This window comes from Nicotiana tomentosiformis, chromosome 7 (genome assembly GCF_000390325.3).
Source record: "Nicotiana tomentosiformis chromosome 7, ASM39032v3, whole genome shotgun sequence".
Classification (NCBI taxonomy): domain Eukaryota; kingdom Viridiplantae; phylum Streptophyta; class Magnoliopsida; order Solanales; family Solanaceae; genus Nicotiana; species Nicotiana tomentosiformis.
In genome coordinates this window covers 17,436,825-17,508,913 of record NC_090818.1, presented here as the reverse complement: position 1 = coordinate 17,508,913, position 72,089 = coordinate 17,436,825, and the positions used below count along the sequence as shown (strand labels likewise).

The following is a 72,089-nucleotide window of genomic DNA, read 5'->3' as shown; positions in this document are numbered from 1 at the left end:
CTTTTAGGAGACTGTTTGATTTGAAATCCGAGAAAGAATGTCAGTTCTCCCATCATGCTCATTTCGAATTCTCCTTCCATGGAAAGAGCAAATTCTTCACATAGAATAGAGTTAGGACTATCAAAAATAATATCATCAACATAAATTTGAGTAATAAGATTATAACCTGAACTAGAATGCTTAATAAAAAGAGTTGTATCGATATTACCTCTTTTGAACCCTTGATTTAGAAGAAAAATGCTTAACCTTTCATACCAGGCACGAGGAGCTTGTTTGAGACCGTACAAAGCTTTAGTCAGCTTGTATACATGATCAGGAAAGGTGACATTTGCAAATCCTGGTGGTTGCTTCACATATACTTCTTCAGAGATGTGGCCATTTAGGAACGCACTTTTAACATCCATTTGAAGTAGCTTGAATCCTTTGTGAGCATCGAAAGCAAGTAATATTCGTATGGATTCGAGTCTTGCTACAGGCGCAAAGGTTTTATCATAGTCGATTCCTTCTTGCTGAGAGTATCCTTTAGCAACCAATCTTGCTTTATTTCGAACCACTTGACCTGATTCATTCAATTTGTTTCTGAATATCCACTTAGTTCCAATGATGGATAAGTTTGAAGGTCTTGGAACCAATTCTCATACTTTATTTCTTTCAAATTGATCTAGTTCCTCTTTCATAGCACTTATCCAGTGAGTATCTTTGAGATCTTCATCCACTTTCTTTGGCTCAAGTTGAGAAATAATAGCCACATGAGATTTGTTCTTCTGTGATTTCCTCATCTTCAGGAATTTTTTCATTCCTTGGGCGAGGGTTAATATCAACAAAAACAATATGAATTGATTCTTCAATGCATAAATTTATTTTATTGTAAACTCAATATTTTCTACTTGAAGGAGAGTATCCAAGAAATATACCTTCATCACTCTTAGTCAAACTTACCCAAATTGTTCTTTCCATTATTGTGGATAAAGCATTTGCATCCAAAAGGGTGAAAGTAGCTGATATTGGATTTCTTACCATTCCATAGTTCATAAGGAGTCTTTTTGAGGATTGGTCAAATTAGACACCTGTTGATGATGTGGCATGCTGTACTCACAGCTTCTGCCCAGAAGTGATGAGGTAAGGAATTTTTCACAATCATGATTCTTGCCATGTCTTGTAAAGTTCTATTTTTACACTCTACTACTCCATTTTGTTGTGGTGATCTTGGTGAAGAGAAGTTGTGAGAGATTCCTTGATCGTTGCAAAAATTTTCAAAAGATCTGCTTTCAAATTCTCCACCATGATCACTCCTGATAGTAGATATGTAGTATCCTTTTTCTCGTTGAACCTTCTTACAGAAAACTTTAAAATTCTTTAGAGCATCATCTTTGTGACTTAGAAACATAACCCAGGTAAATCTAGAGAAATCATCTACAATGACAAAAGCATATTTCCTACCACCTATGCTAGCAGTTCTAGTTGGACCAAATAAATCCATATGCAATAATTGAAGAGGTTTGGAGGTGGAAACAATATTTTTAATTTTGAAAGAAGAGTGAGTTTGTTTTCCCAGTTGACATGCATCACAGATATGATCCTTTGAAAAATCTAGTTTTGGAAGACCGATTACAAGATCATGTTTAGAAAGCTTTTGAATAGTATGTATGCTGGCATGACCAAGTTTTTGATGCCAGACCCAGGGATCATCAATCATGGAAGTAAGGCAAATTTGATCTCCAAGATTATCTAAACTACTGATAGTATAGACATTTCTATCTCTATTGCCTGAAAGAATGATTTTACCTGATTCATCTTCTATAAACAAGCCATGTTTCTTAAAATGAACCTCATAGTCCTTGTCACATAGTTGATTAATGCTGAGAAGATTATAGCCAAGTTCATCAACCAGGTAGACTTCATCTACATTACATGTTGAGCTCAGAGGAACTTTTCCAACACCAATTACATTTTCTTTGGATTTGTCTCCAAAGGTAACTGTTCCTCCATCTAGTTTGGTGACTGATTTGAACAATTGTTTGTCACCAGTCATATGTCTGGAACACGCGCTGTCGAGATACCATTTTCCTTTTTGATTCTTCTTACGGTGTTACTCACTAGTTCCTTCGTCTGCCATAAGGCCAAGTTCTCTTGATTTGTCTTCCTCATCATCTCTATCTGCCATTAGTCCAAGCTCCCCTGAATCTTCATTTTCATTTATAGCCATGAAACATATATTAGCAACTTCCTCATGATCAGACTATTCTTTATCACTCCATGCTCTAAAGGATTTCTTATTTTGCATGTTTCTGCTGAGTTTCTTCTTTAGTTCAGGACAATCAACTTGAATATGACCAAACTTTCCACATTCGCAGCACCTTCTATCATTTTTATCAGTTTCATTGTTTATCCTTCCTTTCCTGAAGTTAGGCCTCTTCTGCTATTTCTATTTTTCCTCATCATGCTTGTTACAACTTGAGAGAGCATGGCAATATTTTCATCTTGTTCTTCTCCTCCTCCTCCTCCTCCTCCTCCTCCTCCTCCTCCTCCTCCTCCTCCTCCTCCTCCTTCTTCTTCTTCTTCTTCTTCTTCTTCTTCTTCTTCTTCTTCTTCTTCTTCTTCTTCTTCTTCTTCTTCTTCTTCTTCTTCTTCTTCTGGTTCAACCACAGTTGCGTTAAAGGCAACAATTTTCTTCTTTTCTTGAATTTGTCTATCCAAGTGAGTTTTTTCAAAAATAATTAGATCACCTCTGAGTTCATCATAGGAAATTTTGTCAAGATCCTGACATTCCAAAGCGATAACTTTTGACTGCCAAATGGTAGGTAAACTCCTGAGAAATTTTCTAACATGTTCACCACTTTTGATAGGTCTGCCAAAGGACTTCAGATCTCTAAGAATTTTGCTAAACCTAGAGAACATCTCTTCCACTGATTCTCCATCCTTCATTTGAAATAGCTCGTAGTCTCGAACCAAAAGATTGATCCTTGTTTCTTTCACTTTGTTGGTTCCTTCGTATGTGACCTCCAATTTGTTCCACATTTCTTTGGTTGTTTCACAACTTGATATCTTTTCATACTCTTCTCCACTGATAGCATTGTACAGTAGATGTTTTGCTTTGGCATTTACAGTTATGACAACAACTTGTTCATCAGTGTAGTCATCTAAGTCAAGAGGATCAGTTGATACAAAGACTTGACCATTTGCATCCTTCTTTGGTAGGATTGGAAGATTTCCCTTTTTGATCACACGCCAAACTTTAATGTCATATGACATCGTGTGTGTTTCCATACACACTTTCCAATGGTAAAAGTGTTGTCCGTTGAAATAAGGAGGTCGAACTTGAGAGGTTCCTTCTTGAAATAGTGCACCAACAACAGTGTTAGATCCCATGATCTTTTTCTCACCAGCTGTTAAGCAGAGATTGTGAGCCTTGCTCTGATACCAATTGAAGATACACGGGGGGGGGGGGGGGGATGAATTGTAGTCTATTAAAAAATAGTCGACTAACGATGATTTTAGTTGACTAGATTAAGAGCAGAATGTAAGATAAACAATAAATGTAAAGTGAATAACACACAACGATTTTATACTAGTTCGGTACCGGTGTGGTACTTACATCCAATTTCCCTTGGGTCACAAGGGTTCCCTTTAGATCTTGAAAGTATTACAATACAGATGGTTTTGATTCGTTCACCACCAACGAAGTATAACAACAATGATTTCTGAATAATGACACAACTCTCTTTTGTGTTCTAATTCTTCCTATATTTTGAGACACTGATAAACAGAGGATTACAGTGTTTAGGCCAAGAAGTAGATAGACTTAGAAAGCAATCTGTGTATTTGCGCAAGTCTTCCATTTGATCTTAGCAAACTTCTTATAGGAGAGAAGAGAGCCGTTGAGCCTTGACCGAAAATAGAAGCACGAGATCTTCAAAGGGATTTGACCCAAGGGGTGCCTCTTCGAATCCTGCTCTTGGGAGGGACCAGATTTGATCGTGACTTTCCTTGTCACAGACTTACATTGAGGAGACATTCAAGCCTACAATTGAGCTTAATTAAGGATAATGAATATTTGCTGGCAATAGCTCCTTGATTTGTAATCTGATTTCCTTTGATTGAGGCCGAATGGATGTGCTAAAATTTGATTCCTTCTTCTTGTCCATTAATTCAGCAATCACATCTTTGGACAACTTCTCATTAGTATTCTTTCCTTTTGATGATTTTGATTCCCGCAAACCAAGGTAAGTGAACATTGTTATCATTGAAACTTTGGAATATAACTTAACATATTTTTCTTCAAATTCTACCTATATACAATGGAAGATCAACTTAGTCTATTATATATATGGTGACAATAACATACGTAAGAAATAATAAACTTAACAACAAATATGTATGGTAGAAGGTCATTTGGTATTAAAGTATTTAAGTATTCTTCTTGGTTGTAATTATTGGTATCATTTTCTGCTTAGTCAAAAATAGAAAAATATTTTGTTTTGCTATAAAATTTTGCAATCAACCTTTTATTTAGTTGATCAACATATTCATTTTTGCTAGCTAAAATATCCTTTTAATTCTATCATGTGATTTGCATAAATTCTGTTTTAATCTAATGATAGAAATATTTCTCTTATTAGATGCATACAATTACCATTGGGATTGATAACCAAGTGTTCAGGAAGAACCAAATCATCTTTTATTAGATGCTCTTATTCGTTTCCGACATGAAGCAAGAAGACACCGAATACTGGATCTGTTCTTATTTTATATTTCTTGTCAGTTGAATCTTTTTCATTTGAAGTCAGAAGTATAACTTTGACAAGCTAGCTTTTACAGTCTCTGCTTTTGTCGATTTTTGAATTTATGATAGTACTTGACATAAATTACCTCCTAAACTATTAAATTTTTACCAAACGGTTCATCAATATTCAATATATCTCTAGAACTCCGTTTGACACTTAGCCATAAGTATTTCATCAAATATTTATGAATTTTGCTTTCCTTATAAATTGACCCTGTCGACCTGAATAACCACCCTGATAACTCTAGAGTGGAGGTGCACTAATAGGAGCTGGTGGTGCACTGTAGGCTAGCTGGTCGGAATAATGCATATGAGGGCCACGACGACCTGAGGCACTGTGGGATGCCTGTAGCGCTGAATGAAACGGCCTGGGAGGATGGCCTCTACCAAAAGTACTCCTTCCTCTAGATGAGGCACCGCTGAACTCACCGGAATGATGAGGTCTCTTGTCAGACCCCTGACCTCCCTGAGTAAGATCCATTTCGACTCGTCTGGCGATATTAGCAGCCGCCTGAAAAGAAATCTCACTCCCAGTCTCCTTAGCCATCTGCAATCTGATAGGCTGAGCAAGTCCGTCAATAAACCTCCTCACCCTCTCTCTCTCTCTCTCTCTCTCTCTCTCTCTCTCTCTCTCTCTCTCTCTCTCTCTCTCTCTCTCTCTCGGTGGGAAGCAGAAGAATGGCATGACGGGCTAAATCCACAAAACGGGTCTCATACTAAGTAACAGTCATACTGCCCTGCTGGAGATGCTCAAACTGACGGCGACGCTGCTCTCTCAATGTGATAGGCAAAAACTTCTCTATGAAGAGCTGAGAGAACTGGTCCCAAGTAAGAGTAGGCGACCCAGCTGGTCTGGTCAACAAGTAATCTCTCCACCATTTCTTGGCGAACCAGTCATCTGAAATGCAGCAAAATCGACCCTATTGGTCTCCACTATACCCATGTTTCGTAGAACCTCGTGACAACTGTCAAGATACTCCTGGGGGTCCTCTGAAGGAGCACTACTGAAGTTAATAGGAAAGAGCTTGGTAAACCTGTCCAATCTCCATAAAGCCTCAGAAGACATAGCTGGCCCATCTTCTACCTGTGCCGCAATAACCGGCTGAACTAATTCGACTGGCTGAGCTGCTGGAGCCTGATACTGGGGAGCTATCTGCTCCAGAGTGGGAGTGGTGGGAGTCTGGGCTCCTCCTCCAGCCTGAGAGACTGCTGGTGCCATGGGAAATACGCCAGATTGAGGTGGTTTGAATTGAAAATTCGAAGTATGAGGTGAACATGAAAAGAATGATAGGTGTATCTCACTATGTATCATTTGTGTATCACATATGTAACATATTTGTATCAAATGTGTATCACAAGTATACCTGTGTGTGAGATACATGCGTGATACATGTTTGATACATATGTCGCAGAAGAATTTTTTGAACTCGATTTTAACTACTAATTTTGATTAGGGGTGGCATGTGGGCCGGGCCCGGTCCTAAGTGGGCTTCGCTGGCCCGGTCCTAAGTGGTCCGGTCCTAAGTGGGCCGGTCCTAGGCGGGCTGGTCCTAAGCGATCCTGGGCTTCGCGGGCTTCTCGTTGGAACCGGTCCGGGACCGGGACCACGAACTAGCGGTCCCGTGTTAAGTGGGCCGGTCCTGGACCTAAACGGGCCCAAGTGAGCCCAACGAAAATTTTCTATTTTTTAAATTATTTTTATACAAGTTAGAGAAAAAAATAGTAATAAAAATATCTAAGGCAATTCCTAATAAATTATATTATAGAATTGTCACCTAAATTTTTTAATTCAAATTTAAAGACAAAAATATTGTAAAGAGATATTCAAAGCAATATTGTAAAGAGATATTCAAAAATATTTTTTAATACCAAACCGCTTAATATCTCTCTCTCTATATATATATATATATATATATATACACACTATACTATACTATACTATATATACATCTTATATATATATATATATATATATATATATATATATATATAGAGAGAGAGAGAGAGAGAGAGAGAGAGAGTATAGTATATACTATATTATACTATATGTATAGCTTAAAGTATATAAAAAGACAAAAATATTGTAAAGAGATATTCAAAGCAATGCGTTATATTTTTATTATAGCATTAAAAAATTATGGCAATATCTTTCTTCGTCTTCCTCCCCCCTATGGAATGAGCACAACAAGGTGCTAATACCACCATTGAGAAGAAAAAGAAACTAATCAAGATGTGTCAAAATATAAGTTACATATTAATTTACATGGTATCTCTTACAAATTTCATAAATCCTTCAAGGTCCGGAGGAATTTCCGTTGGTGGTGGCGGAAATGAAGCTTGGTCATCACCGCTTCCAGGCGAAGCATCATCCTCCGCAAGTTCAGCTAGCATTTCTTCATAAGCTTCGTCTACCTCTGGTTGTGATTCAGCAAGTCCAAAATTTCTTCTTTCCGAACGGATCCAATCTCTGAAAAGTACTGATTTTTCCAAGCTCTCCCTCATAGACGCTCTATAATCACCGAGTTGAAGTCTTGCTTGACTGAAAGCGCTCTCTGATGCCACTGTTGAAGCTTGAATAGTTAAAATGTCTCGGGCCATCCTTGAAAGAATCGGAAAGTGTTTTTCTTTGTCCTTCCACCATTCCAAAATATTAAAGGAGCCATCGGGATTCACTTCCTCAATTCCCTGTGACAAATAAACTTCAAGCTCATTTAGTTGTGAAAAATCACTAGTACTAGAACCTTGAGAACCCCTGAACCCTGCCCAAGCACTAAGTGCTCTTACTCCTACAGTTCTTTTAGATGATTGAGAACAAGAAGAAGAAGGAGTTGGAACATTTGGTCTAGCATGATCTAATGCAACTTGATAAGCATTATAAATAGTTTAAACATTTATTTTAATTGAGGCTATTGCGTCCGCAAGTGTAGATAACTCCTCATCTTCAAGTGCTAAACCATTATAAACAGTTTCATACCAAAATTGAGGACCTCCTAATTTCATAGTAGAATTTAACAATGCAGCAACACCATAAATAGGGAGAATAGGGAAAAAATATTTTTTAAATTTTTTTCTCATGGAATCAATAGCAAGTTGATAAATTTCCCAACCCTCTGAAAAATGATCAAACAAATTTGTAAGTTCTGCAATATAAACTAAACAGTTAGAAATAGTAAGATAATATTGCCCAGAAAATTCATTTGTAGCAATATAAATTTTTTTTTAAAAATCTATAAGCATTTTAACATTAGCCAAATCCGCATTTGTAAGGTGCTCATCATCATTACTTACATGAGCATTAAACGTTGAGTTTATGGGGTTTCTATATTCATATGCAACAACTAAACTTTCATACATGTAATTCTATCTAGTTGGACAAGGTTTAGGAACCTTTCTTTCTCTTAGGCCAAATTCATCGCATATTTTAAAATATTCTCTAAGTCTACTTCTACGGTTTGAATAAAAAAGCCAATTAAGAGCCATCTTAACCTTTTCAATTTCAACATTTAAAATTCGCATACCATTACCCACAATTAAATGGTAAATATGACAAATACATCTAACATGAAAAATGTTACTAAATGCAGGACTTAGTGTAGTGGTAAGCAAGGCTACAACATTTGTGTTACTAGTAGCATTATCCATTGAAACTAACATTATTTTATCACTAATACAAAAATATCTACAAATATCCGTAATCGTGCTAGAAATAAACTGCCCTGTGTGACGTGAATTAATTATACTATAAGCAATAATGCGCTTTTGCATTATCCAATCCTCATCAATCCAATGACTGGTAACAGTAAGGTAATCACAGTTATTACCACTTCTACCAATATCAGTTATAATAGCAACACGACAATTTATATGAGTAAATAAATAGCGCAAATATTGTTCATATTCATGTTTATATTTATAAATATCACTCTTTACGGTTGTGCGCGAAAAATCTTTATAAGTAGGATTATAAACTTTTCTAATATAATGCACAAAGTGAGGGTTAGAAGGAAAACTATAGGGTAAGCACATAACAGTAATCATTTTTGTCAATTCTTCCCGATCTTTTTTTGGATCATAATATAAAATACCACCGGTAACAGTGTTAATTTCCGGTTGAAATTGATTTGACCCGGTACTAAGGTCAGCTTGACTAGGTGCACTTGTCCCCTCGGCCAAAGCTTTTATACGAAAATATCTAGCTTTATCTTGAGGGTGTAGCAATATGTGTCTAGTCAAACTTCCCTCCTCCCCCCCCCCCCTCCCGACTTCCAACATATTTAAAAACTAACTCTTTGCCACAAGTTTTACACTTAGCCCTCTTAGTTGAGTAAAAAATAGCCAAACAAGAGATATTTCTGCCCGTTTAGAAGGTTGTCTAGAAAAAGTAGGGGCAGTAACAGGAGGGTCAGACGGGGGATCATTTGGATTATTATTAGTTGGGTTAACTTCAGGAGCAGGACAAGTGGGTGTATTGTCATCCGGTTGCGTTTCATCAAAATCTATTTCTTCATCATCATTTTCATCAATAGTTGGATTACCATAAAGAACATTCATATATTCATGGTTTAATTATTTTCCGGGGGCAATATTATGGCAAAATTGACTCTCGGTAAATTGTAATAAACTATTATCGCTATCAAGAATAGCAGGTGTAGGACGAGTAACAAGTTTCGGCCAGGGAGCCGGGGGAAGTGGAGGAGGAACAGATTGGCCACTAGATTCACCACTCTTGGATTTTTCCTTATTTTTACTAAATATTTTTTTTAGGGAATAAGCCATCTTAATTAATCAAGCAAAGTAAATAAAACAAGCAAAATTATAATATTTAAACTTAAGAGTTGGAACGAGTTTACCGAATTGACAAACAACTTGTTGAAAAATAATTATCGTTGAAGACTTGAAGACTTCAATTCACCAACTTCACAATTTTGCACAAATTGTAACAATTAAGTAAGCAATTATAGAAGAATATTAGAGAGAGATTGATGATTTTGTGAGAAAAATAAAAGAATGAGGGGGTATTTATAGTTGAAAATAGGGAAAAAGTATAATTATAAAAAGTTTGGGGTTAAAACAAAATTTGGGGGTTAAATGGCTATTTTACAAATAGCCAACGGCTATTTTGGCAGACCAAACAGCTAGTTTTTAAATGGCCAAACGGTCAATTTTTTTTATTAAAAATTATCCGTTGGGCCCGTTTAGGACCGTTTGAACCGGCCCACTTCTGAGCCGGTCCCGGTCCTAAACGGTCCCGGTCTCGCGGGCCTCCCCTATGAGACCGGCCCACTACCCGGCCCATCACCCCACGGTCCCGGTCCTATCCGGTTAGGACCGTTTAGGCCCACCGCCCATGTGGGCTTGCGGCCCTGGGCCGGTCCCGGTCCTAACCGGCCCACATGCCTCCCCTAATTTTGATACCAAATCAGTCCAAATCACCTTCAATCTTCCTCAAATTTTGTATATTGGCTCATCTATATGTTTTCAATGAATTTCAACCATACCCATTGAAAAAAGTCCTATATATATCATACTATATTATAAGTGTGAAGACCCTAAGTCAAAGTTAAAAAGACTAAAATGGCCATGTAAAGTTGAATAACCATTTTGCCCTTAAGTTAAACACTACTCCTATAAGACTAATGTACAAAACTGTCAAAATACTTAATAACAAATATGTCACTATCAAGAATCATAAAGATAATGGAATTAGCCCCTTCTACTACCTAACATTATTAGACGTTTTAACTTATAACGTGAATTAGAACAACATGTTAAGTGAATTAAATTATCGTGCACATGAACAGACACGGCTATAATTATCTCATTAGGTTCTTAGAGTTATTATAAGTCACTTTAGATATATATCCACAATCTTAGTATTCACATTAAAATATAGTAAAAATCTTTTTTAAAGCATCATGTGTACCCAAATCGAAAATGAAGGATTTGCATGAAATCATAAAGAAAGTTTGGGACAGAGAGATAGCACAAGCAAAAAGCTAGAGTAAGAATGGCAAGAGATCATATGTAAAAATGAAAAAGATAATAACAGCGCGGTGTTAAGACGCCTAAATCATGCAATTTATTTTATTTGTTAAATATGCTCCTTTTAATTTAACAAATATTAAGCATGTTGTGCTGCTCTACAAAATAGTTCAACATATATTCCATTTTGGTACTTTCTACCAATTACAGTAAAAATTCCTATTCAAGAATTGAAATGTTGTAAGCACTTTTAGATTCATTATTTTGGCATAGAATTTCGTTATGACTTATTTTGTTGTCAAGTTAGGTAAATAAGATCAACATTCATTATTTTTTAAAATTTTGCACGTTGTGAGCTAAATTTTATTTGATAACTTAAACGTAGTTTTTAATATGATTTACATGAGTTTTAAATTTATGTAATTTATGTTATTATTATAAAACCATGAATATAATGTCGGTTTACAAAAATAATCTTTTAATATTTACTACTAGAAATCCGGTAAAAATCGACCAACGTTGGTCGGTAATGGCCAAAAACCGACCAAAACGCAACCATTTACGTGTGGACGGTATTTTTGTGGTCGGAAAGGCGTACCGACCAAAGTTGGTCAGAAATTACCGACCAACTTTGGTCGGTCAATTAAATTCAAAAAATAATATTGCAAAAAAAAAACCGATCAAAGTTGGTCGATTTTTTCCGACCAGCGTTGGTCGGTATTTTAATTATGTAATAAAAAGATTCACCATCTGGGAATCGAACCGGGGTCTGTACTGTGGCAGGATACTATTCTATCACTAGACCATTGGTATATTTTATTTTAAGACTGTCTTTTATTTGATTTATACTCTTCAATTGTATTTTCGCACGAAAATAACCGACCAAAGTTGGTCGGTTTTATTAAAAAGTAAAATTACAGACCAAAGTTGGTCGATTTTTTAAATGACCGGCCGAATTAACCGACCAATTTTGGTCGGTTATTTTAATATTAATTTTTATTTATTTTAATTGAAAAACCGACCAAAGTTGGTCGGTTTCTTGAAAAATAAATTTCGCGGGACTCAAAAATAGTTTCCCACATTTTTGCGCCAAAGAAAACCGATCAAAGTTGGTCGGTTTCGTAAAAAAAATTAAAAAATAAAATATTTTGAAAAACCGACCAACTTTGGTCGGTTTCGGTCGACCTTGGTCGGTTTTTGCCGAATTTCTAGTAGTGATTAAGCATAATAACTCATAATAAAAGTATATAACCGGAATTCTAGATATTAGTCTTATAATCCTATTAGTTTTAGGACATAATACTACACATTAGGAATCTTACATGATTACCTTTAGGAATCCTATTAGTATAATTACTTTCCGGCGGTCTAATTCATATAAAATTGAACAAGTAAATATCTTTAGTCATGTAATCCTTTTACTTTTAGGATATGATTCTTAAAAATTATTATTACTAATTTAATTTGAAAACGTATTATAATATCATATTACTAATTTAATTTGAGAATGTATTATATTGTCCAAATCCATTTAGAAAAAGGAAAGACTATATTATTATAAAGTATAAATACAATATTAATATACCAAAATAGCCCTAAAATATTAAACGAAAGAACTCATAGGGAAAGGGCATAACTGCAATAACTTATTTTTTGAACTACAATATCTTCTATGCTAATTTTTAATATTTAAGATTTTAAAATTAATAAAATTTGTATATTACATTCTTATTAAAAATATGTAGGAAGGTTTAATGAAATGAATTTCATCAGAATCCTCCGTATTGGCAATACCTTACCACTTCATAATGTCCAATACCAAAAAAATAAAAGTAATATTAAATGGACTGCATAAAGAGTTGACATCGAGAAAAAAAAATAACCCCACGATAATATATTTTTATATTATATTTAAACTATTTTTCTACTCAAATAATATAATGTTATTAATTTTTCATGTAATATTAAAAAATACTCAATTATTAAACAACAATTAAGAAAATATTTAAGAATATAAATGTGTGAGAAAGAGAAAAAAATGATTGGTAAGAGTCAATACCACTAATGATTCTACAGACATAAAGATCTAAAAGTGAAATGTCATATCAATCTTTTACTCTTTGAAAATAAAATTTATGGTGGATAAAATTATAATTAAAATTAAATATTCAAAATAAGATGAACTAATATTAGGATCTGAATCAACATAGAATAAATTATTTTTTATGATAAAATCAAATAATTAAATTTTTTAATTAATTATTTAGCAAGAGAATCCAATTCAATTATTTTTTAAATTCATCACATGAGTAAAATTCTTATTCAAGTTGAAAAGAATCTTAGGGTACATAAATTTATTCCATAAAAAGAGCGTTAGAACACAAAGTAAAAAGGTTAATATATTATTAAGAATCAAAATTCTATACAAGTGTCTGAGTAAGCACAATCAAATTAAGCTAAATCCTAAACAAGAACAAGCTTTTAAGACTATATTTTAAAGAGTCGACTCTGCTATAACGGGATTATTCTTTGTAGATGCCTCCGTGTGATGACCCAAAAGGTCATCTTATGTTTTAGAACTCGAATCTGTGCTCTTAAACTTTAAAAATCTCACTTTTATCCTTCTCGATTTGCGTGTGTTGTCCGGGCAGGTTTCCGAAAAGCTTTTGTGTTGAAAATTGATGAAAATAAGAATTTATGCCTTAAAAGTTGATTTTAGATAACTTCGGTCAATATTTTTGGCAAACGAGCTCGGATCCATATTTTGACGCTCCCGGTGGGTCCGTATCGAATTATGGGACTTAGGCGTATGCCCGAAATCGAATTCAGAGGTCCCTAGCTCAAGTTATGAATTTTTGATGAAAATTAAAAGTCTGAAAATTAATTATTTTTAAGAATTGATTGATATTTGGCATTATTAGTGTCGGCTCCGTATTCTGGTTTCGGAGTCCGGTACAGGTTCATTATGATATTTAAGACTTGTCTATGAAATTTGGTGAGAAACGGAGTTGATTTGACGTGATTCGGACGTCCAGTTGAGAAGATATGAATTTTAAAGTGTTCTAGAGAATTTTATTTGATTTGGTGCTAAATTCGTAGTTCTAGGTATTATTTTGGCGATTTGATCGCGCGAGCAAGTTCGTATGATATTTTTAAACTTGTGTGCATGTTTGGTTTGGAGCCTCGAGGGCTCGGGTAGTTTCGGATAGGCCACGGGATGTTTTGGACTTTGAAAATCTGGTATTTTGATGTAGCAGGTATTCTGGCGTGTCCTTCTTTGCGTTCGCGAAGGTACTCTCGCGAACACGAAGAGTAAACTGGGTAACTGAAGTTTTCTTCTTCGCGATCGCGGAGGTTTTGTCACGAACGCGAAGCGATGAGGGTGTTACCCTTCACGAACGCGACCAGCTCCTCGCGAACGCGTAGTGTTAGGCACACCTGGGGGAGGGTTGGTCGTTCCATCATCGCGAACGCGAGCAATGTCTCGCGAACGCGAAGGCCAGGGGGAGTAACCATCGCGAACGCGAGCAGGATCTCGCGAACGCGAAGGCTTGGCAGCTAGTACCCTTCGTGAACACGACAGTGGCCTCGCGAACGCTATGCACACTGTCGCCCAGTGCATAAAACAGAATCAAACACGGGTTTAAGCCATTTCTTCAACATTTTTCAAGAACCAAACGGGTAGAGACGATTTTCAAGAGTCATTTTCTTTACCAAAGTGTTAGTAAGTGATTCTAAACCATTTTCTTTCAATTACCCATTACATTTCTTGAATTATCAACCTAAAATCTAGAGTTTTCATGGTAGAATTAGGGGTTAGGGTAGAAACTAGAAATTTTGAAAATTTGGGGATTTAGACTTCAATTTGAGGTCAGATTCCAAAACCAATTATATATTCGGGCTAGGGGTGAATGGGTAAATGAATTTTGGTCCGAACCTCGATTTTTGACCAAGTGGGCCCGGGGTCGATTTTTCGACTTTTTGGAGGAAAATTTGGGAAATTTAATTTATGCAATATAATTGATTCCTTTAGCAGTATTTGATATTATTGAGTTATTTTTGAATAGATGCGAGTGGTTTGGAGGTGAATCCCAAAGGAAAAGCTGTGATTGAGAATTAAGTGGCCTTCGGAGCGAGGTAAGTGTTGTGTCTAATCCTGAATTGAGGGAATTAGGAACCTTAGATTACTTGCTAAGTGAAATTCATGTGAACGGCATATATGTGAGGTGACGAGTACTTATGCGCCGCCAATTTACCTGTTTTCCATATTTCTCTATTTTTTTTATATTGTCTCATTCCTATGTCTAATTGCTACGTGTTATACTAGTGTTTTCAATTTATCGTTCTTATCATGTTTACGGATTTTCTGGTAATAAGTGAGTTCTTATTTCAAAGTTGAGAATGATATTATGGAACCAAATGTTGAAGTAAGGTTTGTACTTGTTATTCTATCTCCCTATTGTTATTTATGCATTGCATTATGGTAAGGGAGAGTGTTAATACACGAAGGGTGATGTCGTGCCATATTGTGAGTGTTAATGCACGAAGGGTGATGTCGTGCTATATTATGAGTGTTAATGCACGAAGAGTGATGTTGTGTCATATTGTGAGTGTTAATGCACGAAGGGTGATGTCGTACCATATTGTAAGTGTTAATGCACGAAGGGTGATGTCGTGCCATGATATGAGAGTTAATGCACGAAGGGTGATATCGTGCCGTTTCTATTAATTTTATGGTGAGATTGAGAGTAAAAGCACGAAGGGTGATGTCGTGCATTTTTTCTTACTGTATTCACTATTCCTGTTGATTCATGGTATATTGACTATTCTGGTTATCATTCTGTTGTAGTTCTTTATCTTGTATTCCCCTCAGTATGTTCCCTTCTCGACATTTCCTGTTTAGTTCTTCATTTCTGTTATTTGTATATACACTGTTAAATTATACAAGTTGATTTGTAGGTGCCTTGCCTTAGCCTCGTCACTACTTCGTCGAGGTTCGGCTCAACACTTATCAGTACATGGGGTTGGTTGTACTGATACTGCACTCTGCACTTTCTGTGCAGATTTTGATACCGGCTCGGGTTGATCGAAATTTTGCTATTGGTCTGTTGTCCGGAGACTCAAGGTAGATTTGTCGGCGTTCACAGACCTTGAAGTTCCCGTCTATCTTTTCTGTTCTACCGTTTCTTTCTTTCAGACTATTACTTGTAGTAAATTCTAGAATGCTCGTAAATTGTGACTCCAAATCCGGTTGGTAGTAATTAATACAATTTTATGATATTCTGTACTTATTATATTTCATCTTAGTTGATTACTGCTAATTACTGAATGGGAATAAGAAAATGGGTTTAATAATTCTCTAACGTTGGCTTGCCTAGCAAGTGAAATATTAGGCGCCATCACGGTCCCGTCGGTGGAAAATTTTGGGTCGTGACAAGTTGATATCAGAGCACTAGGTTGCCTAGGTCTCACGATTCACAAACAAGCTTAGTAGAGTCTGGAGGATCGGTACGGAGACGTCTGTGCTTATCTTCTAGAGGCTATGAAGTTTAGGAGCAAATTTCACTTCTATTCTTCTCTGTCGTGCGATTTTGCTTTCTCAATACTGATTGAACTCTTCTACTCCTATTCTCTCGCAGATGGCGAGAACACGTACCACTTCCTCAGTTGAGCAGCAACCAGAGCCTCCAGTGGCAGCTCGTACGCGGGGCAGAGGTCGAGGCTGAGGCCGTGCCAGAGGCCGAGGCAGGGGACGGGGGCAGCCTAGAGCCCGAGCAGCAGCCCCAGCAGTGGAGCCTCAGATAGAGCTTGACGAGAAAGTTCCATCCCAGACTGTTCCTGCAGGACCAGCTCAGGTTCCGGAGGGGTTCATTGCTACCCTAGTACTTCAGGACGCTTTGGTCCGTTTGGTGGGCCTTATGGAGAGTGTGGCCCCACCAAATCATCCCAAAACTGAGATTCAAGCTCCTTAAGATGTACCAAATCTATTCTAATAACACCTACTAAAAAAAAGCAAAAAAATGACCTTTTTTTGCCTACAAATAATTAATTGGCTAATATTAGTTGTATTTTATGAATTGACCAATTTTTGTAATAAGCTACTTATAAATAGACATAATTGATAGTTTTCCTTTCTTTTTTTTTAGCTCAAATAAGTTTGACGCCTATAGATCCGAAAGCTGGGCTATATTTTCTTCTATTTTCCTCTAGCCTTGTAGTGACATAATAATATATTCTATCACACTCCTTGACATTTTTGAAAAATAATAATTTCTTGATTTAAACAATTCAATGCATATGCATTCCGAAAGCTGAGCTCTGCTTTCATTTATTTGTCTATAGCATTGTAGTGAGACGATAATATTTTATCATGGGCCTTTGGGCATTAAGTACTGAGCAATACTTTGATGTACGAGTAAATAATTCGGCGCATCCTAAGAGGTGTGATGTGGATAGTCTGTCTCAAATGAATATTCATACGTCGGTTGACACGATTAATGTATCATCAAACTGCCAAAATACAACGGTACAGAACAGGCGAGATATGCCAATTTGACCACTAAAGGCAAGGTCTGATACTCTGATTCACTTTTTAATGGATACCATCAACTAAAGTCTAAGAAAATTTTAAATTTCACATATATGATGTCATGAGCTTCTAAATTTAGTAAAAGGCGCATCACTGTATTTTGTGGGAGATCTTGGATAAATGATTTATTCGGGATTTTATGTGTGAATTCTTCCATAATTATCAGGATTAGAAGTTAAGTACAAGTAACAGTCTTGTAAAGTATAAATGTGAATAGATTATAAGAAAAAAAAATAATTAGTAGCCGTCCAAATTTATTGTTTATTTTTTCTGTGTAGACTTTTCACACTGAATTCTTTATTTGGTAGACATGAAAATTTTAGTGAAATCATAGACGGAAGTCGGAACCAATTGATACTTGGCTATGGATGTTAGCCCACAACTCAAACTACATATGTCTGCTTTCACAGGGGCATGTCACGTGAAGATCATCAACAAATATGCGTACTGGCTGAAAAACTAATTAGTATTACCCTGGTTTCTTCTTACATTAAACCAAAATTTATTAGAACCACCGCAAAAAAACGAGCTAAATATTGCATAATGGTTAGAAAATAAAGGAATAAGAAGCAACTTATTTTTTTTTTCTCTTATTTTTAATATTATATTATGTCTCAATACGTTTCCTAGCGTGTCCATCTAATTCTTTTCGTGGACCAAACACGTGAAAGTATTTTTTTATTTTTTTTACATAATATTTAGATCTATACGAGCTAGAACCTCTTGTCTGCTTTAGTACTATATGTTAAAGTGTGTATTCAACTCTTTAAAAAATTAAATTGTTAAAGAAAGCAGGACACACTATAACGACCCGGCCGGTCGTTTTGACTATTGCAATCCCGTTCCCCCATTTACTGTTCAATTTATGCTTTACATTTATTATGTGACTTGCCGGGGGTAATTGGTTCGGGTACGACGAGGTTTTTGAATGATTTGGAACATCTAGTTCCAAGGTTTCAAAATTTAGTTGAAAAGGTTGACCAGATGTTGACGTATGTGTAGTGGCCCGGAGAATTTTTGCTAAGAAAATTAAAGTTTTGTGGTGTCGAGGTAAATCAATTAGCATAATCACCTGGGTTGAACAATGCACCGGGAAGTAAAGAAAAATTTTTGGCGAAAAAATATATTTCTGCGGTCCATTATGCGACCGCATAATCACTCTGCGGGCCGCATAATGGCCGCTGAGGCAGAAGAGGGCCAGTTTGGATGAAATATGCGGTCAACTATGCGACCTCATAATGACCGCATACACAGACAAATGTTTGCCAGTATTGGACACCGATTATGTGACCGATATGCGGTCCGCAGAACCTATTCCGGAGCTTCATTTTTCTGGTTTTATAAACCAGACCCCATTCTTATAAAACATTATTGGGGGTCATTTTGAAGGGTTTCATCCGATATTTTAGAGAGAGGTGAGAATATTTTAGAGAGAGAAAGTGAAGACTTAGTCATTTATCCATTAATTCTTATTCAAGGTTTGAAGATTTCACAAGGATCTTGTTAGGGTTTCAAAGAGGTAAGAATTTCTTTCCTCAATTCTTCAATTTCGGATTTGGAGTAAAGATGGGTGATTAATAGTATAATTCTAGGGTGTAAGAGTATTATGTATACATACCAATAAGGTTGTGGAAAGATTGTTAAGTTCAAATGGGTAAAGATTGGGTTGAAAATGGTAGAAATCTTCATAGATTTTAATTGAAGATTTGAGGATCGAGTTGATGTCGGATTTTGGTAAAATTTGTATGGTTGGACTCGTGGTTGGATGGACGTTCATATTCTGTAATTTTTGTCGGGTTCCGAGATGTGGGCCCCACGGGCAATTTTTGAGTTAATTTCGGATTTTATTAAAAAATTTGTATTTTCTTATGGAATTAATTACAATAATTTGTATTGACTAAATCAAATTAATTGTGGCTAGATACGAGACTTTCAGAGACCAATTCTCACGGCAAGGGCATAGCAGAATAAAGAATTACAAGGTTTGAGGTAAGTAACCGTTTTAAATCTAGTCCTGAGGGTATGAAACCCCAGATTTTTGTATCATGTGATTACTTTGGAGGTGACACACATGCTAGGTGACGGACGTGTGGGCGTGTACCGAGGGGATTGTGACTTGGTCCGTCCCGTGAGACTGTAAAGTTGAATAACTTGTTGTTAGCTATATACTCTTTATGTGTTGTGGAAATTTGACTGTAAGGCATGTTAGAAACCATGTTTAGGCTATATGTTGGTACTGCTGGGACCCATATAGGTCGTGTACATGCTGAATTATCTGCTAAATTGTTGTTTGGTACTCAGTCACAGTTTACTGTTTATTTTATCTCAGTCTCTATTGTTCATTATTGATGCATCATATCATTGTTACGTTGTTTGGGTTGATTTCATGATTATTGAGAGCTCGAGAGACTGGAAAGATTTATGACTGAGTGAGGCCGAGGGCCTGATTGTGAGATATTGATACTATAGCACGTGAGTTGTCCGTGCAGCACGTGAGTTGGCCGTGCAGATCCAGATATTAATACTATAGCACGTGAGTTGGCCGTGCAGATTATAGCGCTTGAGTTGTAGGAGCCCCTCCGGAGTCTGTACACCCCCAGTATGCGCGAGTACCCATTGAGTCTGAGTGCTGAGGGCTGGGTGCCCAGTGAGTGGTTGTTGTCCTGAGAGGTTGTACTTGCTTTTCATTTGTTGTTGCACTTAGTTGCTATCTGTCATTCCTGTGAAATTTTCTGAAAGATTTTATATCCGAATTATCTGAACTTGAATTGTATAAAACTGATTTGGCTTAAACTTTTGGAATTGAAAGCATGCCTACTCTCTGCTGGAATTACTGAAAATGAATTGTAACTGTGTAGCTCGTCATTATTTTCAGTTCCTTATTTATTATCGTTACTTGCTGAGTTGGTTGTACTCATACTACACCCTGCACTTCGTGTGCAGATCTAGGTGTTCTCGGGCATAGCGAGTGTTGATTCTCTCGCACAGTTGATTTTTCGGAGATTCAGAGGTAGCTGCCGTGTTTCGCAGACCTTGTCTCTCTTTCCCTATCTCCTTGTTTACTGTATTTGATTTTAAACTATTATAGACCGTATTTCCAGACTTATATTCATATCAGATGCTCATGTACTCAGTGACACCAGGTTTTGGGAGTGTTTATATCGGAAATTGTGAGGCCTTTTATTAAACTCAAATTATTATGTTTTTTTCAAACTTTAAGATATTGTGGTTTATTGATATTGTCGGCTTGCCTAGTATCGAGATAGGCGTCATCACGACAGGTTAGGATTCTGGGTCTTGACACACGTAACAATAGTTGATTCGAATTAACGTACTGTGATAGATTGCAAAAAGTGAGATAGAAATTAGAAACTAGCAAAGTTTCAATAATTAGTGAAACTCCAATTTCGATACACGAGTTCCAGATTTAAGTGGAGCTGCTAAAGTGTGAAGATTTTGGGAAGAAGACTTCCAAATTAGAAGAAGAATAGGAGGAAATTAAGAGGAAAACACAATGTGGATGAGGACTCTCTTTCAGACTATTCTGTGGGCTTGAAATTAGTGCAATGCCATCACTGCATGAGTTGCATGGCCTATTCTGCGCTCCCAATTTATGTTCGTCCTCTTGCCTCATTTTTTGGCATTATGAAAATTAATTTTCTTGTATTTTTTGACATAAATAAGAAAAAGAAATTCGTTTTATTTTCTTAATTTAGGAGAGCTCTATTATAGACTATTTACATTCCAAGACAACATAAAAAGAGGGGTCTAGCCGTCTAGTGAAACATAACCTTTCATACCTGTTTGTTTCTTTTTATTTTCTTTTTTTTTTTAAATCATAACACAGATAAAGAAAGAACGAACAAGAGAAAAAAAAAAGTTGGTGTTATTAGACCTGAAATTTTAATATTTGGGGTGAGGCGAAGGTTACATGCGTAAAACTTGAACTGAAATTAAAGTTGAAATGTGTGTGTGTGGGGTGTGTGTGTTGTGTGTGTGTGGGGGGGGGGGGGGGGGGGGGGGGGGGGCATCGTTAGCTGATTGCGTCAATCCAACTTAAGGAAAATTCTCATGTGGTCTGATTAAATCATACTGATGAAATCTTTCTTCAATATTTAGAATCATTGCAATTAATTTTAATTTTTTTTTTTTTGGATAATCACTTCGAAGAAGTGATAATATTTTTTCTTGTGTATGAAACAATCCCAAAGTAGCTTGATTTGAAAGAAATCGGTGGATTGTCGAAGCTGCGAAACGACGATTTAATTTACATTGCCCCCATTTTCTCTCTTTCTTTTTCCGTGACTTAAATTTCTCTTGACTTTCTTTTATAAAAAAAGACTTCGAATGATGCACACAAATACAAAAAAATAAGGCCTATGTTCTCAAGATAATGAAAATATCGTCTATCCTATGGCCTTATGGGCATCATATAACGTTAGCAAAGCTTTGACGTATGGTACACAGTCCCTAAAACCCTAAAAAGCATATCCTAACGTCAAATGTGTACAAATAAAGTTTCAATATAAATAAAGTACCAAAATACAATGACATAGAACGTGAAACATGCCAATTCCGTCACCCAAGTAGTAATTTTTTTCTTTTTATAAGGTTGGCTAGTTGGCCTTTTTTGAAAAAAGAAAATAGAAAAAAATAGAAAGAAGGAATAAAAAGTGATAAACGATTGGGGAATTGATGGTATGCGTGAACCTTTAATAGGGGAATGCTAATAATAGAGACGTATTGCTACTACTTTGAAGAAACTGGAAATGGCCTTCTTATATTGCATCATTATAACTCCAAATTTAGTAAAGACATTTTTGCGAGATTCCGGATAAAGAAGGATATGATCCAATTGTCTCTCTTATTGGGGTTTATCATAAAAGAAAATACTAGAGAAAGTACAATTTATGACTTGGAATCTTTACATTAATAGAAAGTACATGTAGCTAAGCACACGTTAATTACATGATTAAGAAATAGTACATATATACTTAGAACAACATTATTTTATTCATGAAATTATCAAAGATTCTTTGTTACATTTCATTTGATCCCTTGTGAAATAGAACTGACGTAATGATTGCCTGCATCCCCTTAGCTTTAAGTTAGATAAATGGAGTCCTAACAGTGAGATAAGTTTCAAGAGAACACCATATCTGGATATTGCACTACTAAAAAAAATAAAAATTAACGACGGGCAAATTTTATAGCTAAATAGAAAATTCATCGTCAATACCATTTAGCGACGGATTAGTGATATATTATCAATAAATTGTGTTAGCTACGAGTGATTTAGCAACAGATTAACGACGAATAAGTAGCTAATTTCAATTTCTTTTTATAGTGTTTGGAGATAAAGTTTTTTTTTCCGAGATAAAGCTAGTTCATTTCCATAACTTTGAGACTGTACTCCAACCAGTACGCATTGATATGGTATTTTTTCCCCTTGTGTTTTGATGCTGCACCTTATGTTTTAAACGGTTTAATTAAACGACCGATTTCTTTTTTTGTTAGTGTTTCATTTAACTTCCCTTTCTTAATTTATTAACAAAGAATCAAGTCCAGTAAAAACTTCAATTGAGTCAAGTTTAGAGAAACGCTAAAAATTCTTAACATTTTTTTAAGAATAGAGGACTAAAGTAACCATTAAAATTCTTTAAATTCATAACCATGAACTAAATTAACACTTCTATAATCTAAAAATAATAATAAACGAAACTAACAGGTTTTAACTATTCGTTCATGATATTTATATGATTGACGAAATATATGCATATCCAATTGACCATTGTTCTATCATCTATGTCTCATCCTTGTGTCAAGTGGGTGACCCTTTTTAGTTTTAAAAACTATATGTGTTTTCTAAAATATAATTTACACATAATTAATATATCAAACTTTTCGATAATTAAGGAGGAATACCCTTCACCATATATCGGAAAATATTTTTCAGAGAATGAATTATTTTCTGGAAAATATTTTCCTGTGTTAATTTGTTTGGAGAGTGAAAAAATTCTTTAATAAAGATTGATAATAATTTCTAGTTAAGTTTAACTTACATATAAAGTTAAATGTTGAGATTGTTATGAAGAAAGTGGGATGCAACTATTTGGCACAAGACCCTTGCCCAAAAAAAAAAAGATTTTAATTCCAGTCTCCAGGGACAGCATAAATAAAATTTTCCCAAATATATTCATCACATCACAAACCAATAAAGCAAAGCTTAAACAATTCTTGATTGTTGTTTCAAAGAACAACTGTCTGGACTAATTACCCTAAAACTAGACAATCTCCATATCTCAGCAAAACAGGAGTTTTCATTTTTCATATTCCAAAAACAACAAATAATCCAGGACGATCAAATGAACGATCATCAAATATACCTATATCTCAACCTAAGGTATAAAATAAAAAATGGAAAGAGAGGTGACATCAAAATGCCTCAATCTTTTCCATTTACTTTATATAAGATGTTTTTTTAAATCTAATTCTAGCAAAAAGAAGGCATGTTATTCCAGCAACATCCTCCAAGTTCCCAATCATGGTTCCTAGGCCCTGAATTTGTCACAACTTGTGACTTATTAGAATCTTCAGCCTGATTTTCAGCTTTGTGATCACCATTTGTCACATTTGACAATTGTCCATTTGAATTATTTTTGTCTTCCCTTTCGTCATACCAATCAGGAACTGGTACAGCTAACGGAAAATTATCAAGAAGGCACATTATATCGTCATCCACTTGATTAATTCCCTGTAATGAAACTTCCTTCTTCAATATCCCTATTATAAATAAAATGAAAGTTAAGTTAGGATCAAAATAATCAGCTGTTATGTGAAAGCTAACAAGGTGTACCTTCAATGACGATAAATCAGACAACAAATAAAAAACAGATTTACTTTGATAGTTTAATTAATTACCTGAAGATAATTTGGGATCAGGGCTGGAGCTTTCAGAGTTACTATTTAAGGTGACATCAACACCATGAGCAAAGCTGTAAACGGATTCTTCAGTTAAAATAGCTTCTTCTCCTTCCTCTTCCACTAATCCATAATCTTCCCACAATGATTTCCCTTTATAATCAGCTTCTTCTTCCTTTAAATCAAGATTATTATTCTGATCTTCTATCTTGACAGTGCGAGTAGTCAAAGTCTGAGACTCCTCCAATAAATCTTCCAATAATCCACTATTTCCTCGCGATAATCCAGCAACATTTGCATAATTATTAGCATCACTTGAACCAAAATCACTGCCTGTATTCTCAGATGATGATGCAGTTACAGGGATAGATGATTGTCCTGAGGGATAATTAATATTATTAATACCTCCTATACCAGAGATTAATTCATTTGGATTCGAATGAATATTCCCCGCAAAAGGCCTTGTTGTGAAGTTATTAAAACTTGGATAGTTATTTTGAAATGATGGCATTGGCATTGAATTGGACAAGCCGTGACCAAAGTTGTTATTTGGCACAGATTTAGATAGTGAAGAAAATTGCGAATTCCTTATAGACGATGGCAATGTCAAGGAAATGCCTTTAGGAGGATCGCGAAAAATGTTGTTATTATTAAGAGGGAATTGTTGAGTAATAGAAGGTTTCATGGTTGAAGGATTGAAGATATCCAAAAGGGAAAAAGAGGGAGGATTGTTATTATTATAAGTTGCCCTTTTGGGATCATATGGTGAAGAAAGAAGGTTTTGGTGTTGATTGTTTTCTTGTTGGTTTTGTGGTTGTAATTCTTGAGGGTATATAGGCAAACCAGCTCTTTGTCTTCTCTTTAGCCTTGTGTTCCAGTAATTCTTGATCTCATTGTCTGTTCTTCCAGGTAACTGTAATTCATGAAATAAACATCAAATAGAATTAGATAATTTGTCATCATTTGATCAAAAGACCAAAAAGAAAGACTTAATTAATTATGAGGTGAATCCTTAAGTGAACTTTAGATTCAATAGCAAGGTCCGGTAACTAAAGGGGCAGAACCATCAACATCACGTAATCTATGTTCATCAATAAAATTTAATACAACAAATTACACCCAAAATTCCCACTCAAATGGTGATGAACTTAAAGAAATTAAAAAAAAAATCAAAAGAAAGCAAAAAAAAAATAAAAAAAATAAAAATAAAATTCAAGAAGATTATTAAAGCAGAGAATTAATAACTCTCTAAAGGATCCCTTTATGGAAAATGATTAGTTTGGTTTGTACAATCAATTCGAGGTTTGAATACAGGATCCTAAATATATGCATGAAGATGGTTAATTTGCGCAAAAAAAAAAAGGACATAGATGTCTGAACAAAGAAGTTGTTCAGACATATGCCCTATTATTAGATTTTTTACATATAATTAACAAAAAATTGATATGCTAAACAAAAGAAAAAGATAAAAACAAAAATGAAAGAAAATCAACCTGAGCAGCCATGCGAGCCCATTTGTTGCCAAGTTTAGCATGAAGCTCAATAATAATCCTTTCTTCCTCAGGAGAAAAAGCACCTTTCTTAAGATTAGGTCTAAGATGATTAGCCCATCTTAACCTACAACTTTTACCACATCTCATCAATCCTGAATTCCTTTGAACAGCATTCCAATTCCCTTCTCCATGTTTCTTCACATACTCCATTAAAATTGCGTCTTCTGTTGCTGTCCATGGCCCTTTCTTAAGCGCTTGCCTGCTTGTTCCTCCGTTTCTTCCTCCTCCTGACGACACCTTCATTCCTCTATCGTCTAGGGCCATCAACCCTTCCTTTTTTCCTGAAAAAAAGAAAGAAAGAGTAAAAACATGGTAATTAAGATACAAATATTCGTTTTTTTCTTCTTCTATGTAACCATCTGGTATTCGATACTCGCTGACTAACCAATTTAGACGTGAACACTATTAACATTAGTTTTCAAATGTTTGTGTGTGTGAGGATGATGCTAAAAAATGACTTCCTTGTACAAAACTTTGAAAGAGAAGAAGAAAACTTTTAGAATTCTTTTTATGGGCTTACTTACAATTCAATATCGATGGAAGATAAACCAAAACAAAACTTCTAGTCTCTTTTTCTTCTTTTTTTTTTTTTGGTTGTTTTCTTGTGATTTGACAAGGATGTGAAGGAGAGATGGATGAGAAAGAAGTTCAAGAAAAATGTTTTGTGGGTGATGGGAATTAATTAATGAAACAAACTAGCTAGATGTAGGTTTGGGGGGGGGGGGGGGAGCGTGGGGGGATGGTGGGATTAGAGAAAGGCATGAAATTGTTTTGGAGAAAATAAAGGAAAGAGGAAAATGTTGAGAATAGAGAGTGTGTGAAGAGAAGTGAGATAGGAGAGAAGGAGAGGTGGTGAGTATTTATAGGGTGAGCTTGTATTTCGTCCCCGGCTTGCAAGCTCTATGCTTCAATATTTTGCTCTCCCTTCTTGGTTCATTCTTTTAATCACTTACCTTAAAGTTCCACAAGTGTGTCTAATTTTGCATTTTCTTATAAAATAATAATTTCATGAAATTTGGTAAGCGTTTATTCTAACATCAGTTTTTAAGTTAAACAATAAGCAAGGTTTATCTCCTTTTTTTAAAATTTATTTGGGGTGATTGGAAGGTGGGTTCGAATGAGAGATTTAATATTTTTAATGTCGTGAAAATTCAAGAACAAAATGGATAAAGGCCATAAAATGTTTATATTTTATGGTACTTATGATATTTTCTTCCACGATTTGTTTGAATATAAAATAATAATTCAAAGTAGGTTCATGATAAACTCTAAATACCTAAAAATGAATTTGGTAGAGTAAACTAAAAAGTAGTATTTATTTGCAGAATTTTTATAGGAAAGATTATATTGAAAGGAAAAAAAATTGATTTTAAATTCTAGTATAAATCTTTCATCCACGTAAAAATTATATTGAACTGAACTAGTTAACTTACTTAAAAGGAAATTTCTCTTTGATTTAATAAATCAACATTTATTGAAATGCTTACTTAAATTTATTTTTGTCGTTATCTGTCTTGACTGATCAATATCAGTAATTCTCTTACTACAGACAATATTTTTTATTTTTACAATATGATTATCAGATTATCTGCAATCTCACCAATACAAAGTGTTTATATATGAACCAGGACCACCTAGCCTAAATCGTCGTTTGACAGAATGAGACCGAGAATTGGGGGTGCGTGTTATTCAGATTAAATCGAAAAACCAAATCAAACCAAATCGAAATTCCAATTTAGATTGTTTTTTCGGTTTGATTTTGGATTGAGAAATTAATTTTTTTTTTTCATTTTTCGTTTGATTTCGGACTCAAGAAAATAAAAAAATGTAAAACAAAAAACCGAAATATTTGATTTTATATATATATATATATATATATATTCCGAATATTTTTGGATGTTATAGCGAAGTGCTGTTACATAAATATATATTATAACATAACATAAAAATTGGTTCCGAAAAAGTTTGGCTCTTATAAAAAAAATATTGTTATATATGGATGTTGTTATAGAGAGGTCTGCATATATATATATAGTGTGTGTGTATTATTTAACATATATCATTTACGTGAGTTAGATTTTGGGTATTTTATCACTTTCGGTCTTGCTTTTTATTGGCTTATTTGTACTAGGGTATTGCCTTATTCTTCATCTTTAAAATATAACTCCTTATTCCTCATCTTTACAAAGTACTTTAATATTTTGATTGTGAAGCTTTCATAAAAGTTTTACTGTTTCTTCAGGTTTCAGTAGTTGCAAGCAAGAATTAATCTCATTTGAACTTGGATTATGGTTTAGATGTTTTATTTTAATGTTTGGACATGTTACTTTTCAATATTATATTTTTAAAGTTTTATTCGTGAATATTAAAAATTGTATTTAAGATATTTAATATTATTACTTCTCATTCTCTATAATATTTAATTATTTTGTCATACAATATAAATATTTGATTATGTTAATTATTTTATACTATGACATAACCGAATAATCGGATAACCAAACCGAAAAAACCCGACATGAGAAGAGAAAAATCAAACCGAACAAAACTTATTTTTTGTTCTGCTTGGATTGCACTTTTTCAAAATCGAAAAATCGAAATATCGAATGCACAAAATATAAATTATGGTTCAACAAAATTAGCTTTAGTTTGACTCAAATCTTATATTTGTATTAAGAAATTACTTAATATATTAAAATAGCCCATCTTGAACTCAATAAACAATTTATAATTTAGAACTCACAACTTAAGATAGCAAGGAGGATTTTTGAGAAACTATCCTAGCCGACTTAGATTAAAGAACAAAATACACTTTTGCATTGTTTATATTTTATAAAATAAATGCTAAATATTTTATATCCGTAATTTTGTCAATTTTCTTAAACTTTTAATGTACTTTATACATTTTTTGTGGTTATTATATAATTTTATTAATTTATAAATTAAAAAAATTAAGATCAATGGGCTTACGTCCATATTTAAGGAGTTACGCCTCACTCCATATTAAGCAAAACACTCCACCTCACGATCCTGCATTTTGAAATACGGATTTTGACATGAAACACATCATAGGTAAGAATGTCATTTTAAATTTGAGTACTAATCTTTCAACCGCATGAAAATATTGAACCGAATCGTATTAACTTACATTAAAAAAAAAATTCACCTCGTTTGTTGTATTGAATCAACAATTATTGTGATCTATGTGATACTTACATGAATTAATTTTTCTCATGATCTATCTTGGCACAATGTCATTATTTCTACAATGTGATTATCGTATTATTTTCAATCTCACTAGTATGAAAAGTGTCTGTATATGAGCCAGGACAACCTGGCCTAAACGTAAAAATTATCTGGACTAGTCACATTTTGGATTGATTTTTGAAAAATAATCAACGGTTAAAAATTCATTGATAAGCCTTTTTTAATGCAGAAATATCATGACAGTGTCATGGATTTCAAACTTAAAACAACTAAACAAGTGAAAAATACAGGATACCATCCTGATTTTTGAAATCCATGATCGTATTATGGATTTCGAATTTTTAAAAAAGTAAATTCCATGATAATGCCCTGATTTTCGTCCATGATAATGTCATAGAGTTTCACTTTTTAAGTTCCAAATTCATAACACTGACATGTATTCCAAAAATTAGCTACTTTTCATTGAATTTTGAATGTGTAGCTATTTTTGGAAGTGGTTATCTAATGTAATTTTCCCTTACATTATCCCAAGCCCAATTGACCAATCATCGGAAGAGAGGATAAGCAGATACTTAAGGAAAAATTCGAACCAATTATCATCATTTTTTCTCTATCGGCTCTCAGAGTCCAATCAAATCGTGAACAACAAAATTATAAATGAATAATTAATCTTAAGGTCATTTTTTTGTTTTTTTCTTCCTTTTTTCTACATTTTAAAAAGTCTATATGATTTTTTCACGTTATGCCCATTCACTTTATTATACCTCTAATATAGGCATATTCATGGGATGTGGTTCTTCATTAACATATGTATAACTTAGGAATATATCCGTCAGGAGTCAAATCACCAGTTTTAATTTTGGTCCCGATTTACCTTAGGCTAGGTTCAAGCTGAAGACAACTAGTAAAAGAACTTAATCATTAAGAGGTGGTTTGGTTCAAAAATTAGTTATGAAAGAATTATAATGTGTAGATTATAATAGAGGGATTAAATAATAATGAGTTATTTAGTGAATATAATTTTTTAGTAAGTGTTTGTTTTGTTAAATTAAAAATGAAATATACAGAGTATTACTATAAATTATGTGTTTGATTTTACAATAGATGATTTCTAATATTAATATTGGTCTTTTTGGTTGTAACTCACACATTGGTGCTCTCAATGTATCCAAGCCTGCAAATATTGACCATGAGGGCTAAATCTCTGCCCAAAGACGCCCCCCTATCCTTCAGATTTGCAAGAGGCTCGTTTTCAATTTTCACCACAATTGTTTTAGGGGATTTTTTTTCCTATGCAATATTTAAAATTTATTTAGTAAAATTATCTAAGTTTTGTATATTACTCGCCCTAAACAAATTTTTCTTACAATTTATATACAATCCATTATTAGTGCCTTAAATTAGAGGATTCTTTGCTTGAAAAAATGGCGTAACCGGAGGGAACAAAGTTCAAATTATCTTTCCATCTAAATAAGACCCCTTCTAGTTGTGTGTTATCTATTTTAGCCATAATTAGCGCAACTCTTCTCTCTTTGTCATAATTGCCTATTTTAAAAAAAGAATCAGCATACAAAATAAAAACAAATTTTATACAAATTTAATATAAAATTTGATATATCTACAAGTCTACAACTACATACATACTAAAAATAAATTTCAAACAACTAATTATACTGTATACAACTTATTTACAACTTTCATACATCATTCTTACCCACTTAAATATAACTACAATATCATACAACTTAAATATAATTTTTATACAAATTTTATACAATATTTCTTTTGTATATAATTTGTATATATTTTGTATGTGGTGTGTTCTTCTGCTTCTTTTTCGAATTTCAATCTGAAAATCCAGCCAAATCAAATCTAATCTTCACCAAATACCCTCAAAATCGAGATATAAACTCCATAGAATATTTTCAATCATTTGTAATAACATCCAATCCAAACAAACAATATGTTTTGAAAATCCGAATTCAAATTCAAAGTTTCGAAACTTTTTAATGGCTGTCAATTGTGGAGAGTCAAACACCTTCAAAATTTATTGATTCACAATTTTAATTCGAACAATACAATCAAATAATTAATATACATCTACTGCTAGCCCGCCATCGGAACACCAACAAGAAAAGGGAAAGCCCGGAAAAGCTCCAAATTCCAGCCATGGCGAAATTCAAATCGATAAAAAATTAATCTCTTTTTTCGCCATTGTTAGAGAAAATTATGAGCTTTAGAAGAAAAAACCTTATAGAAATTGGTGTAGAAAGTGGATTGATTTCAAAGAGAGAAAGAAGAAAATCCTTTAGAAAGATTGGGATTTGTCTGGGTAATTAAGGAATTATGAGGATTTTTAGGAATTTACTAAATTAAAAGGCTCCAATCAAGGGATACTTATTTAAAACTAATTTGTATATAATTGGTAAATTATATATGACCATGTAATTAAGTTAAAACTTGATTAGAGAGGGTAATTAAGTTTTATATATAGTATATGGAGGTAAAAGTTTTTTTTTTTTTTTTTTTTAAAGAACTTTGGGAAAAAAGGGGCCCCTACCCTTCCGATTCGCAAGAGGCTCGGTTTTCAATTTTAACCTTGATTTTCTTTAAAAATTTTGAAAAACATTATAGAGAAAACAGTTATGTTTGACCAAAGTTACTTGAATTTCTAGATTCATAGCTATTACTTGAAAGGATGCCTTGGAGCAACAGTAAAGTTGCATCCGTATGGTCTATAGGTCACGAGATCGAACCGTAAAAGCAATCACTAATGCTTGCATTAGGGTAAGCTGTCTATATCATACCCTTGGGGTGCGGCCCTTCCCCGACCTTAGATGCTTTGTGCATCGGGAGGCCCTTTTTATACCTATTATTAGAAGCAAAGACTTTTGTACTCTTCTCCAAACTCTGCCATTGATGAGATGGAGGGAACTCCAAAACATTAGTCATCTTATTCAAATATACATCAGAGTACATACAACATCAAAGTACAACTTCTTGATTGTTTCTAAATTATGAAATAAATATGACCGAACTGCAGTAAAAGCTTTGTTTCCAGCTAACAACACTCTTAAATGACTACTAGAGGAGCATAATGACTACTCTTAATTATGAAATAAATATGACCGAACTACACAATGCTTCACTACACAATTCATGGAAAGAAAAACAGGAGAGCCAAGCTCAATTTGTGTACGCAAAATTTCCCGTGTATGCACTTTCAACTTTTTCTGATTTCATGTATTTAAGAAATAGACCTATTGAGTCTTGGCAGTACGAGTAAAGAGAATTCCGCAGTAAAAGGGCAGCCAAGTGCACGAAGTATCCCACGTTCATGCAAGGTCAGGGAAGGGCCGCACCCAAGCCGCACCCAAGGGGATGTGATGTACCTACCCTGATGCAAGCATTACGGCTCAAACCCATGACTTATATCTCACACAGAGACAACTTTATCGTTACTCCAAAGCTCTCCTTCAACCCTCAAAGAAACAAAAAGACCACAACATAGATTTTTAAGAATGGAGTGAACAAAATGTTAATATAGTTCTTTAGGCAAAAGGGAAACCTGTAAGTTCACACTATAACCAAATTTTACCATCAGTTCGCCATGTTCTATTACAGTTCCTTCCCTTCTTTCCCCAGTTTCCTCAGCAATAACAAGAATATGAAAGTAACACATTGTACTTGTATAAATTTCCATATACATTGGATAGTGAAGCAAGCAAGGTGTTTGTCTTTTGATCCAGTGATACCAACACAACTGAGGATAATGTGGGGGAATTCAGGAATATCCACATATCTGCAATAAATTGAAACCAAGGAGAAGCCAAGTACCGCGCAAAGTTTGTCTTGGAAGGAGGACTGATGTTCAGTAATCATGGGTAAAAATGATCTCCTTGAACCACTAGTTGCTTACTGTTCTTAATAGTCGTCTGTGATATTCTCCATATCAACTCTTCCGGATTATGAACTTATACACAACTGATTATAACAAATCCCTGATAAAATCAAGGTTTAGAGTATCACGGACTAGAAGGAACAGTCCAATAATGAGCACAAACATGATTCCAGATGACATAATCCGTTGCTCTACTTCTAAAGGAAGCTTTTTTCCACCTCGAGCTGCTTCTACAAGAATCAAGGCTAAAGAACCCCCATCCAAAGCAGGCAAAGGAAGGAGATTTATAACCGCGAGGTTGATATTCAAAACAGCTGCAAATTGATAAAGGCCGTCAATGTTTGATTTTGCAACTTCAGCACCAACAGCTATAATGGCAACAGGGCCCGATACCTTACTAGCCGTTTGTGAGAAGTTCATAAAAGTCTGTTTCAAACTGTCCAAAACATTGTACGTAAGACCCCAAAATTCTCTTCCTGAGAAGCTAAAAGCCTCAAATATATTCTTCGGCTGAACTTTCGAAATCTTGAAATTTGGTGACAGTTGAACTCCAATCCTACCCGTACCATCCGAATTCTCATCAGGTGTAACTCTAACATCAACATTCCCTTCTCTTCTCCCTATTTTCAACAACACATTTCTCTTTGGATTTTTCTTAATGACATCAACAACCTCAGAAACCAAATTAGGTCCACTTTTCCCTAATTCAATTCCATTTAAGCCTAAAATTACATCACCAGGAAGTAATCCATCTCTAGATGCAGCTGAAAAAGGCCTAACATCAGGGACAAGAACTCCAGGGAAAGATTCTTGAACAGGCAATCCAACTAACAACACTTGTGTAAATATTATAACATAAGCAAAGATTATATTAGCTATTACACCAGCTGAAATAACTACCACCCTATCAAATATAGGTCTATTTTTGAGCAAATTTTTGTCATCAGGGGGAATATCACTATCAGGATCATTATCAGGAAACCCCACAAACCCACCAAGAGGAAATGCTCTAAGTGAATATTCAACATTTTTGGCATTGAATTTAGCTAAGATTGGACCAAACCCAACAGCAAATTTACTTACATGAATACCTTGGAGATAAGCAGCAAGAAAGTGACCACTTTCATGTACTACAATAATAGCTGTCAATACACTAACTGCTTCTAATACTGACTGTGCACTCTCAAATCCACTAAAATCAAGCCCAGGAATGGCCCAAGTTTTAAACCTTTTTCTTCTGCTAAGTGGGTATATATTCTTGTCATGTAAAAATTGATTCTTGGAATGAAAAATGAGTTTTTCTGAAGAAGATGATAAGGATTTTGAGAAGTGAGTTTTGGACCTAAGATGGAACTTAGAAATGTGTGATTTGGAATTAATTAATTGTGAGAGGGAGAGAGAACAAGAAGAAGGAGAAGAGGAGAGGTTTATAATCATGTTTTTTTGTTGATTTTTGTGAATTTTGAAGGGGTTAATATGAAGAGGGGGGGTTTTGGTTAATAAGGGATAGAGAAGATAGGGGGATGTTGGAATGGATAATTCACAAATTTGGATTTGTGGTGGGGATGTGTGTGATCTGTTTACAATGCTCACACCACAATTTTGTTTGCTTGGGCTTTGTTCATTCAACAGAGGTCCAGGAGAAATTTCCGCGCAAAAGAAAATAGAATATATGGCATCTTTCAAAAGTAGTATTTTTATTTGAAGCAATTACTAAAGGATCCAACTGCAAATTAATTATTTTTAACCAATTCACATGAATATAATATAGAATTTATGATTCGAAAAAGGGTAAAAAATATCCCTTTATTATACTAATAGCATTATTTATATTCAGTCTTATAACTATTGATCTACTATAGCCCTCGACGTTATTGTACTTGTAAAAAAGATATCCTTCCATCGTTAACGTCCTTATTCACCATAGCAATACCGTCGCACATGGATTTACATTTTACTAAAATGAATATCACGTAGCATGCTACCTCACTGCCGCAAAAATATATAATGAAGTATGAAATTGTGATCTAATTAATCAACCTAACAAAAGATTCTCGTAATGAAATAAGAAAAATAAAGGAGGAACAGGTTTAGGGAAGATTTTATATTTGGAAAACAAATTGAGAAATGTATAATTTTTCGTCGCTCCCAAAATAATAGGATAAAATAATATTTGGTATATATGCATATTTTATATATATATATATATATATATATATGCATTGGTTTCGACGAAATTCGGATGTAATTGTAAGTTTGTAACTACATGCAATTCTCAATTGTCTAGAGAACTAGTCAGTGTGATTGTACTTCTTCAATTAATACGCACTGACCGAATAAGTATTAATTCAGATAAACAAACCGAATCATGTAATTACCAAGGTACACTTAAGTCTAACTTCCGTTTGACTTTCCAAACACAATGTATGTAGCTAATATGAGTGGATCGCCTATTTTTCGTAATGACGGTAAGATGATTCAAGATCGTAAATCGTATAACATGATCATTGATCTCTCACCACAACATGCACGAGACATTTTAATACCAAAAGAGTGAGAGAAGCAATTATTGTGCTGCTCAGTTAACAGATTGAAAATCTATATATTCTGTTTGGAAAGCCATCCGATAATTGAAAAGTTGGTCATATCAAGCAACTCAAAAATCCCTATCGCAGACAGAAATAGTACTTGTGATTACGGCATCTGAGGCCACGCATTTGGTCTGGCCGGAAAAGCATAGAACTAAGCTAGAGCGCCGACTAGCTGGCCTCCGCCTGTCTGAACAGTAGCTGGCTGACCTCCCCCTGCCTGGCCTCCACCTCTAGGACGACCCCTGCTCGCCTGCCCTCTGCCTCTGGGCGGCCGAACGGCTGGTGCTGAAATCATGGGCTGATGACCCTGCTGTATTGTCTTGCCCAGAAGCCTGGGGCAGAACCTCCGCGCATGATCGGGATCCTACTCGAAACAACCTCTCGGTGCAGTGATCTGTTGTCATGAAATCTGACCCTGATGGCCTGAATACCCACTGGAAGAATCCTAAATGGCTGGTGGGCGGTAATAACTCTCTGCATTGGGACTGAAATAGGCGCTGGAAGAAACCTGATTAGCTGGTGGGCCATAAGAACTCTCCGCCATGGCACTGAAATAGGGTCGCACTGGAGCACCCCGAGGAGGCGGCAATGCTGGATATGTGGGCCTGCTGGGCTGACCCCTCATGAACTGACCTCTGCCCCTAGCCGGGGCACTTCTAAACTCTCCGGAATAACGGACTCTCTTGTCCTGCTGCATCTGCTCTCTACCCCTCTGACGGTAACCCTCAATCCTCCAAGCAATCTTCACTACTAGCTGATAAGACGTCCCCATATCAACCTCCCGGGCCATAGTATCCAGAATACCTGAGTGCAACCCCGCAACAAACCTCTACACTCGCTCTGCCTCGGTAGGAAGTATCATAAGTGCATGGCAAGACAACTGAGAGAATCTCACCTCATAATCGGTCACTGACATCTGACCCTGTTGAAGCTGCTCAAACTGGAACCGCAACTCTTCCCTATGAGAGGGTGGGATATACCTATCCAAGAATAGACGTGTAAACTGGTCCCAAGTCATGGGAGGAGAATCTACTGGTCTGCTAAGAAGATAAGACTGCCACCACTTACGGGCCCTGCTTCCAGCTGGAAAGTAGTGAAATCCACCCCATGGGACTCCAATATCCTTATGTTGTGCAGTCTGTCCCTGCACCGATCAATGAAGTCTTGGGGATCCTCATGTCGCTCACCTCTGAAGACAGGAGGGTGAAGCCTGGTCCATCTATCTAGTAGCTTCTGTGGCTCGCCAGTCGCAACTGGTCTGGGCTTAGGTACAACTGGCTGGGCTTCGCCCACTGATAGTGTGCCCGGGGTCTGATATACTGCAATTGCATGTCCAGGAGCCTGAGCAGTAGGGGTCTGTGCTCTCCCTCCCGCCTGAGATGTGACTGGGTCTGCTGGTAATAAACCAGCCTAGGTCATAGAATCCATGAACCGCAGCATACAGCTTATGACCTCCTGAAAGTCCGGTGCTGACTTGAAATCGACCGGGGCTGGCTCTGCTGCGGGCACCTCGCCCTGCTCCCCATCAATGATATCCTCCACTGGATCGGCTGGTGGTGCAATTAGGGCAACTCTGGGATGTCCTCGTCCCTACCTCGGGTGGGTGCCCTCCCTCGGCCTCTGCCTCGGCCTCTAGCAACAGGGGGAGCAGCCTCTCCCGGGTCAGGAACGTTTACCGTGCGCGTTCTCACCATCTGTGAGAGAATAAGAGGAAGAAACTTAGTACACCATCAATTATATGATAGAAGATGAATAAATAGTGGTTTCCTAACACCCTATAGCCTCTCGAAGATACGTACGGACGTCTCCACACTGATCCGCAAGAATCTATTAGGCCAGCCCATAACTTGTGAGACCTACGTGAACCTAGTGCTCTGATACCATGTTATCACGATCCGATTCCATTATAGGCTGTGATGGCACCCAACATCATTGTTAGGCAAGCCAACACTGATCAATCTAGTGGTTTCCCATTTCTAATAAGTTGCTAGGTGAATAACATTCCTCATTGTTAAAAGATTTAGGAATTTACAGATGTAAAATAATTAAATGAAAGCAACTGAGTGCAAATCGTAATCATAAAAATAAATCCAAAATCATAAATCTACTAGCGTGTGCCAAGATCTGGTATTACAAGTGTGTGGGTTACTAGTAGAATATACAAAAGATCTCTACTCCATTATCTGAAATAGAATAGACAGAAAATAAATCAACGAGACACTCCGGCTGTTGCTGAATGGCTCGGAAGAGCAGCACACCGTGTGGTCTCAGACCAGAAGTCAAGCATGCACGCCGGACTGATAATCAGATGCACCTGCCTCAAGTCCTGCACATCAAGTATAGAAGTGTAGCGTGATTACATAAACAACATGTCCCCAGTAAGTATTCAGTCTAACCTCGAAGAAGTAGTGACGAGGAGTCGACTTTGACACTTAATATGAGCTAAAGATACTATGCCAAAATTTACAAATAAGCAGCGATCTCGCACCTGCGGTCGCAGGGCCGCACCTGCGTTGTCGCTTCTGCGGACAAAAGTCCGCTTCTGCGGAAGTGCCCAAGCAGGCTGGCTCTGCTTCTGCGGATGGGGTCCCGCTTCTGCAAAGGTTGGGGGCGCACCTGCGGATCCTGGGCTGCCCTTCCTTGGCCGCTTCTGCGAGCTCGCATCTGCGGCTGGCCAAGTGCAGGTGCGATTATGACAGCAGCTGGAAGCTTCAGCTGTTGCTCCCAATTTTCAACTTGGCCTGAGCCTCGTCCGATTGACACTCGGGGCCCCCGGGGCACCGCCCGAACATACCAACCAGTTTGGAATCATAAAACGGACTCGCTCGAACTCTCGGATGTCACACCTCCTTTTTCCCGAGGGGATTAGGGGAGTTTTTCCAATTTAAGTGACATTAATCGAAATGAGATTATTTATTTATTTCAGAGTCGCCACTTGGAATATTTATGGTGTCCCAAGTCACCAGTTTATTTTAAAATCCCAGATCGAGGAAATTGACTCTATTTTTATGGTCTGCAAACACAGAAAATCGGATAAGGAATTTGGTTAACCCAGGAGAAGGTATGAGGCACTCCCGGATTCCGTGGTTTTAGCACGGTCGCTCAACTATTAATAATTGGCCCAATTATCTGACTTATTATATATTTAAAACCTATTGTGCTTTTTAGCCTTCTGACCGCTTTTAATTATTTATGGAGTTTGTTTGAACAAGTCGCGATGTCGTACACTTGTTATTTTGACACACATCGCAAATCGCGCCACATAAAATACACCCGCGATTTACGACATGCTTATTTTATTAGTGTTTGAAGTTATGGTTGGGTCACATGAAATGCACACCCGAATTTGGATTTATGGTTTTAGTACACATTGCGAATCGCGCCACGTGAAACGCACCCGCGATTCACAACATGTTAAATTTATTGTTGTTTGAAGTTATGGTCGGGTCACATGAAATGCACACCCGAATTGGAATTTACGTATCATGACTATGCCACGGGAACCGTACCCATAGTCACGATACTTTATTTATCGCGCCTAAAGCAAGCTACGATTGTTAGTTCACTCAAATATTTGAGATGCATTGTGGGGCATACAAGTTATAGATATCACTTTGTAGATGAAGTATACAATTTGATCACTATAAATTATTTGGGCTTCTGGCCGAACTTATCTTACTATTATTAAACTCAAACAATACCATGTCCCAATATTTTTGTAACAAGCTCCAGCTCCTCTATTACGATATAATTTCAATAAATTAAACCCATCTCTTATACTATCAACAAACTATATATTTAAACTTCTGCCACCACTAATTGTTTTTGCATTTTTCAACTAACAAATAAAAAGAAGAAACCAAATCATGAACAATTAAAGCATTTCCTAACAAATATGCAGAATATCCAAAACATAAAATGAAAAGATGGCAACATTTTAAATCAGAGAGTAAATCAGAACATACAAAGACCATATTAATGTGACCACGTTTTATTCAAGCTTGACATGAACTAGTACAAGATGAAGCAAAATAAAGAATCAAATCTAAGAGTTTTAAAAAAAATGGACCTTAGTGAGCGGATTTATCTCTGATTAATGCAACTCTGAATTTACATTTCTGTTTAGTCGAAAAGCAAACGAGAATCTGGCCGAAAAATTGAGCAGCGACCAAAGATGCTAACGGGGACACGAACGCGACGGAACCTCAAACAAAACCTCGCGCCGGCGATAAATCGACCCTCTTCGTTTAGACCGGAATACTCGATCAACTTTTGAGACGAGGAAGAATTAGCTGGAGGTATTATTAAAGTAAAACCTTTTAATCCTTCTGTTTTCTTTTGTAAAGCTTTCGTTTTCAAGACTTCAAAATCGAAAAAGTAATGATTATGGAAGTAGCTTTTGTGTGTGTATGTGTGACTTTGTCTTCTTAGTAGGGAAAAACTTGATTAAGAATTTCCTTGCTAGATCATCCCAAGTGTAGATTGAGTTCGTGGGCTCCTTTTGCAACCATTCCTTAGCTTCCCCCAATAGTGAAAAGGGAAACAATGTCAGCCTGACATAGTCCTTGGAAATGTTTGAATAATTGTAAGTGTCCGTAATTTCCAGAAAATTCTGAATGTGCCTCTGGGGGTCTTCATGAGATAGACCCACATATTGCCCTGTGGACTGAATCAGTTGTACCATGTACTGTTTGGGTTCAAAGTGCCCCGTGATATCAGGCTTCACAATAGCCTGAGTCATATTAGCAAGATTGGGCCTTGCGGCTTCTATCACCGGACGCTCTTCATTACATGCCATCTCTATTGGCTATGGTTAAACTACGATGTCCAACTCTCTTTCAGTTCTAGTTCTAGATTCGACTTTCCTCCTTACTCTGTGAAGTGTTCGTTCAATTTCAGGATCAAGAGGAAGGAGATTGTTTGCGCTTCTACTCCTCCGCATTCAAAAGAAGAGCCTCCGTTAACACAAACAAGGCAAGCTGAAAATTAAAAACTTGAATAAATAACTAATAAGAGCTTAACTCAGTCAAGTAGCTAATTTCTAAGTCCCCGACAATGGCGCCAAAAATTTGTTACGACCAAAAACACTCACGCAAGTATACATGGTCTTCAAGTAATAAAGTAGTGAGTAGAGTATCGTTCCCACGAAAATTTATGATTAACTTTTGACTAATTCAAACTCAAACAACTTATCGATTCAAGAGATTTCTCACATAATATATAAGTGACTAATTTACTACCTAAAACTATCAAGCAATGAAATAACTAGAAATCAACCACAACACTTAAACAATTTCGGATAACAATCAGTAGGAGAGGATATTCCAGGGTCATAGGTTAGCTAACAATCATGTTGTGTTCTTGGCTTAAAATGACTAATTAATTTATCTGGATTGTTGATTGACAGGGTTGATATTACTCATAAGAATCTATCGAGTTCTTACTCGCCTATTCAAGCTAACTTAATGTATGTATATCTATGAAATTAAGATTAACAAGAATGCATTTATAATTCCTGTATTTCAACCAAGCAAGGCAATTAGGTATATGTCTATCCTAATTGCGAATCCATTCCCCGATGCCCAGTTTCAAGAACTTGCTCTATTTAATTCTATATGCAATCTAGAATTCCCACTTTCGAGTTCAACTCTAGATTCGTAGATAGTATTTCACTGTTATCTACTCAGCAAAATAATTAAAAATAGAATCAAATAAACAACCCAATATGATAAACTCATACTCGTCAAATTAAACTTCAAACATCAACATTCATGTAGCACCCATGACCCCAAAATAATAGGGTTCTTAGCCACTCATGTTCATACAATCATCGAAAATAATATTTTCAAACATAAAATCAATGAATACTAGAAGAAGAATGGAAGAATTGATCAACTCCGTGCTCCTGAGTGTTTCGTCCTTTTGTTCTCCTCTCAAAGTCACGTCACCCCCTCAAAATCATATTTAGTTGTGCATTTGTATCGTGTAAAAATAACCCCGGATGAATATACCCTTTCCAAGGCGAAGTAGGAATTACTCTGCGATTTTTGCACATACACGCCGTGCCCCGCGGCGCGCTTGTGAAGTTTATTAGTGGGCAGTAATTTTTTTTCTTGTCATGCAATTTTACATTGCTGCGTCGCGCCCCATGCGGCGTGACAGTTAATTTCTCAGAGTGAAATTGTTTCATCCTCTTTTGACATCCAGATTTGGTACATGACCTCCGAACATGATCCCGATTTAATGTATTGGGCTTTTACTCAGACTTCAAAGCTCCAAATTGATCGATTTAGCTCCAAATTAACTTTTGAACTCGTAATCACTTCCTGCAATGCATAAAACATGTACTAAGTGTAATTCACTATCATTTAAGCTCAAACATATGTAAAATGCAGTAATTATAGTGCAATACTACGGCTAAAATACGAGTTTCTAGCCTAGCATCAACTAAATGTATATAACCACTAGTAATACAAAAATTTTACTAGAAAACACATTATGTCCAACACTACACTAACTATAAACAATACATCAACTTGTATAAACATATATAATATTGTATAGAAGTATTTATACATTCATATACATAATTATATGTTATTATACAGTGTCGATACAAACTGCTACATGGTTATGATTTTTTATTCCAACTTCGACTTGTAGCAACAGGTATTAGAACTTTATGCGAACTTTATGCGAACGATTCCGAATTTAATACACAGACAAGATACATCCAGTTTTAGATCCGAGACTTCAAGGTCGTAACAATGCTGATCCGAATTTCAAACTTCAAAATCTTCCAAAATTAGTGGTTATTTCTCAGCGCAAATCATGTTTGAGAGCTAAAGATTTTAGATCTGTGTGAGTTTTCATTTTTATTTCAAAATCTTCAATTCTTCTTCTGCTTGCCACCATCGGACTTGGTGGGCTTGGACGACGGAGGAGGAGTCCGAGCTAGAATTGCGTAGGGGATAAGGGGAGGAGGAATAACGGAGGCTAGGGTAAGAGAGGATGATAGGATCTATTTGGGTTAGAAAGAAAGAAAAGAGAGGTGGTAGGGAGAGAATTGAGTGCGTTGGGAATGAAACAAAAAAAGAAATAAAAAACCTATTACGTGCTTTGGGATAACCGATGAAAACTATTTTACAATTTGGGTTAAATCGGGTAAGGACCTAATATATGGGCCTAATTTTGTTGGTATGTTGGATCAACTGACAGTGAAGGTAATTTTCTCATGAATGAACAAAAAGAAATTTTCAGAAACCACTATTATTTAGTGGCTATTAGTTTCTATAGCTACCATATATATAATTACTTCCTATAGCTACTATTCAGTTATTACAATAGTGTATTCGCGCTACTATATTCATGAATACAGCAGCAAAAAGCGCTTAAAAATCAGGGCAGTCCAGCTGTACGCGTATGTATTCACATGTATTCACGCCATGTATTCATGAATACAGCAGCAAAAAGCGCCTAAAATCAGGGCAGTCCAGCTGTACACGCATGTATTCACATGTATTCGCGCTGCTGTATTCATGAATACAACAACAAAAAGCGTCTAAAATCAGGGTAGTCCAGCTGTACGCGCATGTATTCACATGTATTCGCACCATGTATTCATGAATACAGTAACGAAAATCACATTAAAAATAGGTATGTCCAGCTGTCTAATAACAGAAATAATATCAACTAGCATGATACACTCCTAATATAACTCAACAAAATCAATTCTAACATGCCTCATTAGCAACCCAATTAATTAGAATAATTTTTCAGTTGTATATAACTTTTGTATTTAATGTGTTTCAATATTATTTTTTACGGTTGCATTCATTAGATTCAATGTTTGTATTTAGTATATTCGCTATTTTATATTCAGTGTATTCAAATGTATTTGTATTAATAATATTTTAGTTATTCCTAATACATGTTATTACTGTTGTATTCAGTATATTTTATTGGTTGTATTCGCAGTATTTCTATTTGTATTTAGTATATTTTATTGCATTTTATTGTATTTTAAAATTAAATGTATTCACTGTTTATATTCTGTTCTATTTTAATATTTGTATTCAGTATATTTAAAAGTTTATATCCTATATTCATGCGTACTATATGTGCAGTATGCATGAATACATGTGTATTTAACTGTATTAAAAAAATACAGACTTCAAAATACATAAACACAGGCAAAAAAATATATTTATATAAAAATACAATGCGTTTGAGTGAATTTGTACATAATATAATATATTTGTATCATTGTATGTGACTAAATAGCAAAGAAGAGAAGAAAATTCGTCGGAGATGGCGTTTTTCGGCCAAGACTCCTTGTATCGCTTCACTGCTTCTTCCATTACAATTTACACCGCTTCCAATTCGACCACTTCTTCCTATTTTCTCCCTTACTTACCGCGCTAAGAATCCCTTTTTCTCTTATTCTTCTTTCTATTTTGCTCAAAGAGAGAGAGAAGAAAGAGAGAGAGAAAGAAAAAAAATTCTGAGAGAGAATCGTGTGTTAATTGAAAGAAAGAGAGAGGAAAAATATAAATAGTGTATTTCATGCCTTATTTCATGCCTCAATTGTAGTATATATCATAAATACTTATTTTTCTATAAAATATAAAAGGTAACTATAGAAAATAATATTTTAAAATAATTTTGATTTATAATAAATAAGGTATATACCTTTGCTATAGAAGGTAAAATTTCCCTGAACAAATAGAAAACAGAAGATTGAGGGGAAGTAACGAATTTTTTGTAATAAGAAATTATTTAGGGGATGGGGAATTTGACAAAGAGATTACGAAATAGAAAAAGAAAGAAAAAAAAAAGAAACTGAAAAAAGGAAAAACAATAGGAAACTAAAAACATAACAAAAATATATTTTTAGTGGGCAGAACCCAAACTTGTGTTGCCACTTCTTTCTTTGTTTTTTTCTTTCTATGTTTCGTTTCTTCTTTTCATTTCATGTTTTTTTTTTATTTCAATACAAAAGGTTAAGAAACAAAAGTTGTGTTCTTTCTAATGAAAGAAAGAAATCAAAATACCGATATTTAATATTAGACTAAGAGAATTACTGTGTATTAAAACCACGTATACATATGTTATATCTAAAAGTGACAATCTTACTTGAAATCTTTTTATATTTTTTCATGTACGAAGGAAAATATAATAATAGAAGACACAATTCACGTAGGCTCATTCTAATAATTAATGATATTTCACAATTGCGATTTCATCAATATTTAGAATTAAACGAAAACTTTTACATGAAATATTTATCTTATTTGTTTTGACAAAACTTATAAAAAAACATTTCTAAATTGATTAAAACATCGCTTCGCGTGGACATATTCCTTAGTATCTGATAATTCTAAGTCGTATTCTACGTCAATTCAAGATGCATAATTCTATTTATTGTTGGTCAAATCATCATTCACTTCACTGCATGATATATATTTTAACTCATATATTAATTTCAGGTACATATCGCATTTGTGCACAGTAGAGTTATAAAACTTCACAATATCGGTTGGGCGTTTGTATGCGTCAACAATAACCATATTAGCCATCTGAAGAGCTTTTGTTGGACGAACTTTAACTACATATCTATAGTGACGGATTCAGAATTTTTATCAAAAAATATTAAAATAATATAATTTACTAGCGAATAAGATATCGCTTTGATACCCTTGATTCAATGTCGCTCCGCCCTACCTGTCCAACTCTGTAATATATCAATTAGTAAAAACTTAGGTTGTACCAAAGGTGAAAGTTGTTGTCAAACAAACAAATATAAGTTTGAGTACGGTCAAAAAGAGTACGTGTCAATTTCATCGCATGCAAGGGTAATGTGCTTTTTTCTACCACGTGTTAATGGCCTTTTAAGCATTATATATCTGCTGGACTTCACGAGATTTTTCCTCTCCTCTCCCCCAGAAAAGAAAGAACAATTGCTGCAAATGCTCTGAAACAATGGAGCTTGTCTTGGATTTAATTCACAAAATCTTGAACACTTATTTACCTCATATATCAACAACAGCACTCATCCACTTCATGCCTTTATATCTCTTTCTCAAGTTTCTTCACTTCATTTTCCGTTCTATATTTAGTGAAAACGTCGCTGGTAAAGTTGTTCTGATCACAGGGGCCTCTTCTGGTATCGGCGAGGTTTGTACCCAACATTTTACACATTTCTGATCCCTTATACCCAACAAATGACACTGTAAAAATAATAGCCGGAAAAATATATAAAATTTGTATATTTTTTGTATATATATATACATTCTGTATTTTATATACAAAAATTATACAAATTTTATATATTTTTTTGACTACAGATGTAAATAATACCCCTAACATTTTACTTACTGAATTTAAGTTCCTTTTACACCTGTATATGGTTAAGCTTAAATGGAGAAGTGAAAATTCATATAGCCGACCTAACTTGTTTGGATGTTTAGTGGTTGTATTGTTATCTATGGTGTATGAATATTTGCACATGTAGTGAGGTCATTTATAAGGTTATTGATGTGAAATTTCTATGATAAACATTAATTGATAACTTAAGTAATCTTATATCACAGGTTAAATTACAATGATAGGTAAAAAAAATCTTTAGACTGTCAATATATATAAATTATTCCTTGTTAGATTTATAATCATTAGAGTAGTAGGTCTTTTTTATATGCAGGACTTAGTTGATTAATTTGAGTTTGTTATGGAAATTGAAGCATTTAGCCTATGAATATGCTAAAAGAGGTGCTCGTCTAGTGCTTGCGGCAAGAAGGCACAGAAGTCTTCAGCAAGTAGCAGATATGGCTTATTGGCTTGGATCTCCAGATGTTGTTCCTGTGCATGCTGATGTTTCCAAAGTTGAAGATTGCCAGCGATTAATTGAGGAAGCTATAAACAACTTTGGCAGATGTAAGTGTAGAAAACTAATAAATATAACAGCGAATGATCATCTTATATTGTACGTAAAATTAAAGAATTGTGTCAATTGTGTTTAAGTGTCAATGATTTTGTTGCTAATTTTGCTGTAGTGGATCATCTGGTGATCAATGCTGCTGTGACGCCCCTATACATGTTTGAGGATCTTATAGAGGTCACCAACGCTGCACCCGCAATGGTAAAATCCATATTCTTTTTCCTTTTCTATTCATTATTGAAATCCATATCCTTTTCAAAGCAATTTCAGCATCTAATTAACATGAGTAAAGTGTGTAAATGTCTTGGAGTTTGCTCATATAATGAACTTTTGGGAAAGGTAAACCAGAGATTAATTTAGCGTATGTTGTAATCTCAGGACATAAATTTCTGGGGTGCAGTTTATACTACCCATTTTGCCATCCCCCATTTGAAGGAAACCAAGGGGAAAATCGTAGCAATCACTTCATCAGCTGGTGTTTTGAATGCAGCCAGAATCAGCTTCTATAATGTATATTATCTGGCAACGACTTTGAATTACATTCTTCTTATGCCTCATTGAACTGGGATGTAATTCAGTGTTTCTACAGGCAAGTAAAGCTGCAATGATTAGTTTCTATGAGACGCTGCGGGTAGAACTTGGGACACAAATTGGGATTACAATAGTCACTCCTGGACTAGTTGAATCTGAGTTGACCAAAGGCAAATTTCTCACAACAGAGGGCAAGTTGGAAGTAAACCAAGTAATGAGAGACGTAAGCTACTTCTTTTGATTCAGATGTCAAGCTTTTATAACTACTGCCCTAGCAACCGTTGAATTGTGTGACCACCTTATCTCTAGTTTAAGCTACTAGAAAGAAAAAACACCTCAATTTATTTACTTACGTCTTCAAGACGTCCCTCAACTATTTATTTTCTCATCTTTCTCAAAGATAGCAAAATTCATTCAGTTTGTTGCAATTGTTACCAGGTTGAAATGAGTGTTACTCCTATATTGCCAGTGCAAAAATGTGCTAGAGCGATTGTCAAGAGTGCATGTCGCGGAGACAACTATCTAACAGAACCACCATGGTTCAGGACATTATTCGTCTACAGAATATTTTTCCCTGAACTTCTAGAATGGTTCCAACGTTGGTTTTTGTTCCCAGGGCGAGGGCAACCACCAACAGAGGCGCCCAGCAAGATAATTCTAGATGTGACTGGATTTAAGGAATATGGTTATCCAAAGTCTGTCTTATCTCCACATATAAAAGTGGATTGAGGACACAGTAAACTGAAGCTAAGCTAGAATAATGTCAGCTAAGTTCCCATGCAAACTGGCCAGAATGTGGTTTCTTTCTTTTCATTTTGGTGTGGAGTACTGAAGATGAAAGAAACAAAACGAAAACGAAAACAAGGTGGAAAAAAGAGGCTGACAATTGAATTAAAAAAACAACTGTTGTCTTGGCAGATACCTTCTAATGCAGTTCACTCCTGTAACTTACTTCAGATTGTTGATGGTGAATGAACTGATTGCTATTTATCTTGGTTTGGAAACTCTTACGTTAGTCTGCACCAAGTCACTTTGTCCGGTATTTCTTCAATGCAAAGTCTGCAACGAAGACTGCTTCCAATCGTTTCCATTTAAAGCCAGTGATTGATTCTTTAGAGCCTTTTGTCATACTTCTTATGGTGCACACAAATGTAAGTCAATAAATAAAGGGAAAAGGGCCAAATATACCCCTCTACTGTTCATATTTATCTCCGTTATACTATCGGATCAAATCTACCCTCACCGTTAGCAAAGTTTTCAAATTTGCCTTCTAACCTAACGGAAAGCCCCAAATCCCTTCTATTTACCGCAATTCTTCTCACAAATCAGTCTTCTCCTACGTGTGATCCATCAGAGAAGAAAAAAGGTTCATATTATAGAAATGGGAGTGTGGAGTTACAGCATAATTATTCCCCTTGTCTTTGGTTATGCTCAAACCATAAATGAAACGCAAAATTCACAGTTTATGGGTATGTCTCTAACGGAATGAGGATGAGTGAAATACCGTAGATAATTTGGAAGAGATTTATTTGATTCTTCAGGTGGTCGAAATGCATTCGCTTATGAAGTTACTAATATTTACTATTTTTTATGGACTACAGGCATAACAAGCCGTAGGTATCCATGTAAATGCATTCCCTTTCGGATTTGGATTTAGTATGTTATTTGATGCAAATTTTGCTTGCGCAAGCACTTCTGCATGAAATTTGTGACAAATAATTCTTTAGTATTATTTGAGAAATCCTAAATTAAATGATTTGTTTAAATTTATGTCGAACGTTCTTTCAAAGGAATATTTACTAGTGTTCTCATGTCTGGAGGTGGCAAGTTTGTCAAGTCTTCCTGCTCTAAATAATCAAGTGGAATAAGAAATCAGCTTGTCGAGGATATTTTCTTATCTGATAGAGCACACGCGGAGATAAGTAATTTGTGAGAAAAAATTGTAGTAAATAGAAGGAATTTGAGATTTGGGGGCTTTTCGTTAGATTAGAGGGCAAATTTGAAAACTTTGCTAACGATGAGGGTAGATTTGACCCGATATTATAACGGAGGATAAATGTGAACAATATATCAAAGTAGAGGGGTATATTTGGCCCTTTTCCCATAAATAAACATATAATATTGCAAATGTAAAATATTGCTAGTTTATGGTTCTATAGAGAAGATCAATTTCACTATTCAGCATACGATGTTCTTGCATTAGGTTCTCCATATAACAGCTTAGGTGCAATAACAACGTGAAGCATGAAACTCTATTAGCAATTCTATAAAGAAAAGTTCCATAAAGAACAACAGGGAATTACCTCAAAATTCAGCAACAGTTTCCAAAAAAGTCTCAAGGTCTTCCTCGGGTACAATGACTCGTTTGCCACAGAAGCAGCAGCAGTGGTTACCTCTACAGGAGAAAAACCTATTACTCTGCACAAGTTGAAGTCATAAACAGTTGAACAAAGGATCAAACTCTACGTGTTTCATTAAGTCCAATCTTGACCAAGTCATATCATGATCAAATAGTATCTCAGAAGGCTTCCATCATCGATATAGACTCAGAAACTTCATGTTTACTCCTTCCTTTACATTGAAACCTTACTGAAAGAAGGTGCATAATGAAACAACAACAACAAAAAAAAACCCATTATAATCCATAAGTGGGTCTGGGAAGGTTAGTGTGCATGCGCACCTTACCACTACCTTATAAAGTTAGAAAGGTACATAATTAAGGAAAATAAAAAAAGACGTATAACCCAAGAAAAAATAAATGTGGACACAAAAGCTTATAAGTTACCGATTCAAATCAATTGACTAGTTTTGTATATCTTTATTACAAACATAGTTACCCAAAATGTTCTCTTAACAATTAATATAGTGTTCGCCTGTCATTCATCTCTCTCGTCCTCCTCGAGATAGACACTATGCACCTCATAAGTTAACCTTTTCTTTGTAACTGTTAGTCGGCGGATTTTCCTGAAGGTGCACTCTCTTGCACCTTAGCTTCTTCATCGAAGCACCACCTAAGTGACACGGAGCTCCCAATCTGAGCTGTGTATCTCTTAGAAGTTTAAGCGAGTCTTTGATAACACTGTTGTGAATGGCACAAGGTTAGTAGATTCTTAACTAAAAGCATGAAGATTAATTGCAAGGACAAGAAGTAAACGCAATACAAAAATGACATCCCCACTAGAAATAGGATTAAGTTTCTTCCTCGTAAATGCAACTGGTTTATCAGACATTTCCAATATAGCAACTCTCTCCAACAGTAATATAGCCCAGTGCAAAATATTCTGCCTATATAAGAGAGGTAATGAAATTTTTTGAAACAACATCAGATGAGGCAAAATACTAAGTACCTTGATCTTTCCTTTGACAGCACTGTCCTATATACCTGCATGCCTAGCAAGACAGACTAACCAAGTAATTGCAAGGGTTCCCCTTTTCTTCAGAAAGTATAAACATATGTTCCAACTCATCAACCAAATCAATTTCATTATCAATTGCTGCAGTAGTATTAGCTTTACATCTTCCCTGTGGATGCTAATTGTAGAGACAGGAGTGTGGACAGCGGAAACAGTTGCGATAGATGAGAAGCTAGGTTCTGCATTTTCACTACATATGAAGTGGCAATTTCTTCTCTAAATGAAGAAAAAGGTTATAATTAGTATACATACAGTAGAGACACCTAAAAACTTGGAAGCTGAAGTCCTAAGATGTTGTTTAGAATAATTTTGGGCACACTTGAAATAGGAAAACAATATCCAAGAGAACAACGCCATACCATGTTTTACTTTTTTTCTCCTGGAGCTCCCATTTACAAGTAGCGCATCTTTGTAACCAAAAAAGAAAGAATTGTGGTGTACGCGTAACGTGTAAACAAATATTTTTGTGAGTGTGTGTGACAGAAGAATCAAGCGAAAAACTTCAGTTAAAAGATTTTCCAAGATACGTGCACTACCTTGTATTTCTTTTCTCACTCTGAGATGAGAATGGGAAATACATGGCCTTAATTAGCTCATTACCCTATAATAAAGGGAAAGAACAAAACGAAGCAGTGCAACAACCATTTTTTTTATTTATTTAAAGCCGTCTTGTAATGACGGGAGGTTTGGCATCGACCCCTACCATGTAGATTAATAACCAAAAGCTGAAGACGTGAAGGAAGTGCAACAACCATTTGCCAAGAAGATATACTAAGAGGAAGCTGATGACTACAAGAGAATGAAAACAATGAATACACATCATCTGGTAATATGATCAGAACATACTTGACCAAAGTGATGAACATGAATAGTCCAGTGAAGGAAGTTGCCATGTTTTCATCTGGAGAAAAACATGAAAATAATACCGTAAGTTCTGGCAAATTTAATAGACCAATCAAGACAAACTGCAATTTGAAAGATATGCTTCAAATAGTCTGATTATGGTCTCTTGTTGAGACTGTTCATTTTTGGTTGTAATTTACATTAACAAACCAAGATTTTCAAGTACCTATCAGCTAGAATTGTCAAATCATCACTATCTCAAAATTTCGACCCCCTTTAGCAAACTCATATAACAACCGTTCTCCTGACACTTTTTTGTCCAACTGGTAGAAGCACTGACAATCATTAACCAATGCTAATATGCACCAAAAAGGGGACATCATATTTCCACAACCAGATGATGGCCGGACTTTATGTAGAAAGTATTTCAAATTTTGAGATTCAAGGAGCACTGGTTCATCTTAGAAAACTAATGGAGCACATTAGGTATACAAATCATGAAATTAAATATTGAATTTCATAGTGATTAACACATGCTAAGTGAACGAAATGAAAGTGCAAGGAGCCATCCAAAAGGAAGCAATCACAAAACTCACGGCTTACTCATACTAAAAACCAGAAGACCCTCTTAACGGTATCAACCAAAGTAGCTCACCATCGGAAAGTTTTACGTATGAACAGGCAGTACATAAATCCAGAAGCTAGTGTAACTGCAGATAAACTTTTCTTTAGATAGCAAAGTACCTTGTTCATGTACCTTAAAAAGAATACTGCTTTCTCCAATGGATATATAAATAAGTGGAGCATCGACAACTTCTGGTGGCCATGCTGTACAAGTAGCTCTAGTCACCAAAGAAGGAACCACTCAGGTCCTTGTTCTGGCATTGGGCAACAGAGAATTTAATCGAGTACTAAAACTGATAATTTCTGTATAAACTCAGACTTTCAGCTCAAATTTGGAACCTTCACACACTGTAGTGCTGGCATTCTAGTACTAGAGCGAACTACAGCTCCTAGGTCCTCACTGACCAAGTTGATATTAAGCCTCATTAAAGGTCAACAGTTTGAATGTGGAAGATGGCCGAAGCACAACTCAGCTGAAAGATTGAAAAAACAGCCTTCAATTTCATCTTTTAGTCAATACCATCAGATTAAGTCTAACTTATGCCATTATCTTTTAAACCACAAAAACTACGACAACCATTGAACATTACTCTCTACCATTTAAGAGGACATGATATCAAGCTATACTATTAAGCAACATAATCAGAAATTGGTTTGTGAGATTCCAGACAAGGTAAACTTTTCCTAGTCCCTCTATATACCTTTCCGCATGCGGTGCCTTATTTACTTATCATCGACTAGACTCTCCGCACTCCTTATAAATCGACCACCATCGTACCCAAGACTTCGATTACTTCAGGGACCCCAGCATCAAAAGCCCATGCTTCAGATTGACATTGATGAGAGCAACCTGCAAAGGACAGCATCCATCCATATGAGAATCTAAAAACATCTATCATCTTCTAGGGTAGATTTATTATTAGTTAAAAAAAAGAAAAAAGAAAAAAAAAGATCTTAGTATTCCTAAAATATACCTGCAGCCCAATAGGAGCCAGAACATCAAGAACTTTTACAGCCCTGTATTACATGCCAAAACACACGTTGAATGCCATCTGTCAGGGGCAACTTGAGAGGCCTCTTTATCTCAACAGCTGCTCTATGGTACCTGTCTCAAAGAGGACAACTGATATTCACAACCTCGTTCTCCTTGAACGGGAGAGGGATGCAGTATCATAATAGTTGCAGTCACAATAAGGACATGGGCTCACACTAAGTATTATGTGCTGTAAATAGAACGGCCGTATATTGTAATATAATATAAAAAGGACCGTGAGAGAAAGCCTGGCCCTATAAGTCCAGTTTCTCATTCCCAGCATTGGAAGTCAAATGTAATGAAGCTTGTGGAAGTGTTAAGTTAAAAGGGAGTCACAAACATAACAATTATCAAGCTTTGCAAAAATGGCAATAGTTAAGCAATGCAAGTGAAAGAAAATGCTTATTAAGCTATAGAAATTTCAATTCCAAGTTGGAAAATCCAGTTTCATCAATGAACCTCTTCTCCCCAATTCTCTTCAACTTATTACTCTTGATTGATATGTCAATGTATAAGTTTAACTTAGAATGGCTAAATGCTTTCAGCAAAAGATGATTATCCAACTAAATCTGTTGACAACTTTCTGATGTGTCAAACAAATCTTTTTCTAGAGAAATAATCAATCAATCAACTATACGTCTATAGCACAACCCAAACTAGTTTTGGTCGCGGTCCCCAAAAGTTAAAACTAGAGGTTCTTTAAATCCCTTTTTGGAGAATACCCTCCCGAAAAGTTCTAAGATGTTCAAGGCAATTATAAACTACAGATAAATATGAAAAGCTGACACCTATTGGGAAAAAAAATTTGGACCATTTCTCGATTTGTGCGTGTCATCCTTGCGCAGGGGCCATGCTAATCTTCTCTGTATCGTTCCAATTTTATCGGATGTCCCCGAAGGGACGAACTCATGTCTTCTTCTTTCGCAATATAAGGAAAAGTAAGTTTTAGAAATGGTCGGTGTGGAACTAGTTGGTTGGATGTTCTTTCCATGTTTAGTTGGGTTCTTTAAAAGCCCAATTATCATTTGCCAAATGGGCTGTAATAGGATGTCAAACTGCTCGAGCCCACTAACCCAATTAAGGTGTTTCATGTTATTTTTTATTTTTTATTTTTTATTTTTTAAAATGTGTTTCACGGTAATATTGGAAGTACCATTACATAACTATTTTAATCCGTTGAAAGATTGATGAAAAGAAGTAAAGGAAAAAATTAAGAGAATCAAGTGTTTCCTTTTAATCCCTCATTGCTGTAACAGTGGAGTGTTTTCCGTATCCTATATTAGACAAGCACGTGGAATCTTAAAAATTATACTACTACTTAATAACTGTTCTCAAACTAATTACTATTTGAAAGTATAATCTAAAACAAAATAGTTTAGAATTTTAATAACAAATTATTAATTTGAAACTGTATTAAGCTATACTTAGAATAAGTAATTACATAGCTGTTTAAAAAGTACGGAGAGCTTTTAATTGCTTTAAATTGCAACTTTATTCGTCCGGCCTCCTATGCTTACAAATTTTACTATTTTTATTAATGGTATAACATGTGACCACATAGTTGTATCCTTAAAGGGTGTTATTTTTGTATATTGACTTCAAAGATGAAAAAAAACATAATTTCAACCACTACAACAATAACATAACAAGCTTTATTCCCTAAGTGGGGTATGAGGAGTGTGAGCACCTAATTTTTGACCATGCTTGAATTTTTTCTCACTCATCTCACCAATACCTCACTTTTCACTCCATCTTTCTCGCTCTTATCTTCTCACGCATATCCCCACTCCACTTTTTCTTGTCCCCCATGCTTCCCCCCACTCACAACCCTTCCCACAGATCCCCATTTTTTCCTTCACGTAAATGGACACGCAAAGGAGGAGGTTAGTCTTCGAAACAAAAACCAAAAAAAGAGGAGACAGCCATAACGGGATCTCTTCCAAAAAATCCACCCAAGTCTAGATCTAAAACCATCCCCAAAATCATGTAAAACTCCATTAAAATAACGTTAAAACTACCAAAAAATAGCGGCGAAAATCAGCTCCAAACCAGCTCATCCCCATCAAAGAATCAATTGCAATAGTTGGGAAAAAACGCAGCAAAAGTGGCTGTGAGAAACCAACCAAAAATGACTGTTCCAACACATAAAACCAATCTATAAGTCATCCAATGACAAGGTATTCTTGTTCGAGTTTGAGGATTTGTTGAGGTTGACGGTATTGTTCTGGTTCCGAGCTGTTATACAAGTTTCTTCTTTATCAATATATTGAAAAGCATTTGGCAACAGTGAAGGTCCGTTCCTTTTTATCTTGTCACTTCGTTAAGTTGATATCTATATGCTGCATATTTCCATGATCGAATGTAGTGAGCCGCAATAGAAGTTCATGAATCTGTAGTTTTTTATTGCTTTGTTTTATTTATTTTGTCTCGTCTTAGTTTATATTTTTCTTAGTTATGTTATTGATTTTACACATAATCTGCTTTGTTTAAAATGCTCAACGGTGAATTTTGTTTGATTTGCTAAATATTAGTTTAATATTTGATTTGCTAAATATTAGTTATGTTTAAAATGCTCAATGCTCAATCGTGATTGTGTACACGTTCGCATGACATAATTGTGATTTCCAAAATTAAAATTGAAGTATGTGTTCGCACAACTTTGGCCAAAACAATCTTAATATAATAAACTATTATTAATTGTGTACGCGTACGCATGACGTAATTTTGGCACAATAAACAAAACGAATTCACACATGTGATTCGTTTCAAAGATAATTTCATATTTTAACAATTAAAAGCGAATAGATAAAACATGAAAATCAATAAATTAGAGTTTATCCAAAATTAATTCAAGCCATTTTCAGTCAATAAAGCGACCGTACTAGAACCATGGGACTCGGGGAATGCCTTATATTTTCTCACCGGTCAACAAAATTTCTTACCCTGACTTTATTTTCACAGACCAATAATAATAGAATCAAACCTTCCTTTGACTAGGGATTCAAATAAAATGTGACTTGTAATACCCAAACACTCAATTCCAAGTGGCAACTTTGTAAATAAAATAATCTCTATTCAAGTTTGTCACTTTAATTGAAAAAACTCTTTAACCCACAATAATTCACACACATATATTTTGTGGGGTAAAAAAGGGTGTGACAGCTCTGGCGACTCTGCTGAGGAATTCAAGAATTCGAGCTTGTACATTGATTTTATTTGACTTTATTAATTTTTGTATATATTGTGATTTATTTGGGCCTAATGTGCTACTTGTCCAGTTTTTACCGCTTTGATATTGTTGAATTGTATATATAAACTGTCTTCTCACGCACACCCTCTGAGTCTTCTGAATATAACCTTGGGAATCGCGAATACGCTCCCCATTCTTCTTTGAGATAAAGCTGGTGGGCCTGGGCTCTCGGTGAAGGATTATTAGTCACCCATGTTTAAGAACGGGGAGGTTCTAGTAGTTAAGCCGGAGAAGTATTGCTTCCGGTACGCTACCCCTTCCCAACTAGAGTTGTCTGCTCGTTTTATGGTCAGTCTAGATGCAACTCAGCCCCTTGGATTTTTAAAACCTAGAAGAACAAGCCACATACTTGGTTATTCATAGTAGGATCACTTTATTGCATCATGTGCATTTGACTTAGCGAAACTCAGCATAGGGGCCGGGTCCGTATAAGTTATGCATCCTTTTTGCGGCTATCATGTTCACTTATGTGCTACTTGCTGCATTATTTGGAAGGCTTGCTTGCATTTTTGACTGGCTTTAGAAAAATAGTTGAGCAGAATTGAAAAAAAATAATCTTTTCCCCAGTTTTGTACAAATAATCTTTTTTTTACTATAAAAAAATGAAAAACAAAAAAGAGAAAAATAAAAAATGGTCAAAATCTATCAAGTCTTGGACCGAATTATGCGGGTCTGATTCTCATCGGATGTGAGATACGTAGGCAAACCTCATTGGTTCCGACTTTAGAATTCTTTCATTAGAAAATCCAAAAAAAAAAAATTAAATCCAAAAATATTTTCCTTCTTTTCCGAAGTCTTTCATTCGAAAAATTTTTTTAAATCGAAATCCAAAATATTTTCTTCCTTCTTTAGAATTCCTTCTTTTTAAAAAAAATCAAAATTCCATAAAAAGAAAAAAAGCTCAAAAAATATATATTTAAAAGTCTTTATATAAAAAAAAAGAAAAACAAATGGGTCAGTTTATTCCCGATCTCCTTGAACTACGTAATGATCTGATTCATGCGGCGACATGATACGTAGGCAACCCACAAAAGGTTCGATCAAAATATTTTTCAACGATTCTAAGATGAAGGAGCAAAATGAAGCATGAGTGAAAAGAAAAAAAAAATGGTGATAATGTTAGGAGCGTGGCATATTACGTGTGATTCATATCTATAAAATGCCTAACCCTAACACGTTTGTTGTCTCTTATATAGTAAGCTTAAGGTGGTTGGTTTGTGGTGAAACTGGCAACACATCATTACTTCACCATATCAAAGGGAACAGTAGTAATGGATAGCAGTGATGAAATCGAGTTAGTCAGTGACAATCCCCAAGGTCCGTCATTTGAGCAAGAGTCGGAAGAAATAAGAAAATTGAGACAACAACTGTCTGATGTATATCAAGCTTGGATTTTCGGTCAGCCTCCACCCCAGAGTCCCTCAGAGAGAACTTCCACTGTACCCCGGGCTACTCAACCACCGCTCCATGCAGTGAGCGATCACATTCTACCACCAGGGTATGTGCCAAACTACAACCTTCATGCTGCCCCTGGTACCTCTAATATACGACCTCCAGTCGCACCGGTTAGGAACACCCCTCACGTCGTGTTTGGCACGCCGGTATATACAATCCCGCCACCACCTCCTATGACGAGGCCAAACAATGAGCCACCATCGCTTGCTTATGATGTCCAATACTACTCTCCAAATATGGATTTTAGGGTCTCGGCTCCATACAATCAGACTCCTCAGTACGAGTCACGAGTGAAAACTGAAAAGCCTGCCAAGACGGTTGAGCCGGATGAGATGGCCAAATATGGCTTTTAGGGTCTCACTGGTATGTCTGGGATGACATGGCCCAAGACTTCGTCAAATAATTTCAATACAACATTGATATTGCGCCGGATCGCAATTCCCTGTCCAATATGAAGAAAAAGTCGACGGAAAGCTTTAGGGAGTATGCCATCAAGTGGAGGGAGCAAGCGACTAGAGTTAAGCCACCCATGGATAATTATGAGTTGATCACTATTTTTATAGAGGCTCAAGGGCCTGATTATTTCCAGAACATGATGTTTGCTATGGGTAGACCATTTGCTGAGGCCATCAAAATTGGGGAGATGGTCGAAAATGGTTTGAAAACGGGTTGAATCTTGAGTCGAGCTGCTTTTAAGGCCGCATCACAAGCCATTCAGAATAGTTCGGGGGGTTTGATGAATATAAACGGGAGAGAGAAGAGAGAGCCATGATGGCTTCCAGCTTGAGGTGGGTCCACGTGCATTCAACCAATCATATATGCTTCCTGAGGTCTCACAACACTATTATCCCCATCAAGATGCTCCTTATGTCGTGGCATCGCCTCCCTATGCTGTGATGAACGCGCAATCTTACACGCGGCCACAACATTATACACAAGACCGAACTCCACCTCACGAAAATGCCCGTCCCTACCAAGCTCCATATAATCCCCAACCAAATGTTTCCAATACAATCCTCGCCCAAGAGAGCCCCTCAGAAGGAATCAGTTCACCCCTATTGGTGAATCATACTCTAGCTTATTCCAAAAGCTAGTCAGGCTAGGTCTGCTGCAGCCAGTCGCTTCGAACCAGCCAAACTCTAAGTCCCCCTCGCACCGAGCTGATGCTAGATGTGAATACCACTCCGGAGTAGTGGGACATGATACTGAAGATTGTTGGACTCTCAAAAGAGCAGTGGAAGACCTCATCGAAGTCAATGCAATAGTTCTTCAGGACGAGGAGGCTCATGATGTGACAAACAATCCCTTGCCTGCTCACAACACTGGGCCAGTAGTCGGAATGATTTGTGAAGATGAGGAATTTGATCCGGCACTGAAGGCTATTGCAACCATTGCCGAGACAGAAGAAAATCTAAAAAACAGTCACCAAACCTGAAAGTTTCCTATCATACGAGAGTCTCGGTAGCCGGTCTTGCTATCCTTTTCTATTTCGGATTATTTCAGGGTGTGATCCGGATGTTTAACTTTGTTGTTTTACTTTCCGATGTAAACCCTTCTATTTTTAAAATTTAAAAATAAAATTAAAAAATCAAATAAAATTAATATTTCATTGTCTAAGAATGTCTCTTTTCTTAATCTTATCACTTTTCTTATTCTCTTTTCAGTTCTGTTAAATGCAGATTTTGATGACATGACATACCCGTGGACTTCAGGCCGAGATCCTAAAACGCTGTCAGACTTTGAAATAATGAATCAAAAATCAGAATGCAATGAAGTTAATTTTAAATAAAATAAAGAATCAAAAATGTCAAAAGGTCCATACATTGTAACGAAAGTACTGCCAAAAGAGAGTGTTGTACTTGGGAAACATCAAAGGAAATATCCCTGAAATAACTATCAACGCAGGTGCAGTCAAAAGATATTATGTTTGATCCTCTATATAACATTAATGTTCTCCGATTGGGATGAAGAAGGCTTCTCACTATCCAAGTACTATCAACCTTTTGCAAACCCTTTGAGACGATTCCCTTTTCTTTGATTACCCTCTTTGGAACTTGGAAGTTATTATTGAAAAAAAATGAATGAAAATCTTTTTAAAAAAAAGGAAAAAGAAAGAGAAAAAAAAAGTAGTTACATTGAACTATGTTTGACTTGATTCCGAAAGGATACGTAGGCAGCCTCTCTTTGGGATTCAGTCACACCAAAATAAAATCCAAATTCCTCCAAAAGTGAAACTGGGGAAGATGTTATAATGGTTCGGCGATGGTTTCGCGTGAAAGGTTCCAAAGTTATAATCCAATCCAAATTCTTTTTACCCCAAATCCTGTTCAAGTCCTTCCGTTCAATTGGCAAAGAGGTTCAAAATAGGAGGATACAGTTACTTGGATCCGATGCAATCAAATGAGAGAAATAAAATGAGAAGGTCTTATTGGTGAAAACTCTCACGGGCACCGTAAGGCGATGATAAGCAGAGAAATTAAAATGAGAGAGTCTTGTTAGTGAAACTCGCAAAGAGCACTATAAGGCGACGGTGAGAAGGAGAGGTCAGCTGTTGAAAACCCGCAAAGGGCACCATTGATCGAAAAAGGTTCCTCACAACTATTGACATCGACATAGTCCGGGGCAAGGTTTCTCGGTTTCGAGGCAAAAGTTGTGATGAATTTCTGAGAGTCGGACGGTTTACACAGATGAGGCATCCAGTCCAAAAGGCATGTCATGTTCATTGAAGTCCGTATGTAATCCAGATAAGTCTTTCTTTCCTTTCCCCGAAAGGAACACCTCTTGTTTAAACTCAATTTCCATTTCATTGTTTGTTTTTCTTTGAATCCATTTCGGTCTAACTTTGTTCCAAAACTAAGGCAAAGAAGGGATGGCAAGACTAATTTACAAGGCTCTCGTTTGATAAAAGATAATATGCAAAAGAGGCACCCAGTATCGGCAGAGGCATCAAGTCGATCCCGACTGGCCATAGTGGCTGATGCTTTGAAATCAAAAACTTTCGAAAGGAGAAAATCAAATTGAAAGCGCCTACAAGGGGAAAAATGAAGTTGAAAAGGTTAAGTCCCAAGTGGCTAACCGTCTTGGCAAAGTTTGAAAAGCCAAAGTTTCCCCAATACTCTAAAGTTAAAATTGGAAGAAAGAAGTCAAATGCCCACAAAGGCAAAATAAAGCTGAAAAAGGTAAAAGCCCACGCGACCAACCGTCATGGTAAAGTTTTGGAAAAGCCAAATATTCTCCAGGGCCAAAAATGAAATCGGTTTTCAGAAAATAACCAGTTGCAGTTGAAAGTATCATCAAAGAAGTCGGGTCGATATCAAATGACTGAAACACTCAAGGCCACAAAATCAACCACCGTTTCAAACTAACAATTGTTCTTTGTTTGAAAAACAAGAAACATGTGCAATCCAAAAGCAACTTTGCAAGAAGCAGGTGCAACCAGAAAAAACAACAACAAGAAGAAATATCGCGGGAGCTAGAAATAGCTCTGCAGCAACAACAACTCCAAAAGGGAAGTCTTCTTCAATTTCTTTCCCGCATTTTACTCATTATCTTAAAAAACAAAGTTCAAAATCATGGTAGTATAGGGTCTCCACTCCCTAGTCGCTTTTCCAACATAAGGTCTCCACTCCCTAGTCTCTCTTCCAACATAGGGTCTCCACTCCCTAGTTGACGTTATTTTAGACATTGAGTCTCCACTCCCTAGTTGATTTTATTTTAGACATAGGGTCTCCACTCCCTAGTCTCTTTTCCAACATAGGGTCTCCACTCCCTAATTTATTTTTATTTTTAAAATATAGGGTCTCCACTCCCTAGTTTTCTTTTCAGTAATACATGACGCAAACCCCTGGTTACATTTCCTTTTCAGTAATATAGGGCGCCAACCCCTGGTTACATTTCCTTTTCAGTAATACAGGGCGCCAACTCCCGGTTACATTTCCTTTTCGGTAATACAGGGCGCCAACCCCCGGCTACATTTTCTTTTTCGGTAATACAGGGTGCCAACCCCCGGTTACCTTTCCTTTTTTGGGTAATACAGGGCGCCAACCCTTGGTTACATTTCCTTTTCAGTAATATAGGACGCCAACCCCTGGTTACATTTCCTTTTCAGTAATATAGGGCGCCAACCCCTGGTTACATTTCCTTTTTCAGTAATACATGGCGCCAACCCCTGGTTACATTTTCTTTTCAGTAATACATGGCACCAACCCCTGGTTACATTTTCTTTTCAGTAATACAGGGCACCAACCCCTAGTTACATTTACTTTTCAGTAATACATGCGCCAACCCCTGGTTACATTTCCTTTTCAGTAATACATGGCGCCAACCCCTAGTTACATTTCCTTTTCAGTAATACAAGGCGCCAACCCCTGGTTACCTTTCCTTTTCAGTAATATAGGGTGTCAAGCCATGATTATATTTCCTTTTCAGTAATACAGGGTGCCAACCCCTGGTTATATTTCCTTTTTATAATATAGGGTACACCACTCCCTAGTTGATTTGAGCTTACATACAAGATACACCACTCCCTAGTTGATTTGAGCTTAAATGCAGGATACACCACTCCCTGATATCTTTATTAATATAGGATACACCATTCCAAAAAAAAAAATCATCTTCATATTTTCCTAGGGTACACCATTCCCGACACTTTAGTTTCTTTCAATAAAGAAGCACTTTAGAATTTTGTTACAATAACTCGTGAAATTTTTCTAGTGAAAATTGGGACAGAAAAATTTTGTTTGTTTGCTTGTTTTGATATCTGAGCAGGTTTTTGTTTTACCTCGAGGCAGAGGGTTCGAGATGACCAAAAAAAGAATTCTCAATCCAGAATAAAGAAAAGGAAAGGAAAAGAAGTTAATTCAAATGCAGAAGCATATGGAAAATCTCAAGACATGACTAAAGTAATGAGCTTTACATTTCTAGTTTTGATCAGAAGAAGTCATAGAAGAATGAACTAGCACCTGCAGCTAGCAAGCATCAAGGTTCAGATCAGAGTCTGCGTGAAGAACCAGTCAAAACTCAAGATCAAGTTTTAGAGGACTTATAAATATGAATCTTGTAATTCATAGCTGATAGGTTTGTTTAGTGTTTTTGATTTTGATGTAATAACAGGACCACAGACTAGAGTCTCGACGGAACCTCACTCGACTCTCCAACTCATCATTCCATTACTCTTCTTAAGCTACACACGACCTGATTTCCTTATAACCCGAGATATGTAGGTTGTCCATAACCAAGACTCGGTCGCACTCTTTTCTCTTATCTCTCCCCTTTTGAATAAAGGTATGGCCAAATATTAGTCATATCGCTCATCTTTTATTTGCCTGAAAATTTTTCGTGTTTCTAAGCAAAGAGGGACATGCTGTGAGCACCTAATTTTTTACCATGCTTGAAATTTTTTCCACTCATCTCACCAATACCTTACTTCTCACTCCATCTTTCCCGCTATTATCTTCCCACGTATGTCCCCACTTCACTTTTTCTTGTCCCACATGCTTGTCCCCCATACTTGTCCCCACTCACAATCCTCCCCACAGATCCCCATTTTTTTCTTCACGGAAATGGGCACGCAAAGGAGGGGGTTAGTCTTCGGAAAAAACCAAAAAAAGAGGGGGCAGCCATAACAGGATCTCTTCCAAAAAAACCCACCAAAATTCTAGCTAAGGCTAGATTTGAAACTAGCCCCAAAACCATGTAAAACTCCATTAAAATAATCTTTAAAACCACCAGAAAATAGCGGCGAAAATTAGCTCCAAACCAGGTCATCCCCATCAAAGAATCAGTTGCAACAACTGGGAAAAAACACAGCAACAGTGGCTGCGAGAAACTAACCAAAAATGACTGTTCCAACACCTAAAACCAGTCTATAAGCCATCCAATGATAAGGTATTCTTGTTCAAGTTTGAGGATCTGTTGAGGTTGACGGTATTGTTCTGGTTCCGAACTGTTATACAAGTTTCTTCTTTATCAATATATTGAAAAGCATTTGGCAACGGTGAAGGTCCATTCCTTTTTATCTTGTCACTTGGTTAAGTTGATATCAATATGCTGCATATTTCCATAATCGAATGTAGTGAGCCACAATAGAAGTTCATGAATCCGTAGTTTTTTATTGCTTTGTTTTATTTATTTTGTCTTGTCTTAGTTTATATTTTTCTTAGTTATGTTATTGATTTTGCACATAATCTGCTTTGTTTAAAATGCTTAACGGTGAATTTTGTTTGGTTTGCTAAACATTAGTTTAATATTTGATTTGCTAAATATTAGTTATGTTTAAAATGCTCAATGCTCAATCGTGATTGTGTACACGTTCGAGTGACATAATTGTGATTTCCAAAATTAAAACTGAAGTATGTGTTCGCACAACTTTGGCCAAAACACTCTTAATATAATAAACTGCTATTAATTGTGTACACGCACGCATGACGTAATTTTGGCACAATAAACAAAATAGATTTATACACATGATTCGTTTCAAAGATAATTTCATATTTTAACAATTAAAAGCGGATAGATAAAATATGGATACCAATAAATGAGAGTTTATCTAAAATTAATTCAAGCCATTTTCAGTCAATAAAGCGACCGTGCTAGAACCATGGGACTCGGGGAATGCCTTACACCTTCTCCCCAGTCAACAGAATTTTTTATCCGGACTTTATTTTCGCAGACCAATAATAATAGAGTCAAACCTTTCTTTGACTAGGGATTCAAATAAAAGGTGACATGGAACACCCAAAAACTCAATTCCAAGTGACGACTCTGTAACTAAAATAATCTCTATTCAAGTTTGTCACTTTAATTGGAAAAACTCTTTAACCCACAACAATTCACACACATATAATTTGTGGGGTAAAAAGGGGTGCGATAAGGAGGATAGTGTGTACGTAAATATATTCTTACCTTGTGAAGGTAAGAGATATTATTTCCGATAGACCCTCGACAAAAACACAATTTCATTAAATTCAAAGTTAAATTCGTCAAAAACTAGCCCAAATGATCAAAATACTTTATCCTAACATATAGTAATATATAGGAGCTAGTGATTAGTTTAAGTACGTCGTGAAAAGGTATCCAACAGTAAATGATAGACCATAAACCGAGAAAAGCCTTAAGCAAACAAATCCAGGATAAGATTCATTATATGGCCTCCAATAAATTATAAACCATAAACCAAGAAAATTCTGAGGTAAGGAAATCCCCAATAAGATTCACTGTTATTAAGATCATAAATATAAATTTTAAAACTTACCAAAAACATTGCGAGCTAGTCCCTATAAATTAAAGAGAGAGTTCTTAATTAAACATGCACCTTTCCATAAACTCAAATATAATTAGACAATGGCCAACTCCAGCGTCTCAAAATCCCTTCATCTCGTCCTTTTTATTGTGTTCCTTCTCTCAGGTGTTTACTTTCACCCCCTCTAAACTATAGTTAGCTAGTAATAATTCGTACGTTAAATTTGTCAGTCTTTCAGCCACTCTTTGGCTTCATAATTTTCTTTCTTTTATCAACTTGTTTGATCTTTAATTTGCTTTCTTTCACATGAACTTTTGTACAAATTAAACCAAGAATGCTAATCCTAATTAAATTGGTTAGAACTTAAGAGATAGTTTTTGCTAGTTTTTTTTAAGGCATGTCTATAAATGATTTCTTGTCCAAGTGCAGTTTATACTATATAAATATGAGTGCTACTATCAGTGGCGGAACTAGAGTGCCAGAGACGGATTTGTCCGAACCTATTACCTTTGGTCAAATTTTATATTTGTCTTAAAAAATTATTGGATATGTATAAATTATAAATTTTGAATGGAGTAATTTAAAATGATTTAGAATCTCGAACTCATAAGCTTGAAATCCTAGCCCCGTCTCTGACTAACTACTATCTACTACTATAATTATAAGAGAATGAAATCATGGAAGTCTGATCTACTAACTTCACTCTCTTTACAATTAGTCGTTTTGCTCTTGAAAATTATACAAGTATTATATAGAATTGACATATACAAAAATGTTGGGTCTTGTATGTGCATGCAGCTGGCATAGGAATAGAGGCAAAAATATGTAGCGAAGAGCTCCAAGGGATAAAACTGGTGTGTCAAGGAAGTAAGGCAGATGGTCCATGTTGGGAGGTATGTCAAAACAAACACGGCGCAAGTGCCACAGCTAGCTGCATCTACCCGCCTCAGTTAACCACTCCAACTTGCTGGTGTACCTGGGATTGCTAAATCTAAATTATGAAAATTTCAAGGATTCACGTTCTATTTATATATCATGAGCAATATTAATTATGTTGTGGTTCTTTTATTATTTGAGAAAATATACAGTGCTTTGACGTTTATTTCATTTTAATTGTATCTTTGAGATGTGCTCTAGCTAGTCTCTAACTTGTATTTTGGTCCTTCCGTTAAGACTCGTCCATGAGAAATTCTACCCCTTTAGACAACACCAAATAAATCTCTAATGCTATATATCATTGGCATTTCAAGTCGCGTCTTCAAGCAAATCGGAATGCCCTTGTGACAAGGCCTGAATCACCTTTTTTGCAAAAATGGCGATAGTAAAGAAAAACTTGTGAAATAAAATACTTATTCATTAAGCTATAGAAATTTCAGTTCAATGTTGGAAATTCCAGTTTCATCAGCGTGCCTCTTCTCCCCCATTTGAGTAACTTAAACACATGATGAAACCAAAAATAAATTTAAAAAATGGGTATTTCTACCGATAGAAACTAAGAGTCTACCAAACTATGTAGAGAACCAGGTTCTCTATAAGTTCCCGCAGAACACACTCACACTGCAGTAAGTAAATGACACAGAGAAATTTTACGTGGAAAATTTTCAGCTCACGGGATTAAAAACCACGACCTACCCTTGTAGGATTTCAACTTCACTACTGAGCAATCTTTAGATTACAGCCTATTGTAACCTAGGAATTAACCTCTTAATCCCTCACTAACTTGTAACAACTCTATTACAAGCCATTTTGTAATAACTCTATTACAAAGACTTTACAACTCGACTAACTCTAGCCAAGACACAAACACAAGGGTTAATGATTTACAAAGGGTTTCCTATGCAATGCTTCTAACTAAGCTAAGTAGGAATTACAAGTAAAGTGCTTTAACAAAGGTGCAACACAACTAAGGACATGTAATGACTCAATACATGAAACTGGTCCTTTGTTATGTTGTTCTTTGTTCTTGATGCTCTTGAGAATCATTTGCAAGATTGACATAGACTTGAGAGAATGCTTGATCGATTCTGAATGTGCAAGTGTTTTGTTTTACCTTTGCTTGATGTAAATAACTCATTTGTGATATCACTTGAATGATGTAAGCAAGTTAGGTAAAGGGCATTCCCCATAAAGTTGATTGCTACACTGTTTTTGCACTGTTGCGTGTGCAGGCAGCAACTTTACAGCTGTTGGAGAGTTGACTGGGTACAGTCACTAGGGGAACTGATGTCCACCTGTTCCCCTTATTGTTTCTTTATCATCTGAAGAGTTGATGTACATCTCCAGCTTGAGACTTGTTATTCCCACGTACTTGAGGGTGTGTATCAGGTTCCTTATCTGGTTCTTGTCATTAAGTTTGTTAGATCATCAAAACATTACAAGGTACATATAACCTATCAATTTCCCCCTTTTTGATGATGAAAAACTTCTAATTGAAGTTACCTCTAAGAACCAGAATGATATACACATAACCTGTATTCTCCCTGAATCTGTTCCCCAGCACATACACATAACATGTATTCCCCCTGAATCTGTTCCCCAGCTTGTTCCCCCTCAATTATTTCCCCCCTTTTGGCAACATAAAAAGATCAGTCGCAAGCAATAAGCAAAAAGAAGTCTAGATTGGTTAACTCATGCCACATGTGTGCACACAATCATGACTAAAAACAGAGCAAAAGAGCAAGACATACACAACAAAAGGATGAAACTTCTATTAATTTTTGGAAATTAAGCAGGGAGCAGTTCCATTGTTACCAACACATCCACAAAATAAAAACAACAAAAACAGAAGTACCAGTCATAAACATCATCAGAATTAAAACAAAGAACAGACACTAGGATTTTATACTGGAAAGGGAACACGTTCTAGGGAGCACTGGAAGGGGAAGTCTTAGATGAAGAGGCAAGAGTTTTTAGAAGGATGTCCATGCGAGCATTAGCTGACATCTGCTTATTGAGCAGTTTCTCCTTCAGGTCCTCAACCTGTTTCCCGAGGTCGGCATTTTCTTTGGTCAGACGGGCAACCTCTGTGTTGTGAGAGTTGCGGGAACTAGGTGCCTTCTGAAGCTGAATTAGCTGACCTTCAATAATGGCATTCCTTGACTTTAGATTCTTTATCTCATCAGTGGCACTATTTTAGGCGTTGATCAACTGGGAAATAGTAGAAATGCTGCTAACTCCTCCAACCCTATCAATGCACTCACATTTCTCAAGGGTGGTCTTGTAGAAGGATTGCTTACGAGTACCCACGTTAGCTTTTCCCAAAGAGACTTTGAAGAACTCAAAAACCTTAGTAAGGTGAAACCCGTAAGGCAGCCCATGATTACCATCCTTGAACTCTGCCACCTTCTACATGCGTTCTATCTTGATGCCAGGCAGGTTGATAGTTGTGTATCCATCTAGTGCTTCCATGAGAACCAGGTCTGCCCGAGATGTAATGGACCTTCGTTCTGCACGAGAGAGAAAAACCTTGTTCACCAATTCAAACAACAGTTGGTACACTGGAAGGAGGGCCTTCTTGTGTACCCGTTCCCCTTGTTGAACTGCCTTATCCTTCAAGATAGCATTTCTAAAGTTCGAAGAGCAGGTTCCCTGAATAGAAGACAAACCCTCAGCAGGCACTCCCAAGATAGTTCCCAGTATAACAAAGTCCATCACAAAATCAACACCATTCACCATCACACAAATATGATCATCCTCAACTGTAAAGACGTCGGCATAAAGATCGCACACTTCGTCCTCATAAACTTTGGGACAGTCACCTGTGAACCGGTGTGTCCACTGTTGGAATTCACAGATCTCCACCAATTGGCGCATGCCAACCATATCCAGAATATTAGGGGCAAATGTACACAACACCTTTTGATTTTTCAATTTTTCCTTGCTAGCATCCTGGGTATCATCAATCTTGGTCTTTTTGGAGGAACCAGGTTCCTCACTAGTATCACCCTTCCTTTTTATTGATTTACGAGCACTCTTTCTTTTCTCATCATACTTCCCAAACAACCTCTTCTTAGATATTTTTTCAACTGATGTTTCTGTTACTTGTTCCCCAGATTCCTCAACTACCTTTTCACAAGATTTTTCATCCTTAACCTTGCTCATGTCCATTTCACTCACAGATGACTCCCTTTTGGAATTTGGAACCGTAAGTTTCTTTGAGGACTTACGAACCAAGGAACCAGGTTCCTCTTCTACCTCATCATAAACATCAACGACTAGTGCAGGAGGCACTACCTTCTCATTTACAACCTTTCCATCTTTCACCAATCTCCTCTTCTTCTTTTCCTTTTTGCTTTTTTCTTAAAACTGACTCAAATTCTTCCTTCTTCTGCAACCTAGTAATAGGTCTCTTAGAAGTTGACTTTTGGTGAGTTGCCTGACTACTCCTAGCCCTGATGAAGCTCGCAAGAGCCACATTGTCATAGTCATCTTCACTCCCTTCGTTTTCCTCCTCAGACAGAGATTGCATCTCGGGAGGAACAATGGCCAATGGCTCATCATAGAAATGAAAAGAGGGAGTGGGATCAGTACTGGCCTGGGGTTCTTTAGAAGAACATGGAGTTTCATCCCAAGTAGGAGCATAGTGCTCCTCTTGTGTGGAGGGATCAGGTCCCTCAGGAAGTTTCCCAGTAGTACTGTTTGGTGCTAGATTTTTGACAGGCACCAGTTCATTTCCCTCGACCTCTGTACCATTATCTTCCCCATGAAACTCAGACACACCCTCATAACCTTCAATCAGACTTCCCTCAGCAGCGATTGAAAGCATATTTTCTATAGCTTCATGTTCTTGTAACTCCAAAGTAACTTCAGAAGGCATAAGAGGATCATTACCTGTAGGATCCTAGTCTGGGGCTGCCATTGTCGATTCATCACCGGTATGACCCACACCTTGTTCTTTAGCAAAGCTTTCTTCCACCGGTAGACTAGATATTTCTTTATTTTCTTCTCCATCCACTGTGTCTTCATCAACCATCTTTTCCGGCGAGGCAAAAGTAGAGGTCACAACCACAAATTTCCTAGGAGTCGATGTTTTACGACTCTAATAAGAACCAAAACTCGACTGAGTTGGAGAGGAAGTAGAGGGTGGTTGTAAATATATCTTAGGGTTTGGACTAGTCGGAACATAGAGTGTGGGCTCTGTCACTGGTGTTTCAACGGATGAGGACAAAGCAGAGACGATGCTTGGAACATTTTGTGTTTCCTGATTATCAGACATGGTGGAGTGTAGTTAGTTAAAGAAGAGAGTTTGAAGAAGGAAAACAGGGAATTTTGGATTCGTGATATGAACAGTTCTAAAAGTGATTGTGAATGGATTTATTTCAGAGGAGTTAGAGACCGGTTGGGTATCAATTTTGGGTAGTCGGGTCGCTTCATAAAGGGTGAGACTCTTTGATTCAAGAAGCAAAAGAAACTGACAATATAATGACGTGGCATCGTTTCAACCGTTTAAAAAATTATGCATGAGAGTACAGAGAAACTACTAACCTGTGTCAAAGGAACTAGGTTCCCTTATAGAGTTTGAAAATGTAAGCCTCATCCTTTGACCAACGTGCAATGCATTATCTACTTGTTTGCTCTGTAATCGTCATGCGTGTCTACCTGTAACGGTATAAAGGTGAGTTGGACTGCGCCAGAAAACACTTTTTAGCTATTTTAGCTGTACATTTCTTTCGTAGCTAATCATCGAGGAACCATGTCCTTAGCTAGATTTCATCAACTCTAGTGCCAGGCGATTATTTTCAAAGTGCTCTCTACTTAGTGCTTTGGTGAAGATATTTTCAATTTGATCTTCTGTGCTGCAAAACTTCAGGCAGACGAGCCCTTTCTCAACATTGTTTCTGAGGAAGTGATGTCGCACATCAATATGCTTTGTTCTCTTATGTTGAAATGGATTTTTTGCCATGTTGAGAGCACTAGAGTTGTCACATAATAAGGGCACACAATTAGAAAACACACCGAAATATTCTAGCTGATGCTTGATCCACAACAGTTGAGCACAGCAAGAGGCAGCTGCCACATACTCAGCTTCAGCAGTTGAAAGGGCCACTGAGTTTTGTTTTCTTGTGCCCCATGAGATTAGACACTAACCCAAAAAATGTGCCGTACAAGAAGTGATTTACCTATCCACCATATAACCAGCATAGTCAGCATCAACTTACCCTATTAAGTCAAAGTTATCTCCTGAGGGATAGTAGAGAATAAGGTCTTGTGTTTTTTTGAGATATCTCAATATTCTCTTGGCAAACTTCAGATGAGATTCCTTTGGAGTAGATTGAAATCTTGCACAAAGGCCCACGCTGAACACAATGTCTGGTCTGCTTGCAGTGAGATACAAGAGTGACCCAATAATTCCTCTATACATAGTCTCGTTTATAGGAGAACCAGGTTCATCCATATCTAGGCGAGTAGCAGTGGCAATAGATGTATCAATGATCTTTGAACTCTCCATCTCAAATCTCTTCAGAAGCTATTTGATGTACTTCTGCTGACTAATGATTGTGCCCTTAGAAGTTTGCTTGACTTGCAAACCCAAGAAGAAATTCAATTCTCCCATCATGCTCATTTCAAACTCGCTTCCCATGAGCGTTGCAAACTCTTCACACAGAGAATTATTTGTTGTACTAAAGATGATGTCATCAACATAAACTTGCACAATAAGCAGGTTCCTCCCCCGTTTCTTCAGAAATAAAGTGTTGTCAATTTTTCCCTTTGTAAAGCCATTTTCTATAAGAAATTTGGACAAACTTTCATACCATGCACGATGATCCTGCTTTAGCCTGTATAAGGCCTTGTCGAGTTTAAAAACATGCTCAGGATTCTCATGACATTCGAAGCCAGGTGGTTGCTTGACGAAAACTTCTTCTGTTCGAAATCCATTCAGAGAAGTACTTTTGACATCCATTTGGAACAATTTGAATTCCATATGAGATGCAAAGGCAATAAGAATTCTAATGGCCTCCATTCGAGCAATTGGATCAAAAGTTTCATCATAGTCAATCCCTTCTTCTTGATTGTTGTACCCTCGAACTACTAGCCTTGCCTTGTTTCTTGTTGTGTTCCCAAACTCATCAAGTTTGTTTCTAAATACCCACCTAGTTCCTATGACAGTTCTGTCAGCAGGTCGAGGAACCAGGTTCCACATACTGTTTCTCTCAAATTGATGAGGTTCATCTTGCATAGCAGTAATCCAGTCAGTATCCTTCAATGTTTACTTGATATTTTTGAGAACAAAACATTT

General features: G+C 36.2%; 4 protein-coding genes, 1 long non-coding RNA gene and 1 other non-coding gene across 11 annotated transcripts; 2 read left to right on the top strand and 4 right to left on the bottom strand.

The window, feature by feature from the left end:
• Window positions 1–23,528: 23,528 nt before the first annotated feature.
• LOC104089149 (transcription factor MYB101) lies at window positions 23,529–26,490 on the bottom strand. The gene is made up of 4 exons (XM_009593986.4): window positions 26,353–26,490; window positions 25,769–26,109; window positions 24,276–25,188; window positions 23,529–24,137 (listed from the first exon to the last, which is right to left on the bottom strand). Exons 2-4 carry the CDS (start codon window positions 26,090–26,092, stop codon window positions 23,848–23,850), a joined length of 1,527 nt encoding a protein of 508 aa, XP_009592281.1. The 5' UTR covers window positions 26,093–26,109; window positions 26,353–26,490; the 3' UTR covers window positions 23,529–23,847.
• Window positions 26,491–31,966: 5,476 nt separating this feature from the next.
• On the bottom strand, window positions 31,967–34,520 carry LOC104089148 (probable membrane metalloprotease ARASP2, chloroplastic). Its single transcript, XM_009593985.4, has one exon. The coding sequence runs from the start codon at window positions 34,371–34,373 to the stop codon at window positions 33,024–33,026; it is 1,350 nt and encodes a 449-aa protein (XP_009592280.1). The 5' UTR covers window positions 34,374–34,520; the 3' UTR covers window positions 31,967–33,023.
• Window positions 34,521–45,444: 10,924 nt separating this feature from the next.
• Window positions 45,445–47,992, top strand: LOC104097570 (11-beta-hydroxysteroid dehydrogenase A-like). Its single transcript, XM_009604157.4, has 6 exons — window positions 45,445–45,703; window positions 46,267–46,459; window positions 46,579–46,664; window positions 46,842–46,973; window positions 47,053–47,217; window positions 47,433–47,992. Exons 1-6 carry the CDS (start codon window positions 45,509–45,511, stop codon window positions 47,721–47,723), a joined length of 1,062 nt encoding a protein of 353 aa, XP_009602452.1. The 5' UTR covers window positions 45,445–45,508; the 3' UTR covers window positions 47,724–47,992.
• Window positions 47,767–53,876, bottom strand: LOC104097569 (uncharacterized). 6 transcript variants are annotated; one of them, XR_011409558.1, is made up of 7 exons: window positions 53,696–53,876; window positions 52,849–52,979; window positions 52,576–52,724; window positions 52,008–52,347; window positions 51,254–51,308; window positions 49,298–50,623; window positions 47,767–48,065 (listed from the first exon to the last, which is right to left on the bottom strand). It is a non-coding gene; the product is annotated as an uncharacterized lncRNA (long non-coding RNA). The 6 variants fall into 6 exon arrangements; XR_011409556.1 differs by lacking the exon at window positions 47,767–48,065 and having other exon boundaries at window positions 49,756–50,073; window positions 50,342–50,623; window positions 53,696–53,873; XR_011409560.1 differs by lacking the exon at window positions 47,767–48,065 and having other exon boundaries at window positions 49,756–50,623; window positions 51,995–52,128; window positions 52,214–52,347; window positions 53,696–53,873.
• Window positions 53,707–53,809, bottom strand: LOC117272999 (U6 spliceosomal RNA). Its single transcript, XR_004507341.1, has one exon. It is a non-coding gene; the product is annotated as a U6 spliceosomal RNA (small nuclear RNA).
• Window positions 53,877–57,428: 3,552 nt separating the features above from the next.
• On the top strand, window positions 57,429–57,965 carry LOC138895305 (proline-rich protein 3-like). The gene has a single exon (XM_070179983.1). The coding sequence runs from the start codon at window positions 57,429–57,431 to the stop codon at window positions 57,963–57,965; it is 537 nt and encodes a 178-aa protein (XP_070036084.1).
• Window positions 57,966–72,089: the final 14,124 nt, after the last annotated feature.

What these genes read in the sequence shown, in the direction of transcription:
- LOC138895305 (XM_070179983.1), top strand. Translation starts at nt 57,429, where the DNA reads ATGGATAGCAGTGATGAAATCGAGTTAGTCAGTGACAATCCCCAAGGT.
- LOC104097570 (XM_009604157.4), top strand. Translation starts at nt 45,509, where the DNA reads ATGGAGCTTGTCTTGGATTTAATTCACAAAATCTTGAACACTTATTTA. An exon ending in CCTCTTCTGGTATCGGCGAG is followed by an intron (nt 45,704 to 46,266) that starts GTTTGTACCCAA and finishes TGGAAATTGAAG; the next exon opens with CATTTAGCCTATGAATATGC. An exon ending in TAAACCAAGTAATGAGAGAC is followed by an intron (nt 47,218 to 47,432) that starts GTAAGCTACTTC and finishes AATTGTTACCAG; the next exon opens with GTTGAAATGAGTGTTACTCC.
- LOC104089148 (XM_009593985.4), bottom strand. Translation starts at nt 34,373, where the DNA reads ATGATTATAAACCTCTCCTCTTCTCCTTCTTCTTGTTCTCTCTCCCTC.
- LOC104089149 (XM_009593986.4), bottom strand. Translation starts at nt 26,092, where the DNA reads ATGGCCCTAGACGATAGAGGAATGAAGGTGTCGTCAGGAGGAGGAAGA. An exon ending in GGGCTCGCATGGCTGCTCAG is followed by an intron (nt 25,189 to 25,768) that starts GTTGATTTTCTT and finishes CATGAATTACAG; the next exon opens with TTACCTGGAAGAACAGACAA. An exon ending in TGATCCCAAATTATCTTCAG is followed by an intron (nt 24,138 to 24,275) that starts GTAATTAATTAA and finishes TATTTATAATAG; the next exon opens with GGATATTGAAGAAGGAAGTT.